The 71,621-nt window shown below is 46.2% G+C and overlaps 3 protein-coding genes across 4 annotated transcripts; 2 read left to right on the forward strand and 1 right to left on the reverse strand.

Moving 5' to 3' along the window:
* Window positions 1-6,331: 6,331 nt before the first annotated feature.
* On the forward strand, window positions 6,332-14,657 carry RNH1 (ribonuclease/angiogenin inhibitor 1; the record flags this gene model as incomplete). Its single annotated transcript, XM_079537316.1, has 10 exons — window positions 6,332-6,568; window positions 8,312-8,417; window positions 9,794-9,964; window positions 10,543-10,713; window positions 11,099-11,269; window positions 11,700-11,870; window positions 12,243-12,413; window positions 13,513-13,683; window positions 14,074-14,244; window positions 14,570-14,657. The coding sequence occupies exons 2-10, from the start codon at window positions 8,332-8,334 to the stop codon at window positions 14,655-14,657; spliced, it is 1,371 nt and encodes a 456-aa protein (XP_079393442.1). The 5' UTR covers window positions 6,332-6,568; window positions 8,312-8,331.
* Window positions 14,658-20,894: 6,237 nt separating this feature from the next.
* LOC306947953 (synaptotagmin-13-like) lies at window positions 20,895-23,211 on the forward strand (the record flags this gene model as incomplete). The annotated part of the gene is made up of 4 exons (XM_079537415.1): window positions 20,895-21,272; window positions 21,839-21,958; window positions 22,138-22,249; window positions 22,910-23,211. 4 exons carry the CDS (start codon window positions 20,895-20,897, stop codon window positions 23,209-23,211), a joined length of 912 nt encoding a protein of 303 aa, XP_079393541.1.
* Window positions 23,212-32,558: 9,347 nt separating this feature from the next.
* CHKA (choline kinase alpha) lies at window positions 32,559-51,875 on the reverse strand (the record flags this gene model as incomplete). Of its 2 annotated transcripts, XM_079536739.1 has the most annotated exons (12): window positions 32,559-32,618; window positions 33,393-33,474; window positions 33,794-33,900; window positions 34,380-34,488; window positions 35,027-35,114; window positions 36,658-36,716; window positions 37,076-37,180; window positions 37,429-37,562; window positions 38,138-38,251; window positions 41,475-41,528; window positions 48,605-48,716; window positions 51,541-51,875. In XM_079536739.1, 12 exons carry the CDS (start codon window positions 51,873-51,875, stop codon window positions 32,559-32,561), a joined length of 1,359 nt encoding a protein of 452 aa, XP_079392865.1. The 2 variants fall into 2 exon arrangements, with proteins under 2 accessions (XP_079392865.1, XP_079392866.1); XM_079536740.1 differs by lacking the exon at window positions 41,475-41,528.
* Between the last annotated feature and the right edge of the window lie 19,746 nt (window positions 51,876-71,621).

A 71,621-nucleotide genomic window follows, 5' to 3' on the forward strand; every position in this document is an offset into this window, starting at 1 on the left:
ACATCTGGAGTACTGAGACCAGTTCAGGGTTCCGCAGTTCAAGAAAGATGAGGAACTTCTAGAGGGAGTCCAGTGGAGGATCACAAAGATGTCTGGGGCCTGGAGCATCGCCTATGAGGAAAGGCTGAGAAACCTGGGAAGTTTTCAGTCTGGAGAAGACTGAGAGGGGATCTTATCAGTGCCTACAAATATCGAAAGGGTGGAAGTCAAGTGGATGGAGCTGGGCTCTTTTTAACAATGCCCAGTGATAGAGTGCACTGAGCACAAACTGGAACATAGGAAGTTCCACCTGAACATGAGGAAGAACTTCTTCATTGTGACCATGACAGAGCACTGGAACAGGCTGCTCAAAGAGGCTGTGGAGTCTCCTGAAGACCTTCCTGTGTAAACCTACTTTAGTAGGGGGTTGGACTTGATGATCTTCCAACCCCTATGATTCTGTGATTCCATCATGCATGAACTATCACATAGCCATGTTGAGCAACATGCATGGCATGACCTTAAATCATCCCTTAAATCATCCCTGCACTACCTCAAAAAAGACAAGTAGGAGCACCACAAGCCACCAAAAGCCAACAGAGATACAGCAAGCAAACCTACTGCAAAGCCCAGAGCGCACCACAACTCAGCATCCCTAGGGACAGTTCTTTGCACAAAGTTGCCATAGATTAGGGCTTTTCTTCCCTAGACACCTGCCAAGAGACTTCTCTGTCACACGCAGGGAGCATGAGTAGAAGATAGAGATTCATCAGCGCTCAGTGTTTGCCTGCATCAGTACATGAGGAACAAATGAGGGAGACTAGGAATGGGGCTGATGGAGCACAGCTGAAGTCAGTGCCTTCGTACCCCACACCTGCACTTGCTCTGCAGCTGCTCTCTGCAGCACAGGGGGCAGGAAGGCAGGCTGCCTCGTGACAGGAAAAACCCTCGCAGCACTGAGGAGGTGAAACCTCACATCTGAGAGCATTTGTGCAAAGCGCAGCCAACTCACAGCACGAAATGTTTCTTCCAACTCTACAGAGTCCAGCAGACATTTTGCAAAAATAAGCAGGGGAAACACCATGCCTGGCACCTCAGGAAGGTGGGGTTTGCCAGGAGGGATACTCACAAGAACCTCCCAGTTTCTGTGCATTAAAAAAAATAAATAAATAAAAGTGAAGGACAAGTGCACACGGTCCTGCAGCTCAGTGGGACAGATGTCAAAGAGAGAGGGGGACGACTGAGAAAGGGATGATGCACGTGCAATGCTCTGCAGGCTGGCAAGCAGGGGGAAAGCTCACATGGGGTTAAAATAATGGCTAAGGTAGGGGCTGTCAGAACTGTGAGTCAAGCTCCCAGTCAGTCAGGAAGGCAGGCAGGCTGCGGAGGGGTGTGGTGGCGGTTGTTTGGTCGCTGCCATTTGGGTTTTTTTTGAAGATAAATGTGTTTGCTGGCTGATCTCCCCTTGGCTGAAACACAAGCAAGAGAGCAGCCCGCAGCCAGGAAAACAAGCAGCGAGAGGCAGGAGGGCTTCTGAAGAGCTGCAAGCGTGCTGCTTGGGCCCTTCAAAGAAAGATGCAACATTAAAAGGGAAACGTAAACTTAAACTTCCTAGTGGTGTCGATAAGATAGCATTCAGACCAGACACTAATGTGAGACAAAACCCATCCCCACACCAGAACCTGTCAAGGAAGAGCGATAAACAGCAGAAGAGCGGATCTACACACCGGCGCCGCCCGCAGCACAGCCGCACAGCTCCGGACCCGCTGCCGCTCCCGCAGTCCCGGCGCGGCGCCCGCCCCACGCCGCCGTGCCACACGCCGCCCCGCCGTCCCGCAGCCCCTCGCAGCCGCCACGCGAGAACAGCAGAGAACGCAACGACTTCTCCGCCTCGGGAAGACCGCAGCTCCATTCCGGGGGGTTCTCCGCGCGGGGAAAGGGGGATGCGGTGGCAGTACGGCGGGAACCTGGGGAGCGGCAGAGGCGCGCAGAGCCCCCCGCATCTCCCGCCCGGACACCCTCACACACACCGACATCCTCCCGCGCGCCCCCCCCCGCACAAAGCCCCGCGATGCTCCGCGCCCCGCCGCTCCTCACCACAGGCGGGCGGCCGGCAGCTCCCAGCCTCGCCGCGCATCCCATCCTCCGGCGCGCGCCCTAATGCCCGGCCCGGCCCGCGCGCTCTTTCGCGCAGGCGCAGTGGGAGGCCGCGCGGGGCCGAGTGTTCCAGGCGAGGTGGCAGCGTCTCGCGAGACGAGAATAGAGGAGGCACGAGAGAAGCAGAGAGACGGGTGGGGAATTAGCTCAAATGGTAGAGCGCTCGCTTAGCATGCGAGAGGTAGCGGGATCGATGCCCGCATTCTCCAGTTTTTCTTTCCTCATTCTATACTCAAGGCACCTTCGTTTACTTCATCTTTCTTGGGCTGGGGGCTGGAGATGGGAGACGCGATCGTAAGGAGTCTGTCCTTATGATCTGTAAATGTATTTTGCTATTAAAAAAATAAACTTTTTACATATTCGTTTAAAAAAGACTCACGGCATTGTAGAAATCATTTAGGATGGAGAAGATCTCTTTGGTTATCAAGTCCGACTGAGCACTGATAGGTGTACCACTTCTCTAAGGACCACATCTGTATGTCTTCTAAATACCTCCAGGGATGGTGACTCAGCCACTGCCCTGGGCAGCCTGCCGCAATGCCTCACAACCCTCTCCGTGAGGAATTTTTTCCTAATATCCAATCTAACCCCCACCCCCAGTGCAACCTGAGGCCATTACTTCCCATCCTGTTGCTGTTGCCCAGGAGAAGACACCCCAACCTCCTTTCAGGTTGTTATAGAGAGCGATAAGGTCTGCCCTGAGCCTCCTCCAGACTGAACAATCCCAGCTCCCTCAGCAACTCACCATCAGAGTTGTGCTCCAGACCCCACACAGCTCCATTGCCCTTCTCTGGACACGCTCCAGGGCCTCAGTGTTCTTCTTGAAGTGAGGGGCTCAACAATGAACATAGCACTCGAGGTTCGGCCTCACCAATGCTGAGTACAGGGGGAGGATCAGCTCACACAAACAGGCTTTGCAGGGCCACGCTGCACTGCCATGATCTTCTTGGACAGTTAGGGCAGTGCTGTACCCTGGCTGAGGACCGTGTGCACTTTTCCTCCTGCAGGTTGTAACCACACTCTTTGAAAATCATTCTGTCCTCACCACCCTTCTTTTTAAGCAGCAAAGCCACGCAAATAGGACGGATCCCAGCTCAAACAACCAGGTTAAAAGAGGATGCATTTCTGCAAAGTGACCATTTTGTATAAATTTCCATGGATTCTCAGTGGAGAGAGACTGCTTTGCTGACACCTCCCAGCCCCTTCCAGAAAATAACAGCCAGACTGAAGTCTGAAAGGCAGATGAGTGGATGGAGGTGAAGAGTTTGTTCTCATCTTTTAAGAGTGATTTATACTGAGGATTTGGAGTGCCGGACAAACCCATGCAATAACCAGCTGTCACTGCAGCAGTCTTCAAAGCTGTATAAATGGTTCAAATATTCGTGTGCAGCAGGATTTAATGGGAACTTGAGATCTGTCACAGCCTCCTCTTTCATCAGCTGCTGCACAGCCGATGTAAGGAGACTCCAAGGCGAGATATGGGTGTATTTATGGTCTGATTCTCTCTTTCCCCCACTAGCTGCAAAGAACAGCTTCAACCATTCACCCGCTCCAGCCCTAGACCTTTGTCCCCTGGGTGACTGCAGCCCCGAGAGCCCGAATGTGCACAGCTGGGGCTGCACCGCCCTCTGCAGCTCGGCTGCTGCTGTGCTCCTCCATCAGCTCAGAGCTCTGGAGCCTCTCTCGTTAACTAACAGCGTGCTTCTTGTCCAGCCAAGCAGTGACCACAGCCAGAAACTGTACGCCTTAGGACAATATATTGCACAAATACTCAAAGCACTATTTCCTTATAACAACCCCCACTCCCAAAATAAACGCAGTACGAAACAAAGAGAGCAGCTTCTCTATTACGAGAACAAGACGACCACATCAGAGAGCCAAACCATTCCTCCTAATGGCTTTCTTGTGGGAATCTCTGCTGAGCCGTCACAGCACAGAGCCACCATATGTTTGCACACATGCAGCTGGGGAGCGTTTGCTCCCATTTGTCAGGAGCTCAAAGCTTGCAACCCCAGGCCACTTGCTTGCCAGCAGCATGTACTGATCGACCTCCCCTGTGCTGTTCCTGTGGCACTGTGGCTCTGAGTCCTGGTATCAGATTCTCCACCCCTGCTCCACAGATGCTGGGGCTGCTTTTTCCCTTCCAAGAGCTTTATCAGCCTGCTGGCTCTTGAGGAATGGCCCGCGTTCTGCATTTCCTTCCCCCACAAATCTTCACAAGCTCTAGGAACAAATGGCTCTCAGGCAGAAGGACGGGTTGACAGAGAGAGGAAGTGCCAACGGCCAAACCTGGGCTCTGAGTGTGACAGATGGGGCTGGGTGCATTCCTACAACTCACTGCCACAACTCATGGTTTGCTGGTAGGCTTCACACGGTCAAGCTAGCAAAAGAGCTGTCATTACCCTGAAAACTCTAATGTTTTTAATTGCAATTAAGCGCACGCACAAAGGCATGGTGAGAGCAGAGAGGACAGAATGGCAGAGTGCTGGAGGGCAGAAAGACAGAGCTTTCAGCTTATGCTAATGAGTTTAATTCTGAGACCATTTAAGTAGCCGTCTGGATTGCTTGCTCTAGGTCATGTGCATATGGACATCAGCTTTAATATAAAGTCATCTTAAATGCAGAGATGTGTCCTGACCTCTCCAGGACACAGGGCTGCTCTATGTCCATGGAATCATAGAATGATGGGTTGAAAGAGACATCAAAGATCATCTAGTTCCAACGCCCATGGATAGCGGTGTGCTCTCCTTAATGACAGTCTAAAGAAGAGAGAAACCCAGCTGGGAGGCAGGTGTGCACCATTCCTCCAGGGTGTATTGTATCCTGTGAGTGGGATACCCTGTCTGCTGCAGAAATGCCATTTGATTGTTCCCAAGATGCCCCCAGTTGTCCCCACAGTGAGGTCTGCCAAGGGGGCAAAGGGGTTTCTGGCTCTCCAAGCAGATCTCCTGCAGTGTGCACTTACTGTGTTCCTGTACAGCTCTGTGTTTTGCTCTCTCCACACTGTGTGTAGAGATGACAATAAGATGCAATTTCAGAGCACTGTTGCAGCCTCTTCCACAGACTCCCTTATGCTCGTGGCCTTCCTGCCAGGCGAAAGAAACCATTCCCCACTTGCCTGCAGCATCCTTCCCCACCCAACTTCTGTTAGTCATCTGCTGGATGCCTTGTGCCATCCCAAAGCCACGCGTCCTCTTATTCCTTACATGATTCCTCATGCCCCAGCTCAGACAAACTCAGACCCTGGGAGCAAAGAGATGAGAAAAGAATGCAAAACAGGTCTGCAGGCTTGCTGTGCTGTTATCACACTCACACGGGGCTGTCCATGCAGCCACTCTCCTGCTCCTACAGGAATCTGATGACCCAAGGCTGCAGGCCAGAGGACAGCCCGGTGTGAAGCCCGGCTCCTGGCACGGGTGGCAGGGACAAATGGCCATCCATGAACATTAAACTGCCTCTGTGACCATTGGGTTTTGTGGGAAGCTCGCTCTGGCACCATTGCCAGACTACATCCTGCTGCGACCACTGCCAGCCTTTGGAATTTGCAGTGAAACAGGGCAGTGATCATTGGTGCCACCCATTCTGCAGTCCATCTACACCAAGGAGGAAAAACACAACCACAACGCAACAACGCCCTTCTCCCTCTAGCAGATACCATGGGCACAGCAGAGGTTGCATAGTAACAGCAGAAGGAAAGCATCTGCCTGCCTGCCACGCAGACCTGAGCAGAGAGGTATGTATCAGCATGGCACCAGGCCTGGGAGCTCCTTAAAATTTCCCTTTTGCTTAGCGAAGGGGAGGACCAAAGGTTCTGCTGTGTCGGAGAGCTGCTGAGTGAGCTGGGGGCACGGGGTGCTTTGTGGGAGTACAAACATCAGAGAAGCCAAGATTCTGGTGGGTGAGGGAAGGTAGCTCAGTGTGCCATTCAGAGAGCTCTCAGCACTCTGCAGCCTTTCCCTGCCCTGCCCTGTGAAAGGCTGAAGGAGTTTTCACCATGGTTAGAAGTACCAGGAAACAACAGCAAGTTGGGGAGCAGCCAGTTGTGGGAGGAGGACGAGAACTGGGTGATGTTGAGTGAGCCCCAGTCCCGGCCATGTGCAGGCAGCACTGCTGCACGGTGTTGGATGGGTGCGTGCAGCCCAGGGTTGCATTTCACATGGCTTGAAGCAGCACTAATGGAGGGAGCAGGGGAGAAAACTATGCCACTGGGGCTGGGAGAGGGCACGGAGGGCACCATACGTGCCCCTCAAGCTGCCCCCATAAGCAGCCATCAGAACACTGAGGAATGGGTTTTGTTGTTGTCCCCAAACAGCCCGTAGGAAGGAGTCAGTTCCCAGTCCAAGAGGGATATCTCAATGTGTAACTTTTGGTTCTCTGGTCCCCTGTGCATCGCTTATCTACAGCGATGTGCCCTGGTGCCTCTGCTCTGAGGGTGGGGGATTAGAGGGGTGGGGGAAAATAGGGGAAAATGGGAAAAGAGGTAGAGGGTAATGAGGGAGAAAGGATGAGAAAGAAGGAAGAAAAGAGGAAGAAAAGAGCCGGGAGAAAGGAAAAAAAGGGAAGGGGAAAGAAAGGAGAAGGAAGAGGGGGAAAGAAAAGAGAGGGGAAACAAGGGAAGGGAGTACAGGAAAAAAGGGCAGAGGGAGGAGAGAACGAGGGTAAAAGAGAGACGACGGGAAGAAAACACTAAGGAGAGAGGAAAGGGAAGCGTGGAAGGAGGAGCGGCAGACGCGCTCCTCCCCGTCCGGCGGCGCGGAGCCACCCTGCAGGGAGGAGCGGAGCGGAACGGAACGGGACGGGCGGGCGCTACGGGCGGGCGGCGGCGGCGGCGGCGGTTCGGCGGGCGTGGGTAGGGCCAGGCCGCGGAGGTACGGGCGAAGGTACGGCGACGGGGCCGCGAGCGGGAGCGGGGAGAGAGCCGAGGGCCGCGGGAGCGCTCCGGGAAGCGGCGGGACCGGGTGGCGGGGGGGAGGTTTTCTGGGGAGAGCTCGACACCGGGCACGGCGCTGCTTCCCGCACTCCGGGGGTCTCGGCAACTGTCGGCCTTAAGCGTTAACCGAGATGCGGGAAGGGAGGGAGGATGCCGGGGGTTGGGAGGGGGCGGTGGAGAGCGGGGCCCGGGGATGCTCGGAGCGGTGCCCGCTCAGCGGGAGCCCTTTGTGATCGCGGGGGGAGAAAAGGAGAAGAATGCAGCGAGCGGGATGGAGGCGTTCGCTGGGTTTTGCAACACTTTGTGCTGTTTGCTCGCTTCTTTCCACCGGTTTGGCTCGGCCCGACCGCTGGCACCGCGTTACCCCGCCTGTATATACGTGGGGCTCGGCTGCGCTCCCCCCGACACTGCCTAACCGAGTCCTGCTTTCAGACGGGGCTTCCACCCTTCGAAAGAGCACAGCTTGCCCAAGTTGCACAGCAGTTCCTATCTTGCACACCCAGTTGCACGCCGTTCTGCCGTCCCGGAGCTTGCCGTTTCCTCCATGCGTTCAGGCAGCGCCGCTCCTGGCACAGATTTGGGGTGCGGACCATCCCTGCATTCCCCATACAGCCCAGCAGCTGTTGGGGTGCCAGGCAGCACCGTGCCCCGTGTTTGTGGCACCGGAGGTGATGGGAATGAGGAAGAGCAGCAATGAACAGCACTCAGCAGCATGGGGGGTTTTCCTTTTTCTTTTTTTTCAGCTGCCTCATTCCAACGTGATAACTCAAGAGGTCAATTTTCTTAAAAATGAGTTCCCTGGAATCTGACTGCGTCATGACTAATCATGACTGAGTCATGTTAGCGTGGCTGAGTTGCCAAAACTTTTTTTTGTCACCTCTGGCTTTAGCACTGCCCACTGTAGGCTCGGTGCAGAGCTCAGCTCTCAGCCTCACTGTGCTCTCCTGCGTGTTTGCTGTGGCTGTGCTCATTCAAAAGTGCTATCTGACTTGTGGAGCAAAGGAGATCCCTGCTTGCCCTGCTCTTTGCACTTTGACTGGCCCAATTGGAGTGACCTGTCAAGGCTTGGGAACCAAGTGGTGGGTGGTGGAGGAACACTTCTCCCTCACCTCTGTGTTCCACCTTTTGGGGACAGGCATTCATTCTGTGCTGGTGAAAAGAGCTGCACTGTGTGGGTTTAAAGATGGTTGCTGCACTTGCTTCTTGTTCAATAGCAAAAATAACAGCTGGATTTAAACTTTTCAGACCTTTTCTCAACTTTCAAAATGGACCTTGACATCCAGTGTGAGGAGATGAACCCATCGAGGTGGGCTGAGCTTCTGCCCACCATGAAGTCCTGCAGCAGCATCAGGTAGCAATGCAGCGTGTTTCACTAGTGAAATTGGGCTGTGGTATTGTTCACTTGTGATTTTTTTTTTTTAACAGTTGCATGGGAGCAGGGATGGTTCTACATATTTTTGCACAACCTGTTGATTAAAAAGATAAGAGCTGTCTTGCAAGGGTTTTTGGTTTTTTTTTTGGTCTAGAGATAAGCAACCGTCAGTATGAATGAACGCTGCCGTTGTAGTGTGTTGTGCACACGCAGCCAGGCAATATCTCAGTTGGTTACCTACATGTTTGACCATTGCTTTGGTAATTCTGCCTTTCTTGGCAGTGAGATCCCTCCTGTGGGGGAAGGCGTCTCTCCTTTGTGCTCATTAAGTTGCATGCTCTCTGGGCTGCAGTTCACATGCTGCCAAGTGACTCTTCATTAATTGTTATGCACAAGCCACATGCCACCATTTTTTGATTCTTCATTCAGCCATCAGAAGTGCCCACCCTGTGTGCTGAGCAAGCCCCTAGAGGGGAACTGTGCTTCATAGTGTAAACTGGGTGATGGGGTGAGGCTTCAGATCTGTTCTGCATGCTTCCCTCTCTGCTGGCTGGGAATTCACCTTCTGTGAGCTGGCATCTTCCTGCTTGGGCTGGAGAGGATAGGCCACATCCAGACAGCTGTGAATTGGAAGAGGTCAGGCAGGTTGAGGGTGACTTCCTGTTGTTTTTCAGAAGAGTATTTTTTGCAGGCAAACTTCGTGGGCTTCCTGAGGACTGCCTTGGGTAGTAAGTAGAAAGCAGGGGAATGGCTGTGTCCTGAGCAGAGGATAGGATGTTCAAGGCATAGTGAATGGGAGTAGCTGTGTTGGGGGCTGTTCAACAGTGTTGAACACAAGTCCATTGGGAGATGCCCCTGCTTTGCTGCACACTGCTGCATGCTGAGAGTTGTGCTTGAGAGAGGCCGTGACTCATCCACAGGACACCAGATTGCCGAGTGCATCTCTGGGGCTGGCAAACCTGGCTGAAGACGCAGTTTGGCTGGTGTTGGTGCAGAACCTGTCTGACAGCCTGCAAGCCGGGTGCTAGCTAGATGTGGCTTCAGATGCTGGTAGTTTGTTGCTGGTAAAGTTCTGATGAGGGTGCATCATCTTCCAGCCCTGCCAAAGGAGCATAAGTCTTGCATTTGCATAGCACAGCCTGTGTTTTGGGAAGCTGCCATCCAGTCCCTTCAGTGCCTGACCACCCTCTGGTGAAGAACCGTTTCCTAACACCCACCGGATGCTCCCCTGACACAGCTCCATGCCGTTCCTAGGACGCATAAGTCAGCTGCTTTGCTTTCATAGGGAGCTCTTCAGCCAAGGAGAGCAGCATGACTCTGAGGACTAATGTGCTCTGTGTTTGCTTCTCTTTCAGACTGGATGATTGCAATCTCTCCAGCAGTAACTGCAAGGATCTCTCCTCAGTCATCCATACGAATCCATCCCTCAAAGAGCTGAAGCTGAACAACAACGAGCTGGGGGATGCAGGCATTGAGTACCTGAGTAAAGGCTTGTTGACACCGAGCTGTAGTTTGCAGAAGTTGTGGTAAGTCCCCACTGATTGCCTTGCTCTAATATATTTGCAGAGTGCTGTAGATGAAGTCACAAGGCAACCTGGTGTGTGGTTTAGTACTAGAGCCATGATGGTGCAACTCAGCCATTATCTAGATCACATGCTTTGAAAACAGCCATTTTTTTGCTTCTGTCTCTAGGAACCAAGCAAAAGGCTGTTGCTGGGAGCCAACCAAACCCGATTCAAAGTTAGCACTGCTATGCGTGACACTCCTCCATGACAAGAGCATGATGTCTCATAACTTCAAACAGCCTATAGCAATAACAACTTGGTTGCCGCATAACTTCTCCCAGCCTGAGAGCTGAAGGATCAGCTTCATAGATCCTTCTTGTAGGATACAGTAAAACTTCTAAATGGCGTGTCCAGGGTTTTAAGCCAAGTTGAATGAGATTTTTATTTTTAGTTACTCTGGATACTTAAAATAGCAATACTTACCTGTATGGACTGCTATCTAGAGGGCCAGCGGCAAACCTCAGCAGGCACATGTCTCCCAGAAGATCCTCTGTAGTTGTGGGGATGCATTTCTCTCACCTCCACTACCTCTCCTTTAGGCTGCAGAACTGCAACCTGACCAGTGCCAGCTGTGAGACTCTCTGCTCCGTCCTCAGTGCACAGCCATCACTGACAGAGCTGCATGTGGGCGATAACAAACTGGGAACTGCTGGGGTGAAGGTGCTGTGCCAAGGGCTGATGAACCCCAACTGTAAGCTGCAGAAGCTGCAGTAAGTAGCCACTGGGCATTTTGGTCATCCAGCAGTTCAGCTTTGTCTTGCTCGCCCTTGAGACAAGCACAGTTCTGTGGCCAGCTGTGGATTTCTTTTTGTTTTGTTTGAATGTGGCCACTTTAATTTATGGGAGTGGGTCTTCAGGATTCTTCATAGCTGGGTGCCTGTTCCCATAGGCATTTTAGCCCTCTTGGCAGTGATGGCTAGTAATGCAAGATGTCTCTGACATCCCAGGGTTCTTTCTCATTTCATGCACTGCCTGGTCTCCAAGTAGACCCCACCAGCACGTTTTCTGCCCTGGTCAGTGTACACTTTGCCAATGTTGAGGGGGTAGCAAGACACTCGATACTTGTTTTTGCCTGGATTTCTTCTCTCCTTGCAGGCTGGAGTATTGTGAACTGACTGCTGATATCGTAGAAGCTCTCAATGCTGCCCTGCAAGCCAAGCCCACCCTGAAGGAGCTCAGCCTGAGTAACAACACACTGGGAGATACAGCTGTGAAGCAGCTGTGCCGGGGGCTGGTGGAGGCAAGCTGCGACTTAGAGTTACTACAGTAAGGAGGAGCTGGTCATCTCTGACTGCAGATAGTCCTGCTGCTGTTCCTGCCGTGCAGGAACAGGAGAAACTGTTGTCAAGAATGCCTGAAGTTCAGGCCAGCATTTTGCTGGCTCAGATTTCTGTAACTGTTGAAATAGAAAGTGCATGTCCAGGGTTTTCAGGTTTTGCGTTTGTTTGTTTTTAACTATCACATGATTCTGAGTTCACTCCTACATCATATGGTAGAGTGTGAGCCCCTATGCCAGGTTAAACTCATAACTGCAAGTTTAACTTGTAACTACTTGCTGGTGTCTGAGCATGGAGGAGCAGTCACAGCATCCAGTTTGCAGCAGGGAGCCATTCCACAGCCCTTTTTCTGTCCAAACTGGAAGTGGCGGATTGCAGCCAGTCTGGAGCAGCAGCTCAATGTGTGTTTGTTTCTGCAGCCTGGAGAACTGTGGGATAACCAGCGACAGCTGTCGGGATATCAGTGCGGTTCTCAGCAACAAGCCCTCTCTGCTGGATCTGGCTGTGGGGGATAACAAGATTGGGGACGCCGGGCTGGCCCTCCTGTGCCAAGGACTGTTACATCCCAACTGCAAGATCCAGAAGCTATGGTAAGTGTAGACAGGGTGTGCCTGAATCCCTCTGGCGGCCTGTGAGCTGTCTGCACTGTGTTGCTCGTTTGCTTCTAAGCGGAAAGCTTCCCAGTTACACCCCCTAGTGAAGCAAGGGTGTCTGTGCTGCCAGTTCATGGCTGCTCTGAGCTGGGTGGGAACTCTGAATGTTCACATTTATCTTCTGGTTCAGGCAGAGCTTTTGGTGCAAAGGATGGGGAGTAAGGAGAAAGCTTGTATGAACGGATGAGTTTTGTGAAGGACAGAAGAAAATGAAATGCTGTAACCAGAAGTTCACAATGCTGACATAGAGCTCTGTTTTCTGATCTAAATAATTACTGGGGCAAAATAATATTTTGTTCTTCCCTGCAGGTTATGGGACTGTGACCTCACAAGCGCTAGCTGTAAAGATCTCTCCAGAGTCTTCAGTACGAAAGAGACCCTCCTAGAGGTCAGTCTGATAGACAACAACCTGAGGGACTCTGGAATGGAAATGCTGTGTCAGGCGCTCAAGGATCCCAGAGCTCATCTCCAGGAGCTATGGTGAGCTGCTAACATAAAGCCACAGTTGGGACAGTTCTTCAGACATCTTTTACCTGAAAGATATAGACTTGTGGACTAGATGTTTCTAGTCCACTAGTAGTGTTTCTACACTTCTTTGAAGATCTGCCCTGTAGTCAACCTGGTTTAGCAGGGGGTTGGAGTAGATGATCTTCAGAGGTCCCTCCCCAACTCCTGCAATTCTGTGATCCTGTTATAAGCAATAGGAGACCAAGCATTACTTGGAAAGCATCCACCTAATATATTTTATTCTGCCACCAATGGCAACTAAGAAGTTTTGTCATAAGTTTGAATGGCCTCAAGTAATAGTGAAATGAGTGTTGTGATGAGCTATCTCAGCTTCTCCACTGAAATGCAAGCTGTCATTGAGGAGCCAAAATTAGAAAGCTTGTGTCTCAAGTACTGCAGCTTCAAGTATATGTCCTGAGAAAGCTGGCAAGAAAATGCTTTCCATGAAAAGCTGTAGCACAATGCAGGTTCTGTCTTTGGCAGTTAGTGAAATGTATAATTGCTGCCTCTTTGAAGGACTGGATAAAAGTCAGGACTGAAACCTGTGCTGTCCACTTGATTGTCTAAATCTGACCAGAGAATGCTTGAATGTCAAAAAGTGTTTTCAGAATCCTCTCTGCTGACAGCATTCCATTATTTGTTGGGATGGTCTGGTACTGCATGGCCTGGAGATGAACGTTGTACTTCCATTAGAACTTTAGCAGGCAGCACTTTAGCTCTCCTACGTTGCTGGACCAGCTCCTGCCATCGGTGTGCTCCTGTCCTGCCCCAGAGGTGTGGGAATTGGTGAGGTGCCCCAGGAGCACCTGTGGGGCTGAGAGTGACTGTGAGCAGCACAGATGTCTGCAGGCAAGCACCCCTTTAGTTTTCTGAGATAAAGATCCCGAACGTTGTCTGTGGGAGAAGTGCTGCTTAGAAAGGGTTAGGCAGGCAGGGATTGAGAAAAGTTCAATAATTGTGGGAAGGCTTCTGTTCCTCTCTTCCCACTGTCCTCTGAAGCAAACATGAAGAAGCAACCAGTGCTTGATGCTCTCCCGATCCCCAGAGTTCTCACATCATTTTTACTTTGCAGGGTTAGAGAGTGCGGGCTCACAGCTGCTTGCTGCAAGGCAGTCAGCTCTGTTCTTAGCGTGAACAAACACCTGCAAGTCCTCCACATCGGTGAGAACAAGCTGGGCAATGCCGGGGTGGAAATCCTGTGTGAGGGGCTGCTGCACCCCAACTGCAACGTCCACTCTCTATGGTAAGGTGCACCCTAAGGGGTCATCTCCTCCATTACTGCATTACTCCCTTCCAAGCATAGCATGCTGAGAGGGATAACAATGGAGTTTTTTTGCTCACGGGAAACAATTCATACCACATACTGATGTTTAACTAGACCTATCCCACCTCACAAGTAAATGGAAGCCATGGTTGCTTCCATGTATCCTGACAGTCACAGTGTCTTGCACATGCAACGCAGTGGTGCATCAGTAGGTGTCATGGGGACACCATGGAGCAGCCTCTGCTGATGTTTCTGAGATGCTGACCTGTGCAAATCTCTGGGCTGCACCAGCATAGCCCAAGCTGGGGTTGATAGGGTGTCTCTGGAACCAGCACTCACTGCACTGGCCTCTCTGTCTTTTCCCCACAGGCTGGGCAACTGTGATATCACCGCAGCCTGCTGTGCCACACTTGCTAATGTCATGGTCACCAAGCAGAACCTTACAGAGCTGGACCTGAGCTACAACACACTGGAGGATGAAGGTGTGATGAAGCTCTGTGAAGCCGTGAGGAACCCCAGCTGCAAGATGCAGCAGCTGATGTGAGCAGTGCTTGTGTTCCTATGGGCAAATGGGTGATCCTGGGGGGTGGAACATCATCTACGTGCTGCAAAACATGCCCCGTCCCTTCCAGATATCATGGGTGTAGTGGCTGAACCTGCTTTGATCCATTAGGCCCAGGAAGGAGGAGATGGTGATGCTGGGGAGGGAACAATGCAGGTGCCTTATTGGCACTTGGACTGGACTCTGCAGTCTAGCTGGGGCCCCTTCTGTTAATTAGTCTTCTCATGACAGCCATCTGTGTCTTTCTGCCCTCTCTGACCTTAATGTCCACTAACCCAACTTGCTTTTTTTGTTTCGGTTCAGTCTGTATGACATTTTCTGGGGTCCTGAAGTGGATGATGAACTAAAAGCCCTGGAAGAAGCCAGGCCTGATGTGAAGATCATTTCATGAGTGACGGCTGCCTGCAGAGCAAAGTCAAAACAACATCCTCTTCTTAATCTGAACTTTTCTTACATAAAGCTAAATTAATTTAATATAGATTGTGCTTTTACCAAAAAAAGCCTTGTGGATTCCCAGAGCGGGGGTCCGGGTAGCTGATAAACCTTGTGTGTCGCTGGATCTGCCAACACTGAGGCCCGTGAAAGCGCTGTACATTTACACTGCAGCATCGCTATCCTTGAAATAAAGCGGGCATCTGCTAGAAGCTGGGCTGTACCCTTTAGGAGCTCTTTAATCCTATAATCCCTCACAACGTATTAGTCAGGCTTTAAAGGGAGCTCCTTTCCAAAGGCAATGGGAGAACTACCTCCTGTATTGTTGCAGGAGGGTACCTTTGCCAGGTCTCTGGGGAGAGCTTTCCAAAAACCAAGTGTGCTTTTTAGTTTAAAACCGAGCTCATCGCTGCCTTTCCCTAGAGGAGCTCTTAGAAAAACAGCAGTGACCAGGCTGCTGGAGGAGAGAGAAAGGAGTGGCTCTTCAGCTGCTTACAGTCAGAATTAGCATCCCTTGAAGAGTGATTTTTTCCTACCAACAAAAGATGCTGTGTGTTTCTATTAGTGTGGGGGAAGATTTAATGGTTTGATTTGTTTGCTCTGGCAAGAGTGGTTCTACAGGAGTTTTTATTAAAATCTGTTTGCAAATAATTAAATGCTTCATTCTTCTACTTATAAAAAATAAGATATAATCCATTGCTTGAATCTGTATATTTCTCCCTCATGACCAACCCCCATCTGTTCTGAACTGCACTATTACTAATACCTTGCTTACTGTTTGCTTTTGGTTATGTTCCTGGCCTGAAGCACATTGGGAGGAGACATGTCAACCCTTAGGAAGGCTGCAAGCCTTCAAGCCCTTAGTTCTGAGGCTGTTTGCCCAGTCAGAATTTTAATAAACCTTGTTGCAAGGGAAAACAAAGCTGACACACACCCAGAACACTGCAATGAAAGAAAAAGTAGCTTAAAAAAATGCAGGTGAGAAGCTGGGTGTTGCACTGTGCTAACCCTGCAAAAGAAGCATGTGAAATTAAATCCTGTTTCCTGACACCTCCCTCCCTAAAGCTGTTGCTTGGTGTTTTAGTCACTTGTAAATCCCACCTAGGTGTATGATTTGAAGGCGTCCTGCAGGCTTTGTCATGTGATGCCTACGCCTACATGTTCACCTTGTAACTGGCTTTTTTTGGGCTTTGCAAAACGTTGATCTGGAAGAAGCTGACAGTGGTTCTTACAAAGGAAGCATTTACATGAGCAGAGTTCCTGTAGCAGTCATCACAAACCCCACATGTGTCCCAGATGTTTACTTGTGCCTTCAGGCAGGCATGAATGGCAGGGTAGGTTTGTTCCCCACCACTCTTCTCTTACAAAGATTAAGAAGTCCAGGTCTAACTCTCAGTTCATAGCAGACATCTGAAGGCTACTGCAAAGCCAGCATAGCCCAGCATGGCAGTATAAACAAGCTTCCCTACACCATCCTTCTGTAGTGCACAGCCTCAGCACTGCTTTCCAAACACTGCACAGAAAACTACTAACCCTGCCCCATCAGGGACAACAAGCTCTCCAAGCAAATACTAGTGGCTTAAAAAGCCACAGCACCTGAGACCAAATAGATTGGGTAGCAGAGAACCTGACTCCAGACCACATTCTTTTGTATTCTAGATGCCAGTAGCAGAGAGAGCCTCTGCAATCTCAAAAGCACGTGATCTGGAGCAGGGAGGTCATGGTGCTCCAACAACACTGCCAGGAGCAGTCATCAGCAGGGTGTGACCCTCCTAGGCATGTCACACTCCTCCGAAACCCACTGGCCCTCTGCTGAGATGGTCCAATGGGAGTAACTTTTTGCCTGAAATCTTCCTTTGCCTCAGAAAAATCATTATTTTTGTCATCTTTTCCAATGCTGGGCAAATAACCCTGTACACCTCGTTCTGCAGCCATCCTTTCCTCCCCAGCACTTTTATCTCTTTTTATCCCTTTTAATAATAGCAAAAAGACACATCGACATGAAATAATAGAAGTGCCTCCCCTAACCCTTTCCTGGCCAGCATGGACACAGAAATGTGCAGTTCTCAGGCTGTGTGGAGCCAGCCTCCTGGCAGAGGAGGGAAGGCCACCCTGCATGCACCATAACCCCTTCCAAGCTGGAGGGTAAATCAACAGTACACAGGAATCCATAGCCACATGGCTGAAGAGAATGGAAACTTTGACCTTACAAGCATTGGGACAGGACATTCCAGAGCCAGCTTTCCCCACCCCCACTTACCTTTTTCCATGAGAAGTTCTCCTGTCTGTGCCACACTGCCTTGAGGTGCTCAGCTAGCTGTGTGCTGCAAATGACTGAAGCTCTTCAGCTCCAGGCACAGAGGCACTCTTCAGCTGCACTGCGATGGCCCAGAAGGGATTGCTGATTGCTGCTGGAGCTCCTGCCACCAGGCTTGAGGCCTCAACTCATCCCTGCTGTGCAGAGACAGCAAACCAAGCAGCACATAGAGGAATTGGGGTACCGAGCCCTAAAAGGTCCCACCTCCTTCCTCATCTCCTCCTCAATGCTCAGCCCTGTATCAGCCATGGAGCTTGGCACTGTCTTCTTGCTCCTAAAGGAAAGCATCATTCCCACCTTCCAGGTGTCACACTGTGCTAAAACCACCCGTTAGATGTATCTTTGGGCTCATGGCTTCACAGGGAGGGCTCTGCCACAGCTGAGACCACACAGAGAGCTCCAGGGATGTGTGCAAAGGCTTCCACGATCCTCGCAGCCACGTTTCCCAGGCGGGCACCCAAACTGCCAGCTCTCTGTGGCTATGATGAAGTTACCCAGGCACCAGCCCAGCCAGCACATTGTTCCACACGTACACCCTGTTCTGCTCTGGCTTCGTCAATATTGGCTCCTGGGAATTTGTTTTCCTGGTGCAACAAAGCAACCCTGTACCGTGTGCTGGCAGCAAGCTCGGAGGGCTCCCAGGATCCTGCTCTGAAGCTGTTTCTGAAGGTAGGATTTGGGAGCTAGGCCTCTGGGAGGAGCTGGGAATGGGATCCTGATGGCACTGGGGAAAAGGCAGCAATGTCCCCTGTGCCTGCCGGGCTATTTCTGCTGGGGGCTGCCTCTGTTAGGGGGCTCAGGAAGGAGCAGAAAGTGAGCTGTTTCCTCTTACCCACACTGATGCAGACATAAGGCATGAGGGAAGCGCCTGACCCACTGCAGGCTGTCATTCACACATCAAGGAATGGGTGACAGCCGGACTCAGCAGTGGGGCTGTCTGCCATAGCCAGCCTTGCTGTGACATCTGGCCTTGTGAGAGGAAGTGGTGTTCAGGCAGGCTCCAGGAGGGTGAAGCATGCTGGTGACAGAGACATTCAGCTTTGTTTTTGCCTCTATTTAAATGGCTGCTTGCCCATCATTCTCCTCATTCAGGTGCAGACTGCTAAGAGTGAAAACCAGTCAGGTGACTGGCAGCCAGGTTTAGAGCAACAATGTCTGCTAAAGGTTATCTTCATAATATGATCTTCCTGAAGGCTCTGCTATCAACGAATGCCTCTTGATGCTCAGATCTGCACCTAAGCCTGCCTGTAGCTTCTTACTGTAGGTTAATGGAGAGTTAAGTTTCCTTTGCAGATTTATAACGTTCCTCTTAGTCTCACATTTTCAGGGAACTGTTTATTTAGGCTTAGGTTTGGCTCTCATTCACACAAGGATGTTCCTGCCGGCCACCTCCTGTTCTTTGCTGTTGCTTCTGCTCCAGCACATTGCTCTGTGTAGGGTCCTGCAATGAAAACACAGATAATACAGGCAATAATGAAAATACAGAGAAGAAAATATGTGGTGTTAACAGCAACCTGTTCTGATGTGAGGAACTCGTGCACACTGAGGGATTTTCACTCAACTGATTTTTGTATTAAGCAGTAGTAATACATTAAAATGGCACTGGTCTAAAGCTGGGCTCTGGCTCTTGGCTACTTTTATTTGCTAGAAGCAGGTAAAGCATTTGCTCTCTACAAAAAATCATGTTTTAATCTCATCTTAAGCAATCAGAGAAAGAGTAAAACACCAAGGCCTATTCTCTGACAGAGCAAATGGGTATAAAGGTGTTGAGGGGGATGAAACACTCAACCCTGCTCCTCCCCAAATATACCCACCTGCTCCTCAGGTAGGAGCTAACACTCTTAAGGGACACTTGCTCCAAGATTCTGGTAGGATCCCTCCTTCCAGTCTTTGCTTTGATTAATCAGGCTAAGTAGTGATGAAAGGCTGTATGAAGCTGTAGCCTGATGGACCTCTGTCATCTTCTTAGAAGTAAAATACAGCTTCTGTTTCTTCTCCAAACTGGGAGGTTCCTTGGGGGAATAAGTAACATTAGGTAAAGCTGAGATACTCCTTAGCAGAAGATCATACAGTGAGAGTAGAAACCACAGCTGCTTATAAAGGCAACTGGAAAAATTAATGGAAATTAAAGAAACCTGTTGATTATCATTATCAGCATCCCTCAGCTGCATACTGTGGGGGGGGGAATATTAAGGGGGTGAAGTTTTGCTGGGTGTTTGTGTTTAGTCCTATGCTTTCCCTGGGTATCTTCTATCAGGAATTGTCAGAAGGTAGTAAGCAAGAAGGATAGTGGCTGTAGGAGGCAGTAGAGGTATGTGGTGGCAAGGCAGCAAGCTGAGAAAAAGCTAGCAGGGAAATCACAGGTGTGCCCTGTTTCTCATAGCCTTTCCTATTGGAAGTCTGTAGGCTGCTTTGTGAGTAGCTTTGGACAAAGGAATGGAATCCAGCAGATGCCCGTCTATGTGGTAGTAGCAGAGCTACGATGAAATGATACTGATCTGGTGAGCACAAGCCTGCATAAATAATACTGCACACCCAGCAAAGTGACCAGTTCTGTGTGTGTGGGCCTGAGCTGCAGTGTGTATGACTGAATACAGGCCTTGTCCTGAGCTCTGCTCAGGCATCACAGTGTGGAGAGGCAATGCTGATGCTGTCCCTTTGCCTCCTTCTTTCTTCTAGAGGAAGAAGATGCAGAACAGTTCCATCACATTCAGGTTGCACAACTTACAGCTTCCCTTTTCCAGCACCTGGAAATATGGGATTCTGGCATTAGCCATCCTCTTGCTCCTGGGGGCCTTGACCATCCTGGCTTACCAGATGTGCCAGCTTCAAAAACACAGCAGGACTGGGAAAAGTAAGTATTGGGCAGTGGTTTTCCTGCTTCTAAGCACTTATGTGACTGTCACAGGCACTCCATGGCAAGCAGCTTGTCGAGGTACCCTGGGGCAGCTAGGGGAGTGGCTCCTCCTGGGAAGGTGGTGTGAACCTGGGGCAGCCCCCCTGTCCTGGTGCTGCCCGTGAGGGGAACGTGGGCCCTTAGCAGGTCCTATCGCGAGGCTGTCCCCTTCCTGGTGGCTACACTGTGCCAGCTGGGTATTGCCTACTGCTTTTCTTTATCCCAACAGAGAAGAAATACGGCAGTGAAGACGGGGTGAAGATGAGGGCACAGAATGGCCTGTGGGGGAAGAAGATGCCGCCTCTTCTGCTTGACAGCAGCCAGCAGAGTGACGTGGATATGGAGGCATGTACATCAGTGCTGGGCAAGGCTGAGAGCCATATGAAGTCCAGTGCTGGGGGAAGTGAAAAACCTGCAGTGCAATTTTTGGGAAAGCTGATGACTAACTCGATCTCAAGTTTCACTTCTACTTACTCCTCCTTTATACAGCATCTGTTCAATCTGAGGGCAGGAGCAATGGCAAGTTTCTCTCCTTTCCCTTCCCCCCTAATTCCACCCCATGTCTGTTACTGGAGGGATGTGGTTTCCCATAACGCAAATTCCTCGAGTTCCTGCTGCCCTCCCCAGAGCAGTGCAGGAAGCCATAAGGCAGGCAGTGGACTCAACGACGGCCCCAAAATACCACCAGCAGCTGCCGAGCTCAAACTGGCTGCTGGAGGGCTGCAGCTGCTGGGAGAACAGTGAAACAAGAGGGGAAGAAGGCTGAAAGAGCAGCTGTCTTGCCCCAGCAAGGGCACTGCAGGATCATAGAATGGCTTAGGTTGAAGGGGACCTCAAGGATCATCTAGTTCCAACCCCCATGCCATGGGCCAGCTTGCCAACCACTGCCAACACTCCTTCCTGCCACTGTAGGAAAAGGAGAACAATTCAGCTTGCCATGTTTTAAAAGACTCTGTCTCCTTTCCTCTCACTCTTTTCCATAGATGGCGGAGCTGGGAGCAGGACTGGAGGCACCCCATCCCTGCCTCTCCTGCAGCATCACTGAAGACCCAAGCAGTGACCCGAGCCCCCTGCCCAGCTCCCAGGGCAGTCTGAAGTTCTCCCTCCTGTACCACAGGGAGCAATGCGAGTTGCTGGTGAGCGGCCTGGAGGTGCGGGGCCTGCCCAGCCGCAGGCACACTGAGGTGGCCGTCTGGCTCCGACTGCTGCGGCGGGTCCCATCCCACACCCCTGGGCTCCAGTGTGTGGTCCAGGAGTGGCAGAGCCGGGCGGTGAAGAACTGCAATGGGACGACCTTTGGGGAGCACTTTGTCTGCTCCCTGCAGGATGCTGAGATGGAGAGGAGCACCCTGAAGATGGAGGTGGGATGGGGTCCTAGCTTTGCTTGTAGACATAGAACACTGCCCTCACCACTCTTGAAGTGTTCCCATCTCTTGCCACTTTGGGGGAACACAAGGCAGGTGGGTAGTTCTGGGCTCACTCACCAGGTCCTCTTGAATGGCCATGAACCGCTGAGATGTTGGCAACAGGAGAAGAACCAAGCTCATAGAATATCATATAGAATATCCCAAGTTGAAAGGGACCCACAAGAACCATTGAGTCCAAGTCCTGGCTTCACATAGGACCAATCAGAACCCAAACCCTATGTCTGAGAGTGTTTTCCCAATACTTCTCGAACTCCGGCAGCTTGGTGCCATGCCTGCCGCCCTGCTCCAGGCCCACCACCCTCTGGTGAACAATCTTTTCCTAGCCCCTAGCCTAACCTTTCCCTGTTGCTCAAATCCCAAAAGCCAAGAGATGCAATGGGAGCAGGCCTTGAGAGCAGGCAGCTGCCTTTGGGGGATGTATGGTCCATAGGGATGCTCTCGAGGCACAGCCCTGTCCTGCACCTTGCCCCATGGATGTGCTTTTTGCCTCTCTCCCATAGGTCCAACATTTTGACAAATACTCCAGGAATGCCACACTAGGGGAAGTCAGGGTTGCCCTGAGCCAGCTGAAGGCTTCCCAGAACTTGGTTTTTTGTGCAGAACTGCAGAAGGCCACAAAGGTAATGCATGACTTTATCCTGTGCTCCCTTACAGTGGCTTGAGGGACTGTGTACTGTGACAGCCATCCCTTCACTTAAGGAACAACTCCTGCCTTGTACCCTGGGGTCTGTGTGGAGTGGGTAGTAGCTGGGAGGGCTGCCCAGCCACCTGCTGATTGCATGCCCCCTGTCCTCTGCAGGACGTCGTGGGAGAGGTGCTGCTGTCTCTGAGGTGCCTGCCCATATCCCAAAGGATGGAGGTTGGGCTGCTCAAGGCAAAAACCTACCCCCCTTGCAGTGCTGCAGAAAAGAGTAAGGGTTTTGTGCCCCTGTTGTCTGGGCTGGCTGCTCCTCTCTACCTGTTGCTGCCTTGGGCTCACCCACACAAATGGGTATGGGGTGCTGGGGGGGGGGGAAGTCTTTCTCATGGCCCTCACACTCCAGTCTTGGCAGAAAAGCACTGCTGAATGTCATTGGGCCGTCACACTAACAAAACCTCCAGCTGTCACCCATGAATCCCATTCCTCTGCTCTGCAGAGACCCAAACACCAGACCTCATCACAGGGCTGCTGCCCTCAGTGCAAAGCCAATTTGCGTTTCCTCTGGAGGACAACCTGGGTGGGGGCAGTGCAGAGGTGATGCCACACTCCCTGGAGCTGTAACCAGAGCTCTGCTATCAGCCTTCCATCTCCATGGAGGAGACTGCCCTTTGAGGCCATAGACACCTGAGAGCAGCCTTAGAGATGCTCTGCATCATAGATAAGTTGTAAACAGCTCCTTGCCCTGAGAAGGCTGAAGTAGAGCCACTTTTAGTTTCTATAACTCCATGTTTGATGTTTCACAGCTGCAGAGTCTTCTCACAGGAAGTCCTTGGGCAATGGGGCTCCACCATGGTGGGATGGTGAGGGTCCCCTTAGTCCTACCACCTATTAGAATACAACTTCTTTACCCTTTTGTCTCCCCCTGTCGCAGGCATATACGCAAGAATAGATGTTTCCTGCAGACGCCACAGGCAGAAGCACCAGAAATCCAGGCCGCAGGCACACACTTCACTCATCATTTTCAATGAGACCTTCCTGTTCCCCATGCCCCAAGCTGCAGCGTGGGACAGCTCTGTGCTCGTCTCCCTTTATGAAGTGGGCCCTGAGCCCAGGCACCTCATCGGGCAGGCCACTGTGGGTAGGAACACGGCAAGGGAGGCAGCTGACCACTGGGACCTCATGGCCAAGTCCATCCAGCAGCCTGTAGCCCAGTGGCATCCTCTCCTCATTTAGAGGGGAGGACTTCTGTAGCTCCTTGCGGTGGTCTGGATGAGTTTTCTTGCACAAATGAGCAGCAATCACAGCGAATATATCTAAAAGATGAGCCAGAGCTTGACATACTTGGTAAGATTCAGGTAACTTCTCCTTTAGCTTCCTTCCACTGCTTCTGCTGCTCATGGTGGTCCCATGTCACCTTCAGTAGAGCAGTAGGATCTCAGAAGTGCCTGGGGCTGGAGGGAACTGGTGCCTGTGGCAGGAAATAGGGCAGTGGGCATTGCAGGGCAGGCACTAAGTAGGCAAGAGGAAAAAGGGGTGGAAGGAGTCCCTGCTCCTATTCATGAAATAAGGAGGCACCAAAAAGTGAAGTGATTTGCATCAGTTCAAACCAGACATGGATTCTGGGACAGACATGCTTGTAGACCTGGTTATGCTTGCATCTCTATCTTACCCTTCTGAATTTTGATGTTTTTTGGCCTTGGAGATTTTCTGGGGCACATTCATTGTATACGTGCAAATAAATAAATGTAAAGGCAAGAAGACATTTCACAGCTTAAAATGTCACCCATCTCTCTGTCCTGGTCTGATATGAGGAGTCCCTTTTGCCATTCCCTATACTCCTGCCGCACCTCCTGGCTGCTGTCCCAGGTTTTCAGAGCACACATTCCTTCACTCAGCAGCCCCCTTCCTGCCTGCCTGCTGAGGGCTGGAGCTCCACTTTTCCTTTTTAATGCCTTTTTCTTTGCTATGCTCCCCAGAACTCCCGCCCCCACTCAATCACAAGATGTGTCACCTTAGGAGAAAATTGTTGGATGTGTGGATGGCTTTTGCATAGAGCACAACCCCCCCAAGAAAACCCTTGTAATTTAGGTCACAATAGCTTATTTGGTGTGGAAAGCAGTGAAATGAGGCTAGTGGAAAAGAGGACACAGTCTGCCAGCCCAGCAGCTGAGATGACCCTGGTGTTTCCAATTTGAGGGAGAAAAGGGTGGCCTATAAACAAATATCTAATGCATATAAACTAATGGGTACAGAAATAAATATAGGCAGGCAAATATCCCTGAAAAAGCCACCCTAGAGCCAAGCCATATCCCTCTCATGCAGATTCCCCTATCCCTTGGCCAGCCCACAGCCAAGAAAACTACCTCTGGGGTGTAGGTGAGTGTGCTGCTCAGCAGGCTGCCAGTGCCATGAGTCAGTGTTTATACTGTTAAACTATTAAGATAATTTTAATCCTCAAACTGTCAGAGCTGCTATAATTAGCCTCTGGCAACTTTCAATTTGAAGCTATTAAAGCGAATTGGAGATTTATTTCTGTGCAATCACTCCTCCCAGGTGCTGGCAGTCTGATTTGGGAGCACTCGTTAGTGGGATGCTGGTTGTTAGAACAGGGCTTGGCTCTCACAGGCCCCCAAACCCAACTGGGAGGATTGCAGCTGAAATGAAGGTGTGAGTGCAGGATGCACTGGGGAGGGGAAAGGGTGGAAGCAAAGGAAGGAAATGTTGTGCAGAGCAAAAGGAGGCTCTGGGGAGAGGCCACTTCGGGTAGAACTGATTCAGAGCAGCGTTCATTATATTTGTTCTTTGAATGGGTAAAGATATTGGTTTGCTCAGCCCAGGCTTGTCAGAGAGCCTTGGGAATGGGTCCTCTTGGTGCAGTTGTGTTCCTATAGGGATGAATTTGCCATCCATCCACATTTACCTTAACATTATAGAAAACAAATTAAGGTTTTGGCATCGTAACCCCACAATTCCCATTTTCAAGCACTTAACACCAAGACAAGAGCTGTGTTCTAAGCAGCCCATCTTGGTGATGTCTGCTTAATACTCAAGACACTTCCTAGCCCATGAAGAGATGTGGTTACCCCATCTCTGCAGGTGCTCGAGGCAAAGCTGGATGGGGCCCTGGGCAGCCTGATCTGGTGGGAGCAACCAGTCCACAGCAATGGGGTTGGAGCTGGATGATCTTCAAAGCTTCTTCCAACCGAAGCCACTCTGTGATTCTATGATTCTGCGTAGTGAAAGGGGATGCAAGGGGAGGACAACCCAACCTCAGTGCTGAGCAGCAGCTGGGACAGCACCTGGCAGGGACAAGGTCAAAAATGAGCCCCAAAGAGCAACCACATCCTCACCATGGCAGCCCTGAAGGCAGGGAACACGTGGCTAGGAGGGAGGGTGGGGGGCATCTCATCACTGCCGTGCACCCAGACCTCACTGAGGGCACTCCTCCCTCAGCAGCTCAGCAAGCTGAATGCACCATGAATTTCTCTGATTCCCACTCAAAAGCAGCCTACAAATCTTTCAGTGCACCTTATCTCCAAGGGCAGCGATCTAACAGCTGGAAAAACACGTTTGTGTGAGCATCAAGCTGTACAGACAAGGCGAGAGCTGGAAGGAGTGCAGCTGGTGCAGGCAGGGCAGCGCAGGCCCCACCACCTGCTCCCAGCACACTGAGGCCTTGGTGTGGTTACAGGCCACGCTGCTCAGCTCGGCTCTTCCACCTGAGTATCCAGGCTGCTTGCAGGGGAAATGTTACCCTGTATTAAGTGGGTGCCCACAGGTGCCTTCCCGCAGTGTCCTTGACGTATGGCTTTAAGCACGTCAGTGAGCAAGCCAATGCCTCCAAGCAAAGTCACGGCTTCCAGAAGGACGTCTTAATCATTAACTACAAAATACGCCGATTTCCCTGCAATTTAGAGAGCATGGGTTGAGATTGAGATAACAGCAAAGAATTGGAGGTGCTGTTCTCCCTGCCTGGCCCAGCAAGAGGCAGTGGGCACAAAGAACCCAGGAGGTCTCTCTGACCGTCAGACAGCACATTGGTGCTGTGGGGGTGCCTGAGCACTGGCATGGGAACACAGAGGCTGTGGGTCTCCTCTTTAGAGATCTCCAGTTGTCCCCTGGCTGTGGGCCTGCACACCCTGCTCCGGGTGTCCCTGCTGGAGAGCTGTTTGGTTTCCTTAGGGCTGGGGACAAAGGAGCCAGACTTACTGGAAATGGGAGGTCATGCTGTTGGTTCTCCTCACAAGGGCACTGCCCTGGGGACAGCCTGCTCCCTCCTTCCTTATCGGCCACCCCAAAGCAGCCCTGGCCGGTCCATCCCACACACAGTGTTTGCTTTCAAATGCTGAAGCCAAAACCTGTTGCACAAAAGAACACGCAGGATCCAGGTGGCCTGGAAAGAGAGAAACGTGTGTGTGGGTTGCTTCACACCACCAGCACACATGATGACATCCTACGCTCTCTATTTTTACCATTTTACCTGGGTGCCATGTCACACGGCTCTTTGCCACTAAAGGGACCCTTCCTTATTTTGGGCTTTTACAAAACTAAAGGATCTGACGCGGGAAAGGCTGTCACAAGACAAATCTGAAGAGAAAAAAAAAAAAGCAAAGCAAACACTTGTAGAAGTAAATAATTGCACAGCAGACATGTGAAGCTGTAAAACACGTGAAAAATACAAATATGTTGACCAAAAGGGCAGCAATTGGCCTACATTGCTCTGATCTGTATCAGTGGAGGTAAAGGTCAGGCCCACAAAAGCTGTGGTTTAGAGGCAGCACGATGGGAGAGCGCTGCTGCCCTTCTGAGTGATGTCATCTTCCTGTGCTGAGGTCAGAGACCCCAACAAAGGGCAGTGGAGCTCATTAGGGCCATGGCCCTGCGGGTCCCTCCAGCAGCTCAGGAAAGCCAGAAGCAATGTGGGAGCTGCTGAGCAAGGAGAGGCCAAACAGATGCAGAAGGCAGGGCTGGCTCTTGCAGGCTCGCTAGGGGCTTTGGTTAACACCAGCACTTGTGTACTGGGGGCATTTTCATAGCATCACAGAATCACCAAGATTGGAAAATCACCTCCAACATCATCCAATCCACTTAACACCAATATTTCCACACTAATCCGTGTCCCTTAATACCACAGCTAAACGTTTATTGAACACCTCCAAGGACAGTGACTCCACCACCTCCCTTTCTCATCTCTTTTCCTCTCCCCTTCGTCTTTTTGGGTCATCTTTGCTTTCCTGGGAAATGAGAACACAACTTCTGACACTACGGAGATTTCTATCTAACCCTCTTGGACCGCACAGATACAGATACACTGCTGAGGTATGACTGGTGACATTTCTTTCCCCCTTTTTGATGAAACTGAATGATAGAAAGAAACATCGTCATGTGATCCTCATGCTCCTCACCCACAGATATAAATATTTCATAAAAACCTGCGTATTTATAAATGTATAAACAACAACAAGGAAGTGACAATAATAATAATAATGTTAGAAGGATGGATTAAGAAAAACAAACGAGAATGTAATGGAAAAATTTCATTTAGGTTGTATTCTCTTTCAAACTGGAATGAGAAAGACCTCGAAGTGAGTTTCAGAAACCTTAACTTTAAGTCCTGAATTTTCATCTAAAGTGCAACTCAGTGCAAATGGATTGCTTATTTCATCCATACAGAGAAACCAGTATTTTTCCAAATAACTCTACTGAGGGATTTATGAAATAACCGTTTTCCTTTGTAACCATAGCCTTCTAATTAGATTTCATCCTAAGGTGAAATTGTTAAACCCTTCAGAACTGAGACATTACACGCAATTCTCTATAATCTCTTCCTGGGGAAATTATTGTATTATTTAATACTCTTTGTTTCGGGTAATTAGAGCAGGCTTCCTTCCGCCCTTCCACTTGCTGTTCCCTTTATTTACATCTGTGATGAGCTTGTACAACCACGGCCTCTTGTAAAACCAAGCCTCTGGGCTTCTAGCTTCTAAAGAGAAGGACATGGGCTGGGAGGGATCACTCATCATGGAAGGTCCATTTGGGCTGTGATGACCTTTCCTTTGGTGTACGTGGCCAAGACAAATCTCACGTGGCCGATCCTGATGAGCTGTAGGAGGAAGTACAGGAGCAGGGGGAGAAACCCACGTGCAAAGGGAATGGAGAGCTTCCAGGTGGTAACACCAGAGCTGAGGTCGGCCGATTTTCCAGATTATTGCAGACAATGCAATCATCTCCAAACCTTCAGTTCCTGACCCAACTGGGAGTTAAGCACCCCGCACAAGGGGGAGATGATCTTTCTCTGGAGTAGGACACAGCCAACGGGTAACAGCACAGCCCTCTGCAAGGCTGTTCCTCTGAGCAGCACCGCAGTGCTCTGTCAGACTGAGACTCAGACCAAGGCCTGCTCAGGGAGCTGTCTTTTCAGGCCATTCATGCCAGTCAGGCTGGCCGGCAGCCAGACTTCATGGCTGATCCCTGTTTAATGAGCCTGGCAGATACACATCATGTATGTCTTTGTTTGTGCATTATAATATGATCACACTTAACCCCGAGTCTGCAGGGGCTCTGCCTACTTGGGAAATGAAAGCCATAAAAAGCGAATTTCGCATTAGGAAAAAACAAGCGGGCTGTTTGCTAGTGACCAGCTTTGTTGCCTGGGTACCCAGCACAGTAGCTCCTTTCTGCTCACTGCCAAGGCCCTGTAAGAGCACACTGTGCTTCGTTTCAGTCCAGAGCCATTAGGGCTATTTATTCACCTCCGGTGCAACGCTCCATTTGTCCTTTCACGTGAACCGGGCAGGCACCAGGGACAGCCCTGCTGAGCACTGAGGGACAGCTCAACCACAGCTTCCACAAGAATCTTTTGGGGACCATCTGAACCCTTAAAAGCCGCTGCCTTTGTCAGGCTCCGCACACGGTTCTCCACCCTCCTACCTGCAGAAACAACGCAGGGCTGTGCCGCGCTGCCTGGCAGCTGCTGCCAGCTCCCAGCACCAGCTGCATCGCACTGTTGCAGCTGCAATGGGCTGGAGAAACAGCAGCAGGGCAGTTGGCTTCTGTCTGCCAGACTCACGATTTCACTGCTCCTAAAAAGCTGTGATGTTACCATGAGTGCTGCCTGCAGAGAAAGCACAGTGCTATCTTGAGGCACTTATCTCCAGCCACTGCAAATTAACACAGCACCCCCCAGCAGCTGGACCACAGTAAACCACAGTACTGAGGTTGTAGAGTAGAATACATCAGAGGTGCTGGCACTTAGGCTCAAGGCAGTCAACTTTCTTCATTCCAGGAATTCATTTATTCGCTTCCTCCTTTGTTCTCTATTTACAGCTCAGGTGATGCAACTCCAGAGGGAAGATGTAGGTTGGATGTGAGGGGGAAGTTCTTCACAGAGAATGGTGAGGTGCTGGAACAGGCTGCCTGAAGAGGTTGTGGATGCTCCATCCCTGGAGGTGTTCAACGCCAGATTAGATGGGGCCCTGTGGAGCCTGTTCTGGTATTAAGTGTGCAAACTGGTGGCCCTGCTTGTGGCAGGGGGATTGGAGCTTGATGATCCTTGAGGTCCCTTCCAACCCAAGCTATTCTATGATTCTGTGATGCATTCTTTATTTCCCAGCTTCACAGGCTCTTGCAGAGTTAACTTAGGTTCCTCCCTTCCCATCACCAAGACCAGAGCGATCTGCAGGACAAATTAAGTCCCTGGATAACACTGCTGCAAGTCCCTGTGCTCTTTGTGGGCTTACAGTCATAATCAGCTAAGATAAAAAATTATGTTCATCTGAAGAATTGAAATCCAGCTCCTTCTGCATAAACTGTAGTACTACCAAAGACAAGTCAGTGGGGGGGGGGGGGGGGGGGGGGGGGGGGGGGGAGGGGAAGGACAATTGCTATGGAAGGCAGCAGACCTGATTGAGATGTGCACACACAGAAGGAGAGCAACATTGTTAGTGAAACTGCGTTTCAGAAAGCAATTTCAAAGAGGGATGCCAAACAGTCATGGTAAGTTTATCCTGTTAGTACCCTCAATGCTGGGGAGTGGGGGTTTGCCAGGATAGCTTATACTAGAAGTCTCATTTTCATCAGTTAAAAGCAGGTCCTTTCAGCAGTGTCTGGACTTGCAAAGTGATGTGGACACTAAGTCAAGGATTTCTAAAGTAGACATAAAAGCAGTCAAGAAAGCAAAGCTCAAGTACTGGTTTTATTTCCCAGTCAACTGGAAGGAGTAATCAGATTCCAATTGCCTTTATAAACAGCAAGCCAGTTTGACTCAACTATTTTGAATTTAAAGTTGAACCTCACTGACAGCAAGTTTTAAGGTGACTCCACAGGACAAAATCCCAATAGAGATGTGCCAATGCATACAAGTAACTGCTTGGCCAGCTTGGAAGCACCACTGCTACAACACTGCTCCAAATGAAGTAACAACTGAGAAATAGGAACTGTAGCAGCCTCATCTAAAGTAAATGTTAAAATAATTCAGAGAACTCACCCTTAGCAGGCAATCTGCAAGAAGAGCCACACGCAGCAGAACCTAAGCAGCACTCCCAGCTCACTAGATTGGAACCACCTGCATCCAGCTCAGCCTAACACACAGCACCTGGGAGAGTACCACCCTTCCAGACCAAGCTCACTTTAAAGGCACAAGACACACGTTTGGTTTTTTCCCCTCAGAGGAATACAGTCCTTTCCAACTAGCTGCCTAACATCATTCTGAGTTGTTGCCCTCCCTGCCATCCCCACTGGATTGATTGTATATGCAATAACACACATTAAATGAAGCCCTCAGCCTTATAAATTACCCAAATATTCATACTACAAAAGCTTCACATGGTGTGCCAGTAAAACTCAGTACACGTTCTCAACTTTTAGCAGCCTCAACACTGCCCTGTTAACTGTTTAGAGCAGTCAGCAGGACAGTAAATTGCTTAAACCTCTTCTTACCTCTAAAGCCATACATTTTAAACCAAGCTTCAGTCTACCTCTCATTACTTGCTTTAATTGCCCTTCTTCCTCATGCAGTACTATCAGTACTCAGCTACACAGTAACTACAAAAGGTGCAGAAAAGAAAGCCCACAGCATCAAGCCTCAAGTTTAACTCCAGCTTATCTTAAAGGCAAAACCAAAGTATTTCCAGAACAGATCGAGGCCAGGAACTGCAGCTGTTTTACTCTGCAGATGAAAGGAAGACTTCAGAACATCAACTATGATCTTTTCAAGTGCTTTTATATTTATTATAAAGCATTAATAATTGTGTATGCAAAATGATTCTCTATACTAGAGAATAAACCGACAGCTTTTACAAGTTATGCAATACAGTACATGAAATGCTGCACATTTTCTTCAACTGCTTGGAACAGTATTTGCTATACAAATGAAAAAAAGGGTAGACTTAAAAGTTTATTATTTATAATACAGTGTGTTAGAAAGCACAACAAATAATGTTCAAAATAAACAAGTTCCCAAAAGTCTAAAGAAATCTTCAGATGACATGTACAGAGATTATACTCAAGTTTCAATATACATGTTATTGTTCCCCATGAGACGCCCCACTTTACTGCACTGCTGGAACATGATGAAAATTGGAGGTACAAGAAAAGCACCTCCCAAGCCACACAAGCACTGGACGGACAGAGCAGCCACTTCCTGAAGTGTTCTCCACAGTCTTTGGCTTTAGCATTCCTTACAGACACGTACCGAGGCAACGCCAGTCAAGAAGAGAGATGGGATCCAATTTGTCAGTCTCATCAGTGTCAATCCAGTTGTCTGGGGAGTAGCTAGAGTAATTCAAGGCACTCTTCCCAGTGCTGACCGCCCACAGAACCCCTTGTGCTGAACGCGGCATTTCAGGAGACAACCAGGCTGGGCTAAAGCATGTTCTTGGAGGATGAGGAATGAACGGTTGAAGACAAACTCCTTTGGAATGTCCAGTTCAAAGTTCATTCATACTTCACAGGCACACCAGCTTAAGAGAAACATTCGTGTATACGCAGATAACACTTGAAAGCACGCAGCTTCCACGCGTTTCCTTGCTTTATGGTTAAAGTGGTGTAAGGTATCAGCAGCTTTGAAGATAGTGTTCAGGGGGCATGTTGAACCTAATCTCACAGTAAGATTTGAAGCCTACTTCACAGTGTAACAGTTGTCGCCTTTGCTTTTCCTTCTCATTAAGAGGCAATGTCTACAATGTCTACACCTTTACAGCTGTTCTGCTTACAACATTCGTCGTCATGACAATAAACCCCTAGAAAACGTACAGTAACACTGTTTGCTCCCATGCAGGTGGTATTGACACTTAATTGTAAGCTTCCCCCAGTATATAAAATATCTTCTAGATTAAATTCTAGATTAGAAGGATTTTAAGATATTGCACTGTTGTATTTTACTTTTGCCTCTCAATCTCATTCCACATACTTATGAAACTGTAAACAAGTCATTTTTATACAGTCTTCAGTATTGTACTCCTGCCTTCCAAGGAATTGGAAGTCAGTGACACCTTTGTTACAGATACAGTAGCCTAAGCACGGTGAAAGTTCTGTCCAGCTGCCCTCTTCATACAATAACCAACAGGCCACTCCTCCCACATTCATACTTGGAGCTTCTTCTTCTGATCAAAGTACACATCGAATCTGGATAATGCATATTCCTGGTGAAACACAAAGCATTGAAACAGTGAACAGCCACATGTCTATGTTTGGTAAGGGGAAACAATGAAGGTATTAACTGTGTTACCTTACTAACCCATCATCCCAATGAACTTGATCTATTTGCTCAAAGTAATCTCCCCAAAGGATTTCTCGTCTCTAAAGTTTCCTCCCATCTTTTACTTCAACCAACACTGTTAGCTGCTGCCACCAAAACACCAGGGTAAAAAAAGGAACTAAAAAAGTCAAGATTTCACTAGGAATGGTTTCTGCAACACTTTCTGCAAGATATTCAGCATACCTTAAGGTTATATCACTTACAGTACCCTAAACACCTTGCATCAAGAGTTCATCTGGAAACAGAAGCTACCTGGCATTGACACTGTTGCACAATGGGTATGAACACGTTCTGTGTGCTCTCTGCAACCACTCACTTTTCCAATTCACACTTACTGTTTCCCTCTTGCAGGGGATCTCTTACTGCAAGAGAATGGCTTCACTGCAGGGCAGTCACACCACGGCAAGGTCTGACATGCACAGCTAGTCTGGCTATGTAACAGTGAAAGTAATTTCTGAAGTATTTAGAATCCTAGGAGTTATCATTAAAATGAAGGAGAAAAAGCTAGTAACAAATGGGTGTGGTTTTTTTTTTTTAAACTCCACTTAGAAGTTTTAAGTTGCACTGAGCAGCCATTTCATTTACTCTGATAATGTATCACAGGTTACTTACCACATACATTTTTAATTCAATGAAACTTTATTATTAAAGAACTTACCAGGTAACCAAATTCAATGGATGAGATCTTTGCTTGTATAATAGACCACAAACCCCAGAAGAAGTGTGATGCAAGAGCAAACCTGAAATGACAAGACTGTATTTACTATAACAGCCAACCGAGTGCCCACTGAACTCAATGTCCTGTTAGAATACAAGCTGTAGTTTGGGGGTGGCCACACCTTTTTTTTCCTTAAAGCATGATACTACACAAAATTCCATTAGCTTTCCTAATATTTTATTTACTCTACTACATGCATATCACACATCTAAAGCTTGCAGTTGACAAGTTTTTCTTCACCATACAGAAACTGCTTAGCATCTTCTTGGCTGAAGTTCCTCTGAGGTACAGAGGTGGGTATCAATGGAAGTTTCAAGATAGAGCCAAGAAAGGTATTTTACCTATTAACTTCTAGCAACATTTCTTCTTCTAGTTTGGACTTCTCTTCATTGCTCAGATTTTCAAAGCCATCTTGGAATGCAGACAGGTAACTGGAGATAAAATGAAGCTAGAAAGCAAGTAATCAAAAAAAGTTACAAACCTGTCTCAAAGCAGATTTGCTTCTTTCAGAATTAGGCAGTTTTGAGTATGTTGTATTTTTTCCAAACACAGACAGCGCTAGAGTTAGATTAATGGCAATTCCACTAATTGCTTGGAAGTCTGGTTTAGGAAAGGACAACAGCTGACATCTTGCTACTGACAGCTAATTTCACAGCTGCACTCCACAGCTATTGGACTTCATTTTTGTGGTGCATAGCAAAAAAAAAAAAAAAAAAAAGAAAAAACACAGGAGAAATTCTACCCTGAATGGCTGTTATGAACTTTGTACAGCTTTAAAGCAAGTAGTCAGGATTATAGGAACTACTATACATGGGAAGCCATGGAAGAAAAGTTCTAGAAAAAAGCAAACCTAAATTAGAATTGGAAAGGAGAGTTAAGATCTGAAGACTGTAGACAGTGGCTTATTACTTATTCTTATGTGCCCACCTGCTGCTTCTTTGAAGGATATTTAAGAACACTAGCTTTGAAGAATGGATACTTCTCATATGTGTAATCATACATCCATTCACAGAAGTGATTCCCAATGTCAAAGCCTCTGGAAAAGAGAAAGTCTTTATTTGTACACCAGCCATTTGCTCTTAACTGATCAAGTTTAGAAGCACAAGGCGACTTGGTACAACTCGCTGCAGTTCTTGCTAAAGGAAGTAGTTCATCTATCATTTCTCTACAACTTCTTTGCGAGTCACCAAAACCAAGTATAAAAGATGGACAGCTATTAACAGAAATTACCAGCTACACGTAGACAGATGAAATACACAGGTAAGCAGTACATCTCAGCACTACGTCAGACACATCTAGCATTAGCATTACTTCTGTCTGTAACAAGTGATCTAAATGAACAAGCTCTTCAATCCAGCAAGCTCCAGCATCTGTGACCATATTTTCTGAGCTAAGCCTACACCCAAAGCTGTCAGAACCAAGGCTGTTTTGGTTAATTACATCTGTCGTCCACCACTAGGAGCAGAACACAACTCATTAGGAATAGACATAACCAGCAGCTCAGCACTTGCTCATTCTAGCTTTAAAAATGCAATACATCTTCTTGCTCAACAGAAAAGAAGAAAATGACTTACCGGTAATTATAGCTGCTGTATTCAAAGTCTATGAGCATCAACTTTTGTTTTTCTGAATTCTCCCTGCCTTCTAGAAGCAAGATATTACCTAAAAACATTAGCAGAATATTATAAGATAATGTTTATACAGACAGCATACTCAGTCACAGAGAAATTACAGAAAAGCCATACTGTGTCTTAAGAAACACTGTTCAGATAATCCCAGTTATCCCTTACATCTATACGTAAGAGTAATAGGAACAGCCAAGTTGCAAAGTTGAGATAAATACTATAAGCCTTGAAAAAGCAGAAAGCAAAAAAGTTTTCTTCTGTACGGGCAGGGAGGCACATCTGTTCCCCCAAAGCTCTAACTTTGCTTACAGCACACGAGATCTAAATTATACAGCATCTCTCAGACCTGCACGGCACTATCATTGATCACACAACACTTAGGACAGAAATTGCTTTTCAGCAGCCTGAAAACCATGGACTCAATCACTCTGCTCTTCTATGTAGCACAACAGTACCTTCAGAAAAGCTCAGCCTCTTCCTGTATAAGGGAGGTCGTTTCATCTGTCTTTCTATTCTCTTTATCACAGTAACTTATCAAAAACTTTTAAGTGTGCCTGCAGTCAAACGATAACAGTTTTACTACTGGTAAATCAATTTAGTGCAATTCTAATTCCTGCTATATTCTGCCCACTACCCATGTGTTGATCCGATTTCATGTCAAATCTAATTCACCTACCTTTGCACCAGTAACACAAGCACAGTATTTTCCCTATTCCTTCAAATATTCACCCTAAATCTTGAAAATCTAGCTCCCAAAGCTTGTCTGAACCCTATCACACTGCAAACTCCCCTAGTACTGTACCTGGCCATACCTGGAATGAGATCCTAAATTCTACTACTGTTGAGACAGCTCCTCGTTCCTCATTTCAGTGGCTTTTTCCCGTTGTGCTCCCTATCCCTATGTGCCTGTCCCCTGGGGCAATCCTTTTCTAGGCCCATTCCTTCCATTCCTTCACTAACAGTGTAGGGACCCCTGTGAACACAACAGCCCCACACACGGTCCTGGTCTAATATCCTTGCAGCTCAGCCTAGCTTACCCTCTGTACAGGTAAAAGGACACCCACATGCAGAACCTCAAGCCAGCACCTCAAGCCTTGCCTCCTCTCTCTTCTCCCTGGACAATTAGCTCACAAAAAGTGCAATTTCCTACATGACTCTCATAAAAAGGGGAAGTTTATTTTTCTGATGTTTCGTACCAGTGCAAGTTGAGAACTGCTGACTCAAACTCCCCTAATCTCCACTTTCACCATTCACTTCTTCAGCTCTTTCTTTCAAAAGGGCTACAGAATATCCTATCTCACTCAAGGCTGCAAAGATGCTGCTATCAGGAAACTCAAACCTGTCCTGAGCTTGTGTACACACTCAGCTCGAGTGATGACGCTTCAGTCATTCTCTTCATTAGCCCAGACAATCATTAAGTCAATGCATTTTGCCTTGCTGCTGATGCACACTGGGAGTGCACAGGCTGTTACTTCAGGTCAGCAGCCAGGCAGTACCTTGATAATACGACTGCCTCTCAGAGAGCAAACAAGTGGTCGGAAAAAGGCTCAACACCGCATCGCTGAACAAGGCCAGCTTACCTTCCTGGCAGTCGTTGTGGCAAAACACAACTGGTGATGAAGTAGCCTCAAGCATAGCTCTAGAAAACAGCAGTACAGGAGCCAGTAAGTAACAGATCACTAAGTTCAGTTCAATTTCTAGGTAAATGATGGACTTTGTTGTAAGAATTTGAAGTGCTATTTATTTCTAGCAAGAGCCTGTTTTCTTTATTACGAGCAGAAGATCAGAACAGAAGTAGGACTTTATTGATCAGCATCTGAGATCAGCAAGTGATTTTATTCAACTAATAATACCACACACAGGTTGGCTACAGAGCCACAGATTCTCCAACTTGTAGAGTGAAATGAATATAGGGTACTATGCAGTACAGTGCACTTGAACAAATACACAAATTGATACTAAAACTGAGACCAAGAAGACAGTTGTAGATAAGCCTACCTTAGATTTTTCATTTCCTGGGGTAGATTGTAACTGAGGAGTTTGTTCAGTTTCCTAATTTTGGATTCTCTAGTAAATTTTATCCTCAGCACTTGATTTAGATACCTGTGAAAAATAAAGATAACAGTACAGTGCTTATGCCAATAAACAAAACATCTTCCCAAATTAACATTAAATTTAACTAAAATCGAGAAAGTTTAAAAATAAAGGCTAAAGAAAATGTATCCTCCCCAAATAATTTATGATCATCAGATAACTAAGGAATGTTTTTTTGAGTACTATCATTCAGGAAGAATTTCCAAATATCAAGTTTACAACAAGCCACCTTGTTCATGTAATAGTGCATAACTTACTTTTCCATTGTCCCAAAAAGCCACTTAGGTTCTTTATTAAATGGCATTTTCATGCCATGAAATATTGCCATCTTCTCAGCTATTTCAGCAGATATGTCGGGCAAGCTCAGTTCTTCAGTACTTAGTTTCCTGCTCTGTAATAAAGTACAGTATTCTTTAAGTACAGTTAAGATGAGTACTAGAAAGAGTTGGTACTTCAGCAATACACTTTTCCTCATCCCCCCAGTATGAACTTAAATTGATAAACTGTACTTGGAAAAGCTGAGTTAGCTAGGCCAGCTTACTTATGACTTAATCAACTCTGCTCTAGATCAAGACCTGGGGAATATCAAATCTCACACCAAGAATACCCTCAAAGCAGACTAAGTATAAATATTTAAGGACATCAAAAGCATCTGCTCTCACTGCTTTTAAAGGAAAGTGTTACTCTATAGCTTCCAATGCTATGTTTGGTATCTAACAAGCTTTTTATCTTCATTTATTAGTCTCTGCTACAGCTGAGGAATTTTTAGATATCTCCTCCTGGCAAGAGCTGTAATTGGGCTCTCCAACACCCACTGTAACTGTATTGAATTACAGCTAGCAATTACTGCAGACTGCCAAGTATTCCATTCCCACATCCCTACTTCTCTGGGCAGTTCAGAGACCTTCTTGTCACGATCAATTAAAACAACTACCAGCCCACTAACTAATTATGAACAGGACTTACGGGAATAAATTCCTCCAGTCTCCCCTGTGGAAAGATTCCATACAGCTTTGGGCCAAGAGCTCTCTCTGCCAGAATGGCAAACATAACACTTTCCAAAACCATGGCTTCTGCCCCCTGAAAAAGAAAAATAAAAAAAAATATATCAAAACATGATGTGGTGCCTCCAGAAAAGTTTAACAAGTCTCAAACTGGGGAGAAAGCAAGTACTATTTAGATACCATTGCATGAGCCAGGACAAAGGAAGACTATGCAAAAACCAAACTATTCTCTCCTCCCTATGCTGTCGGAACTCTGCAAATTTATTTCCAAAGGAGCTTATCCTGCTGAAACACATCATGGGAACTATGAATATTATTCCTAGTGATTGTAACACAATTCGGAGCAGTACCTCATGAAAGGACAGTTTAATCATGCAAGTGAATAAAGTGAGTGACTGAACTAACCAGCTTTTCATTCAGAAGAATGAATTAGGGTTTGTTTCTACTAAGCACGCTTTAGGTCTTCCCTCTTTCTCTTTTTATTAGAAGGAGAGAATAATTTGAACTCCCACTAAGGAGGCAAGGGTGAATAAACACTCTTCCTTCACTATGTCCAAACATACCTCAGCCTTCATGAGGTTTTCTTTACATCAATAAACAGCCCATAACAATCACAGGCCAGCAGGGTTTTTTTATATGAAGTATGTCTCAAACATACAGTTAAAGTCACTCACGTACAGCTTTCTTGACAGATTATTTCTAAAACTGAAGCCATAAAAGAGATCCCCACATCTAGCAACTACATCATCAGGGACCCAGCTGTTCTTACATTCAAGAGGCTTATGAACTCTGCTGATATTTGAGCAGCTCACCTCAAAACCTGACCCACCATACTAACAAGCCTTAAGTAGCAAGAGCACAGAACTAGGAAAGCTCTCAGGTATTTTGAGCTACACAACCTTTCGTATGACTATATTCACTGCAGTCTCAGATAGCAGCTAACCCTTTTTATTCAGGTTCTACTCGTAAGCAATCTTCAAGCAGTTTCACAGCTTCTTTTTCCTAATGACTGTCCTACACCTTACTGCACTGTTACACTCTCAGGAAAGGGTAGCACTTCACTTTGAAGTGCAGCAAAGACTAACAGCCGCACACTGAAGTATTAGCTTCAATAAAAAGCAAAGAGGCCATCAAGGAAATCAATTCAGATGACTTGCATGTGAATGCAGTAAATCCATGCCCTCCACTATTTTTCCATCTCAGCCGAGGCAGAACTAACACACCAACAAGAGAGATATATATTATCATTTGACATGCACTTAACTCCATAGTGAAAGTTCTAAAGCCTAACACCAAGCACCAAAAAGAAAAGCAAATTAGATGCAGGTTACTAAACGTCTACCCCAACGCCAACAGATACTGAACTTGTGTGTTGCTGGTACAACACCAGGGTGTTTTAACAGCCTCATCACAGCAATTCTGTTGGTTGTGCCCACTAAGATGTTACCTTCTTGATTTCACATCTCTCACTGAAAGAGAATTCAGGATACTCAGATAACAGCAAGTGCCAAAGCAAAAGAATGATCTTATGCATGAGGAGTAATTGAGAAATTTGATCATCTGTAAAGATATCCTATAAATCTCCAGTCCACTTTCTACAAGAGAAGTACACTTTTTCCCCTGAATTCAAGCTTAAGTATTCCTTGAACCCACCTAAGTTTATCCCACAATTTTATCCTAAGAAAAGTCAAAAGAAACTTTGATAGCCATCAACAAAAAAAAACTCCAGTTGACAATGCTAGTGTTTTTCTATAGTGCTTGATCCACAGATTACAACCTCAAACCAAACTTTAATAGCAGAGTTCAAAGGGAGCATGTTTTTCACTCACCCTGTGTCTGATCTTATCACAGAATCACAGAATGGCCTGGGTTGAAAAGGACCACAGTGATCATCTAGATCCAACCCCCTGCTATGTGCAGGATCACCACCCACCAGACCAGGCTGCCCAGAGCCACATCCAGCCTGGCCAGGGATGGGGCATCCACAGCCTCCTTAGGCAACCTGTTCCAGTGCATCACCATCCTCTGTGTGAAAAACTTCCTCCTAATATCTAACCTAAACCTCCCTTCCATTAAGATTCCCCTTAATGCATCAGGAGTGGTAATCAGAGAGATCTCCATTTACAATTTTGGTTACTTTTGTTATGGTTCTGCCTAATCCTAATTACCTACCACACTTGAAAACGCAGAACATTAAAATAATCCACAACTACATGCTTGCAAGTTTCTAAACGCTGTTTCAGCAGTACTAATAAGAATGGCTGCATGTCTCCATGAAAGATCTGCCTCCAGACAGAAATTCAGGTGAACATTACCCAAACACAGCAGTAGGAGTTGAGTTTGAATGCTCTCAGACCCGGCACTTAAATACAAAGGTTTGAATGGAGCAGCCAAAGAACTCCTCCTGCCATAAGATCAGTCACCTGAGAACAAGGGCAGCTCCGCGAACTTCATGAAATCTCATCTAGACTTCAAAAGTAGACTTTCAAAAACAAACATTTTAAAACCACCTTAAGGTGAGTTGAGTTCCCCAGAAAAATGCTTAAGCCATTTCAAATTCTCTGGAAGCAAAAACAATACAAGAAAAAAAACAGCATTTAAATTTGAGTTATATGTACTCCTCCTTAACCACTGCCAAAGCCTTCACAGAACTGAAAAATGACAGTACAAATGATAACATGTAAGAAGCAAACCATCTGGCTAACAAGCTGCAATGTTACCCCTAGGAAAAACACTGCCAAGGTAAAAAATCTAAGCTACCAAAATTCTGTTCAGATGACTATAAAAAATTGCACTCTGGCAGACATTATGCTGGATGAGCAGAAGCGGTTTCAAACACAAACAGTGTAAAGTTTGCAGAATGCAGATGATTCAAGCATAATGCTCATCAAAACCATTTTAGGTTCAAAAGGAACTCCGCAGCTCCACATACTTTCCTCAGAAGAATTAAGTTTGATTTGTTACAGAGTAGGGATTAGGTAGAGTGCTGATCCTTCTCTAGCACCAAAAGAAGAGCCCTGCTTCAGTAGTTGCAAAGGCAAGAATTGGTACAAAACCATCTATATTGAAATTGGAGTGTTTCACGTTAATGTAGAATACTTAACTATCTCCAAACTGCACAGATGTTCACATCACTGTATCACTTTCATGTGCAAATAGATGTGTTTTCTTCCTTACTTTTCAGTTTCTAACACCACAGCCCAGGCACCAGGCAGACTGAGTACTGGTTCAGAACAAGCAGACTCACGGTATTTCCCTATTTCTAAACTTCTGTTAAGCAAGCAAATATAATTACTTACTTGCAAGTCATTTTCCTTTTGAGACTGTTCTGATTCTCCTTTATTACAGGACCTCTATGGATGAGAAAAAGCAAGCACAATGAGAAGATGAAATTTAACATGATTAACCTGCAACCACCAGAACAAAGGGAGTAGAAGTGCCAGCTACAGTTAACTAGATGTCTCAACAGTGTCTTGATCTGTGACAACTACAGCACTAGCATCCATCTGACCTCTGACCGCAGTCCTATTCCACCAATTCCAAAACCTTTCAAAAGGATGTGCCACTGAGACCAAGCCACTCCTGCAAACAGCCCAGGAGATGGGTTTCAGGTGTTTCTGTTCCCCAGTATTTCAAATCTGCATGTCAATGCATCACAAGCTTAAATATATACTTTTAACTTAGAGAAAATTAAGTCCCTCTGAACAACATCTGGGATGACATTCTTCTTGCAGCTAAAACATTTAAGAGATAAGCTACATAAATTACATAAGAGCCTTTGAAGGACTATTGGTAAAGCTCGCAAAGCACTCGTTTTAAGTGTGATTTTAAATGTTTATTTCCCCTAAATTCTTTTGGCAAAGATTTCCTTAATTATATAAGGAATATATATACTGTCCAGGCTGTTATGTGCACATACCACTAAGTATGCAAATCCAGGATTTATCTTCAAATGAAATGCCCACGTAAGTCACATTAGCAAGAACTGCAGTATACAAGCAAATCTTTAACCAATTCCATGCAAAATGTACTGTGCTAGGCTTGTTGACTGTCATTGCAAAGCAGCTTCAGAGTACCAAATCACATCCTCAGCAACCCCCCCTTCAATGGCACATGCTTTTAACAGAGCCACGTTTAAAATTCAAGCCGTAATAAAAGCCTTGTCCTTTAAAGTTCTGAAGGTAAGGAGAAGAGAAACAAATGTTTGCTCAGATTTAGCGATAGTTTGTGGCTGCTACTTTACGTTGCAATTCCACCATAGACTGTTTAAACCAGACTGAGTTTAGAGGCCCATGAAGGCAGCCTGCATCTCCACCCTCTGAATAAAACGTGTGATTCACAGAACCATGTGCATACCTTTCTGTCCCAACGTTCTAACATGTCCAGAACGGGTGGAAATACGAACTTAACAGAATATAGTTAAGCAACACCAGCTGTCTTCAGTACAATACAACAAGCTAAAGATTTACACGAGCTATGCAGTTACGTTATTTCAGAAGCTATAGAAGAAGTATAGTTAACATGAATCCATGGTCTTTCAGCAAGTACTTCCCATTCCACTAGGATACTAAGCTTAAAACAAGACAATATGAAGACTACTATTAGTTTATATTCCTTTCAAGGAAATTAATAAAGTCAAAACGCATTCACTAGAAGCTAAATGTGTAACTACACGATAGCATTTAAGTAATGTACAGAGAGCTTCTCTGAACAAGCATGTCCTACATCAATACCACTATTGCATCTTACAGATTTTTCTTGAACAGTCAGAAAGTTACTCACCATCCAGGAGTCTTTCCTGATTAATGGTGCTCTCAGAATGGCTCAGTTCATCAGAAGGTAAGCAGATTAGACTTTCCCCTAGAACCTGAACTGGCACACGCTTTACAGAAGGCATGTGTAAAGAGCTAGCCAGTTCTAAGGACTCCACCTCAAATTAGCATCAGAGATATCCTAATGGCATCCACTGTGCCATTAGAAGGAGGCAGTTAGGGATGTTACTGCAGAGTCATCAGAAAAGGAGACTTCTGCAGCACCCCTTCCTCTTTTCTGTTCCCTCAGCATACAGCATTAGCATCCAGGGGAGGATGAATGCAAAGCAATTCGCAAATAACTTGTAGACAGGAATGGGAGCTTGGAGAGGATCAGACTTCACAAGTGGCCATGTGCTCAGCCTAGGATTAGCACAGTCTCCAGTACATGCTGTCAATGTGAACGAAGTAAAGCGGGATGCGATTTCATGTAACAGAAATTTAAGAGTTAAACTCTTTAAAGAGTTCAACGGATGTTCGAGCACTAGGACTTGATTTTCTGTCTGCACAATCATCTATGAGAAGAGGCTCAAAGCCAAACATCTCAGGTGATGAGATACCATCGCATAGATAATCATCTACATAACCAGCTCACCCTCTTGGCTCAAATAGCCAAAATTTCAGGTGTTGCTTCTATCTTTCTTTCTTCTTCTTTTTTTTTTTTTTTTTTTTTTTTCAACTCTTCTACCACACTCCAACTTTTGCCCAACTTATTCTGGGAGCTATTTACTTTTATAGCAATGAGGAGATTTTATTCACTCAAATAGGAGAAGGATTAAATAATTGCTAGAGGTTTTTAATCAGTCCTGAACAGAAATATCAACTAAGAACAGGCATGAGCTCTGCATCCCTGAGAACAAACTGAAGTATCTGTTCAATGGTTTTTACTGTGAGAAGGTTTATGCTCAAAGCAAATTCAGAAATCTCGCTACACTTTTTGCTAGAGAGGATAGCTAAATGCACAGAGACAATAAAAAGTTGTATATACTCTAATTTGAGGTTCAGTGATCATGGAAATTAATTAAATGCAGTACATTTCAGGTACGAGATCAAAGTCCTAGAAGGGGAGACACTCTGCATTATCTGTGATCAGAAGACAACCAGATTGTGTTTACACACCTGGCAGTTTGATACAGAGAACGGAGTTCTGCCAGCATTTTCTCCCTAACTCCCCACATTTATTTCTTTTGTAATTAGAAGACAAATTCTATTTTAAAAGATGCTTGACAGAAGAACTCTGTCGAGGGGGAACAATTTGTACCTTTTTTCCCAAGCAACTGCAAGCTCTGCCTGCAAATGTAACACTTTCAAATTAACTCCACTTTTCTGCATACACTCTGCTTTAGTTGTTTCCACGTAGGCATAAGTCATAGTACTGCAGTATCTCCAAATCCCAAGAAATTACAACACTACAATGCACTGACTGAGAAGTTACAGCAACAGGGGAAGCTTTCTCTCATTCTAGAAGCTGGCAAAAGACATTTATTTGAACAGGGTGGGAACACAAACAGTTTTAGATAGAGCAGTGACTTATTTCTGCTCCTGAGAACCTACCTGCCTTTCATCACTGATCCCTGCTAAGCCCGGAGAAACACATTAATTAGAAAGTCCTAGTATTTAACACATGTAGGACTTGAACTAGGAATTCTTGCTCAAAAGCCACAAAGACTTCTCTAATCCTCTTCATTTCAAGTTACCATTCCCTTCTGAGGGAGCAGAGGAAAGGAAGGGGCAGTATTTTGAGATTTTGTTATTGCTCTAAACATTCAGATGCACAGACAGTAGCTGGTGCTACTTAAGCCTTATTTTTAAACATTGACATCCAGTACTAAAGAAAATGAAAGCTGTAGAGAACGCTCCAACTTCAGAGATCTCATACTATACCGTGAATCGTGTCTGTCACCTGGAAACCAGAGTGCTCTAGGCACGATCGCATGGGCAAGCCTGCAGCAGAGAACACATGCATATACAACTAAAGTGGTACATTACCCCCAGAACACCCTTAACTCCACCCAACACAAATATATCCCCGTAAGAGGCGTTTCGTTTCTTTCAAGCCGTCTGCCAGCGCCAGGGATTCGTAGTTACTCCATGCTACAAACAGACATGGACACCAACAACCACAGAAGACGTTGATAATTACAGTTACACAGCAGTCTGCATTTTATTTAGTTAAAAAAAAAAATAAAAGGCAGCAAGGCAGGTATGGAAAAGGATTTGCCACAGAACAGTGGCAACCGCTTATGCTTATTCTGCATCTGCTCACAAAGAAATTGAGACCAAAGATGAATGTTAGGTATATTGGTTTGTTTTTCCTCATTTCTACATAAGATTTTCTTTTAGCTATTGCAAAGTAACAGTCCCAGTGAAACAGAGTTCAAGGTTCTTTTGACACGTGTAAAAGAATGGGGATCAATCAGCATTTTACTTTTTGATAGGTGAACTTCAAAGAAATTCACCTTAATTTGGGCTTTTCTTTTGTTGATGCTTAACATATATTGAGACTCTTGGTATTTCTAGGAGGTGGGAATTTTTCCTTTTTTCTTTTTCCTGAATTTAAGTAGAACTACTACAGATCACTGTATATGAAATCCAATCTTGAGGTCTGAAATGGCATTGTGGAGAACTTTTTGCTTTAGTCGTTGCAGCTGAATTTAGCCAACAGTTCAAGTCATTTTGCAATGAGGAAGTTGTATTTTCACTGCTCCTCTTTAAATTTAGCTACTCAGCCGGAGCAAGAATAAAAGCAGGGTAAGACATTTCCCTTTTTCCAATGGGTGACATATCTGCATTGTGCCTCAAACACTTGAGTTTTAATGTGGTTAGTACTTTAACCTGTCACAAGCACAAATTCTTGTCTTAAAAAAAGTTCTGCTCAAGGATATACTCAAGAGAAGTCCTTGATTTTTAAACATCCATGCCAGTGCGACCATTGGTAACAATGGCCAAGCTAGCTCCATTCATCTCCACCCAACTCCCCCCCAAAACATTCATGCACACAAAGAAAACTGGCTTTAACATATCAGTTATGACAGAGGAAGGCACAGCGCCTTCCCTGCGTGGCAGCTTTAGCCAACTGGCATGGCTTCTATTGGATGAGTTTCATGTACTGACATTTGTGTCTTCCAAGATTCATAATAAGCAAACTGGGGCTATTTTCAAACTGCTAAAAAGGTTCCTTTAAAAGGTGGCTCAAAGAAAATGATGGTGTCAGTATTATTTGCCCAAGTTAGTGAGGGGCTCCTACTTTTCGCTTCTACCCTGTTCAAAACTTTTACTTCAATTCATCAGCTGTATCTGTATCAATTTGGTGCAGATTGCTACAGATCTGCAGTACTCACAGGGACAATAAGAGGAGCTGATATCATTGTTTTGTGCTCCAACTGTAACAGAAAACAAGATGGGCAGGTGTTAAAACACACTACAATGACTCAAAACGTAAGTGGTAGCTACTAATACCCAGTGTCAGTTAAAGACAAGCCAGGGAGAATTAAGTCTTGATTTTAGCATTAAGGTCTCAAAACTCAACTTAAGCGGTGTCCCTTGATTTCTACAGGGCTTTAAATTCAAGTGATGTCATTAAAAAAGTTAAGGATCACTCTCTCATAACAAGAGGCTTGTCATAAGATTCTGCTTAAGCCACGCTGCAATCCATAAGAATCTTAAGTCAGGTTTTCAAAATACCCCAATAAAACAGTTTGCTTATATTTTAACTTGCATTTAAGGTACAGGGGCTGGAAGAGACAAATGTTTGTTGACAAAAAATTGTGAACCTCAATGCAATCTGAAAGTTTTACCTTGGGACTTTTTCTGCTTACTTAACCTTTAGTGAACTGCACCAACAAGAGCAGTCATTTCACTGCCACTACGGAAATAAAGGAAGTTAGACATCTCAAAAGATCCTTTAACCAAGAGCAGAAAGGTTAGAAAGTTATGAACACACTTTCAATTTTCAAACCAAATTAGTTCCCTGATTTTAGAGCCCCCAATTTTTGTTGATTCCTTCAGCAAATAGGGGCACAGAAAAGACAAGAAAAACTCTGAGGGAAGAGAAGGGCAACCAACACTAGAGTCTGCTGTACCTTTATTAAAAAAAAAAAGGGTGATGGGGGGAGCACTACATTTCTTCACAGCTCTTGGGCAACAGAAGTTCTATCACTACACTAAGCTTTATAGCCCATGTTCCTACTGAAGACATCTACATATCAAGTCAGTACTGCATTAAAGCCATTAACAGTTATGAAAAAAAAATGGTATCACCAATCCTAGTCACTTCAGAAACAGTTTCTCCAAGATTTTGGGTTCCCCCCCATCCCCCCCACCCCACTTTATTTTTGGTTTCTCTTAAGCCAAAGTACAGATTTAAACTGGAATTAATTCACTTTTACATACTTCTTGTTTAACTTTCCCAACACACATACGGTGGTGTAGCCAAATGCTCCGTGCTATTTCAAATCACTGCAATCTTTTACATTATTTCTGGTAAAGTCTGCATCTCACGTTACATAAAAACCATTTGAAAGCCACTTAAGTGATTGTATCTAATGAGATTTTTGAGTCAGCTTGGTCAAAGCAGAGGATGCAGGAAGAATGGACCAAAATTTCCACAACAGTCAATCTCCTGCAGATACTGGATCAGTTTTTCAAAGCAAACAACTATCAGAAAATATCACAAATTAACAGATAATGAAGCCAGACAGACCCTCTATGTCAAATAGAAACTAATGTCAACAAAATGTAATTTTATGAAGCTGCCATTTTTCATAAGGCTGAACACTTACGGTGATTTACTGCAGGGTAATCAAACGTCCAGCAGAGATGGATAAGACAAGATCTGCCATACAGTCCTACAGTAATAGCCTGTAAGCTTTAGAAGAGATCATCTCTGCAAGATTTTTCTACAGTTTCAAACAGATTTGCCAACTGCTTCTCTTAAGGTTTGACAAATTTAAATGCTGTTTGCATTGTACTGTTTTTACTGACAAAAAAAAAACAACAAAGGAACAGCACAAGAGTTTGATGAACATCTCGTTTCACGCCAGCTATGGGGCACATCAAACACTTGGGAAAATGTATTTTGGAATGAGATGGCTATATGGCATTGATGTTCGTGCATCGTTTTTATTACAACACCATAGATCAAGTCTTCCCATAGCACAAGGTCTCTAACAAAATGCTTGAGCACTGTATCAGTTAAGTCTGACAAAAAACTTTAATCTCAGTTGTAAGCCCTACTGAGGTAGAAATTAAATGGCTTAGTCCTCTGCAGTCCTGCTAGTTATGCCAGTCCTACATCACTGTACAGAAGCAGATTTTAATAACATTTCTAGAATACCACAGTCCAAACTTAACACCATATACAAAGCATTACTGATCAAACAGATAGCAAATGAGTCTTCAGCTGATAGACGCCAGCCAGGATCTGCGTAGAAAGGAGTGTAAGTTCTAGACAAGAACAAACTATAAAGAGCACTGCCTTAAGCTAGCCATCTACCCCACAGCCACTAAAACACATTCCCAAGCAGATAACACAGCAGTGTGTCACAATGAAGACCTCCAAACACATCTCAATCAAGCTACAGAAGCCCCCCCTCTCCCAAAGCACTCTGTGTACTCACCATCTGCAGGATTGCACCGTATAAGCGCAGCAGAACTTTCCGTGGTTCATCTGCCACTGTCTCAATGGAATCGGGTAGGGAGCACTGAAACAGCATGTTGCTGAGGCCACCTCTGCCAAGAGAAGGGTATGGATTATTGGCTAATTTAGACGAGCATTCCCTTGCTATGAACTGGAATCACACTAATACACCTTTTACTACAGACAACTGATGTACTGATCGCAATCTTATCACACAAAGTGGGGAGATCTGCACTTCAGCCACTCAGGGGTTACATACAAGTATGCTGACTTTTCATGAAATCAGGAAAAGTGACAGCACCCGTGTTTTACAGCTTTACAGGCCAGATACCAGATGAAAGCAGTACTTCCTAGTTTCTGGTAGTCAAACTTCAAGAGCAGCTTACTAAATCTGCATTCGCCTTACCAAATCGTCTTTTTGCATTAATTCCATTGCCCTCAGTATGTTCATTAACAAAAAATTTCTGCAACATCACAGTATATTTTGAGTTGGAAAGGACCCACATTACTACTTCCTCTTGCAGCAGACAAAAAAGCACTGAAACTTCTGGTTTACTGCCAGAATAGAAATGCAAATCACATCTACAAAAAAAAAAAAGCCTCGTATATCTCATCGTTAACAACACCTTCCAAAAACAGATACAATCCAAAAATAGTAGCTAATAGACAAGGGATGAGGAAGCACAGACGCAAAAGCTTGGTAATTTTTACCTGCAGCATGCTACTTCTTCACCTTACTGAAGTAACTCTAGTATCTAAATTTAGATCCAAAATGCAGTGGATAACTTACAGTTCACAGTCTCAGTCTGATACTCACTTTAATGCTTTTTTAAATAACTATTTGGGTTCTCTTACAATCCCTCTGAGAAATCAGAAAGACTTTTCCGAGAGCCACCAAGAAAGTGGATGACTTGGTATGTATCTACTGGGAGGTGACTGACAGAAGAGGGGCTGGACTACAGACTGAGAGCCAATGATTGAGAAGACAAAACCTGAGTAAATAGGGTAAATCAGCAGCTGTACAATGCGCTCAAGAAAGCAGACAGAAGAGAACCAGGTGGCTTGGCAGGCATTCAAAAAGGGATGCTTAGGGAAATCATATGAAGTGAGCCATGGGGGTGAACAGGTAGGAAAACCAGACAGATGGAAAGGGTAGCAAATGAAGATCAGAACCCAACCACTCAGATGCAATCATAATGTTGGTTAGTTATACCAACTACAGTTCTGGCTTCAATGAAACTGTGCTAGACATTTTTCTGAAATATTTTCTAGACCCTGAATGAAAATATTGGCATTTAAATAGGAGAAATAAACACACAGAAACTCAGTTCATAAAATCTACCGGAGAAGAACTAAACAAATCCTGTCTCATCACTCTTGTCACATACTCTGCCTGCATATCACAGAATCACAGAATTGTAGGGGTTGGAAGGGACCTCCAGAGATCGAGTCCAACCCCCGAATATATAGTGCACTGAAGTCCAGAAATCTCTCTCTTGGACCCCCTCCAGACAAACAACAGCAACAAACTACTCAGGCTGAACTCCATTCAACAGAAGTCTCACTAGTTTTACACACTCCAGAACTTAAAAGTTACCGCTAATCAAGGAAATTAAAATGAGGGTAATAAAAGAGAGCCTACTTCAAATTGCCAAAGGGTAAGCCCTTCCAATCACCTATTTGCAAAGCCATCCATAACTTCCCAGAATCACAGCCACAGCACTTAGGTGTGCTCATACCTGCGTTCTGATTGACTGTTTGCTCTCTTTGCTCTCCAAGAAAGCATGGGCCAAAACACCACCAATTCCCACAGTTTAACCCATTCTGAAATGTCAGCCCATCCTCAGTTCCTCCCAGCCAAAAGACACCAAGCGACTTTTCAAGTGCATCTCAGAGAGGAGGATTCCAAGAAATACCAGAATAACTGTGCTAAACCCTCAGGCTTTAGAAATTAAGTGCTTACAGCCAGCAGTGCAGACCGACAAGGATGAAAGCAGAATCAAGCAATGGGGATTACAGAGACACCAGTCCAGTCTAACGTTAAGGAACAGTATCAGTTTTCTTAGATTCTCTCCCTATGTTAACTCATTACAACCGCTGCCAAGCGAGAACTAAAAACACCCAGGCCTTCTGTGCTGGATTTCAATCAATTACTTGATTTTCAATACATTTAATGGGATAAGCCAATCACACTCACTATGATATAGCAGAGACTATCGCGACCTTTCAATAGGACAGATAGCAGCTTGGCAACTTCATCCACCAGTTCCCTCAGAACTGGTGCATAGATCCCACTGGGTCCCACCTTCAGGTTCTTTAGGTGGTCAGCTGATGTTTGTCAGCCATCCACACTTTGTTATTGCTAACTAAGGGTATTTACGCGCATTTTTCTGTGTAAAAACAAAAAACCAGCCCCATAAGCATTAAGGAGGCAAAACCAGGAGGACTCGAAGGGAATTACAAGCAGTGCTGCCTTCTGAGAAGACAAGAGCGACCACCTCGGGTCAGGCAGAACGACGGAGCACCGGAACACCGACCGAGGCGTCACACACATACACAGACTACTTAATTCGCAAGGATCTGCCACGCCGCTCGGAGGACCCCTCCGTTTCCACCCCAGCCGCCCGAACCTCCCTCAGCTGTCATCGCGCTGAGTCACGAGCGCCCATCGCAGCACCGCAGCGGGGCTGGAAGGAGCCGCGCCGCCCCACCTCCCGCAGGACGCGTCCCACCGCCCCCCCGCGCGGATACGGGCACGAGCCCGAGTCCCCTCCGCCCGCCCCCTCCCAGCGGGTTTCGGAAGGAAGGTAAAGAAAAAGAAAAAAAACGAGGAGGAGGAGGAGGAAAGAAGCGGCGAGGAGAAGCGGCAGCGCGCGGTCCCCCGGGAGGCGGCCCCGCCCCTCCGCCCGCACTGACCTGATGGGGCTGATGCGGAGCTGCTCCTCCCGCAGCCCCCGCCAGGCCCCCGGCAGGAACTCCTTGCACCACAGATAGGCCCTGCGCCGCGTGCGGGGGTCGAGCGGCGGCTCCTCCTCGGGCGGCGGCGGCACGGGGGAGGCCGGGCTCACGGCACCGCCGCCTTTGCCCGCCGCCGCGGGGTCCTTCCCCTCAGGGCCGCCGTGGGAGAGCGGCGAGGGGGGCTGCCCAGCGGCAGGGAGGACGACGCCGCCCCCACCGGAGCCGGGACCGCAGCCCAGGAGGAGCCCGAGAGGAGAGGGGTCGGCCTCGCCGTTACAGAACTTGGTCTTCATGGCGAGAGGGGGCGGCGGCGGGGAAGGGACGTCGGGGCGGACGCGCGAGGCGGCTTTCACACTGCCCTCTATCTCTCTTCGCAGCGCCCTTCCGCCGCGGCCGCCAACTGCGAATGAGCCGCGCGCCCCCGCCCGGCCCCCATTTTATAGGCAGAGCGGCACGCGGGTCCGCTCACCTCACGCCTTTTCCCCCCGCTCCGATTGGCTCTCGGGTCTCAGCTCCTGCCCAGAGCGAGGCCGAGGGGCAGGGCCGCGGAACGGGAGAGCGCCTTCTGCCGGCTTCCGGAACGCCCGCCGATTGGTGCTCGCTCACCCAGGAGAAAGAAGGGGCGGGCGCGGGGCGCGCTGATTGGCCGCTCCTCTGTCGCCCTGGTAACCGGCGCGCGCAGCTCAGGGTGGGGGGTCAGCGCAAGGTGACCCCGCCCACCTCCCCTCTTCCCTTGCGGACCCTCGGCGGTAGCGGCCCGGTGCCTCCCGAGGCACTTCGTAACGGGGCGTAAGCGGGGGGCTGCAGAGGTCCGAGGAGGTCCGAGGAGGTGAGCGCTACCGGCGGACCGAGGGGCCCGGTGCGTGCCGTGACTTTCCGTCTGCGCCGTACGATTGCGGTCACCGAGAGCGTTTGTTCAACGGTCTGCTTTTTACAGCGAGCTGCCGGCCGGCTGAGTCAGCTGCCGCGTGCCGGAGCTGATTCACGGCCGCGTGTAAGCTCGGCTCGGCTCGGGAGAAAGCGCACCGCGCCGGGAGCGAAGGCGAACGGCAGGAAGGCAGCGCGTCCGCCCCCGCGCCGCTGCCCCGCCAGCTGCTGGGGCGGAGCGGCGGGAAAGGGCCGGTGGGTAACCGCGCTGGAAAGCCCCCGAAGAGCCCGGGGGGTTACCGAGAAGCTGCAGGATTGGCTTCGGAACTTCGTGCTCGCACGGCAGCCTCAGCACCGCCAAAGCGACCGCGGCTGAGCGGCGGCAGAACCCGAGCGTGGGTTAGGAACGCCGCGGCGGAACGGAAGACAGGCAGATGCCTTCTTCTCCCCTCTGCGCCTCAGCTTTTCGTTTAGAACGTAAAATCCGCGGGTCAGAGCGCGGATTGGGATGCTGGAAGCGGCCGGCCAGAGCTGCGGACAAACCTTCCCTTCGCAGATCCCTGCTGGAGCAGCCGATACCATTGCTGAGGTTCCATCTGCAGCTCAGTGGTGCGGTCTCTGCACGCGGGCAGTAGCAGTGAAAACACCAGAACTAATTTTACCTCCCACAGTGGCCGGTCTTTCTATTTCCAAGTGCTTGACCTTCACGCGACATACTCACAGCATGAGTAACGGGACATTAATTAGAAAACAAAGCTCCCTAACCCATAGAAGTCATTTGTAATCTTCTAGATTTGCTCCTGGTGTGAATGGCAGAAAAGTCAGACGCTTGGATAGAGAACCCTGTCCCCTCTAGCTTGTTGATACTGGCCACCTCACTGACACTTCTTACCAAGACACGAGTCTGCTTTAATTTACACAGTTTATTACAAAGCCTCAGAGAACTTGGAAGCAGATAGAAAAATGTTTGTTTTGTATCTTTTTGCTTCCAACACGCTCACCTTTTCTTAATGTTGGTCTAACTTAAGCTCCCGTCCTGTAACGACTTCTGTTTTGATAAGTATCTGGATGCAAATTAACTCTGTATGTTTATTTCCTACAGGAAATGGCTAAGGCAGTTTGCTCGTTACGTCATTTAGTATTTTAACACTATTAGTAATTAGTAACTCATTGTAATTTATTGTTGAGTTTACAGAAAGGGCGTAACTCACTTGAAAAACGTTCAAAATGTTTTACAACAAACACCATCTATCTTCTGGGGAGCCACAAGTGTGTACAATGTGATAAAGGCAGAGGACAAAGCAGCAGAGGAACACGTGATAGAAATGAAGGTGAGTCATACTGAGGGCTTGCAGACCTTGTTCATCTAAAGTCACTACTCCCAGAAAGTAAGTGTTGGTTAAGGAAGGAATTCATTATCGGCAAGATGATTTTCAAGCTTAAGTTGTGGGTGAAGATTCTTTCATATTGCCAGAGTGCCTGGTTTGAATGAGCAGGAAGCCTTGTGACAGCAGTGGCGTCAGCTTGGTGTTATTTAAAACCTAAGCATCAATGCCAAAGATGAATGGTCTGAAGGCATGGTGCAAAACTGGGTGTAGTACACAGAAACCAGTACTGGCACTGGTTTCACTAAATGTGAAATCTTTCCCTCTCAAAATAAATAGCTTTCTGCTCCTAGCCAAGATCTCCTGGTTTGGCTTAAAGCACATAGGAAAAATCAATGTATGATAAACTGATACTGCTGCTCTCCACACTGTGGATTTTCAGTGGATAAACAGAGGAAGGTTCCCATTCTAGAGCTACTAAGGTAGTAATTTTCACAAGTTTTACATCCACATTCAGATGAAACAAAATAAAATAAACCTCTTCCTGCTACTTGTATATGTGTTTTTTCTTCTGCTCCTAAGAGTTTACTACGCTTAAATAATGCATGTAGTCAAGCTGAACAAAACTGAAGCTTCTGTTAAGATCAGAATATACTGAAAATGGCATCAGAAGACAAATATTCAAGAAAAGGAATTAAGTACAAACACTCCCAAACTGGACAGTTATGAACACTGGAATCAGACTTGAGAAACTTGATTACATTCTCAGCAGCAACTGATCCCCGTTTCCATTTCTTGTGCACCAGAAGCACCTTGTTAAGTAACAGTGCAATGTCCTACCCACTGGATTAGTCAATCAGCCTGCCATCTTAAGCATTGGGAAAAGGCAAATGCATCTTCATGTTCCTGATGTCAGCTTTTGTACCATAGCAACGCAGCTGCATTAGCACACATTTTTTTTGTAGACAGCAAACATAGGTTCCGTATCTGTGTTCTATTTTTGATTCCATCTAATAGTTTCATCAACAGTAGCACCTAATAAATGAGACTCATTAAAAGAATATTTCTTCAGCTGCCCGCATCCCCTGGATACATGAGCTTTAAAGCAGAGGAAGTAATGGTGAGATAAGAAGAGTGAGGGCACAGACAAAACACCAAGTGACTAATTATGCTGTAAATAAGGAACGTTCTGAACTAAGATTCCCTGGGGTGAGCAGAGGCTTAAGAGTTTGCATGACCTTGGCTATCAGCAAGGAGATAGAGAGTTACCCATCACAGAAGTGTCACACCTTCCTCTGTAATTTACTTTTCCCTCAGTTCTCATACTGTGACCACACAGGTTATTCCCCGCAGTGATCAGTGCATCCTCTATGTCCTTTGCAGCAACAGAAGCACTTCTTCAACAAGTCTGGATTGAAATATCTACTCTTCACTGGTTATGGATGCAGTCAAGCAAATACTCAATCAGGAGAGGGCAGAAGTCTTTTTTCTTTCTTTGATGGTATAAGACAAAACATTTGTTTTTATTAATTTGTATGATTTACTAAAGCTTTGTAGAGTTGCTGGTTTTTCCCCCTTACTTTTCTTTAATACTTGTAGATCTGCAGCAAAGAGAACTGCAGTTGGACTGACGCATGATTTTATTCACTCCAATTGCATTAGTGCGGCAGAAATTGCTTATTGCTCACAAAAGAGCTAAGTCTAGAATTCTGACTCATGAACACTTAATTTTCTTTCCCAAGTCTTTCTCATTATTATACCAAGAAGCATGAGCTTTTACTGGCAAGATCAAATGCCAGCTAAGCCCAGATCTGCCACACGACACAAAGAGAATGACAGACACTTGTGCAGAGGGATGCAGATACTTATATCAGCTGAAAAGCTTGCAGACGTCTTAGCAGTTGTTGATAAGCATTCTTTACGTACCAGGAACAGGTTGCTGTTGAGATTGTGAATTCCATTTCTGAAACTGGGCTGAGGCTGGAGGCTTTGGGACAGGAGCTGTGCAGTCATTGCAAGAGTGGGTGAGAGTTCAGGGCTGTCTCTGTGTCCCTCAGCCTCTCGGCTCACCTCCACACAGTAGCTCTCTTTTGACTTAGCAAAACGCTCTCAGTCTAGTTCTGTGTCCAAGCTGCACTTGGCACAGAGCCTGCTTTCACTTTTCAATTCCTTGCTTCTATGTCTGGTAAGCCCCTTGCTGAATTTTAAACAAATAGTAAGGCTGCTGTTTCTTACTCCTTGCATCAGCAGCCAAAAGCAGTACTCTGAGAGCCAGAGTTTGTGAGGGTCTGAAGATGTTTAAGTCACCTAGGCAAGATGCAACTGCAGAAGAGGCTACACTGCTGTTCCATCTTCCTCTTCTGAGTGACAGTAAGGGGCTCCTGCAGCAAAGCATTCCTTCAGGTTCATGTCATCAGCAATGATACTACATGTCAAAGCAGGCTGAGTAGCCCAGGCAGAGCAGAGTATTTCACCCAAAGAATTTGGTATAACGTCTATGCTTTGACTCTGAGAGAGAATTTTGGGACTAAATTTGAGGTGATCCATGGAGAGGTTGCTTCATTTTCCTTCTGTATTTGCTTAATTTCCAGCTCAAAATGCAAGCCAAACCTGAGGTACAACTTTGTACCTGAAGTACATCTGAGGGAGCACCCAAAGGGCTAAAGAGTAAGATTTACTCTAGGAATTGTCTCAGCATATACATATCTCACTAACGTAAGGGAAGTGTTACACCAGAAAGCAGCCTTCCCAAGAAGATAATATGTTCATTCATTTGCTGTGTTGGTCTAAGATAACCACAAAGACCTAGAGCTTCTACAGTGCCAGGTACTCCAGGCAGTGTGAAAAGATAACATTACCTGGCTCAGGTTCCAGAAAATGACTTTTCCTGGAGTCACACTGACCGAACCTTTACCATAATAGAGGTTACTTAATTACTTACTCCACACCAATTTCATCTCATTGAAGAAACTTACCTGAGCAAGTTTCTCAGGACCCCAAAGGTATTGAGAATACAGTAGGAATTAACCAAGTGTTTTCTTATTTCTTTAAAATCAAAGAACAAAAAGCAGCTTTAAATCTTCTGATTGTGCAAGGCACTACATAAGCCACAGCTTCAGGCCTATGCTTAAAAAAAGAAAACGCTGCAGCAGCTGGTTCCTACCTGCATGGAATTAGCTCTCTCTCAATCTCCCATAGGCTGCAGGAGGAGAGTGCAGCGTGCAGAGGCACAGGGGGACTGCCCAACATAGGCACATGTCCTGCACAAGGGCTGACCAAGATAGGACTTGTTCACCTGACAGCAAGTGGATCAGCATGAGGCAGATAGGATGTGGTAGCTGGGGAGAAAAGAAAAACAACATAGAATTAAGCAGTGCGCATGAAATAGTGGTCTCTGGCAAAAGACCATAGAGCATAACAAAGGACAAAGACAGCAATGCACCGCAGCAGTGCACTGGGCACTGTCACTGCATGTGGTAGCTGCTCAGGCCACAAGGAACCTGAGCATTCCCTGATCACATCCACAGACAGAGCAGGTGCAAAGCCAGTTAAAGAACTTCCTTCTCATGTTCCTGTCACTGCCATTAACATGATAGTAAATGCACTATATTTAGATGCCATACAAAAAGATCCAAGAACACACACCAGCACAGTGCTGTATTCATGAATAGCAGCCAGCAGGAAAATAAAAGCAAGCATGTGTTCCTATGAAATTTCAAAGTCTATTTTTGGTCCAAACCACGAGGTAGGTCACAAACTAATCCAAAAATGACTTAGACTTCAAAATGATCATTTTTTCCTTCTCTTTTGCTCATTATGCAAGAAATTGCTATGCTAGGTATGCATAGCAATGGACTAACACCAAGCTGGGATAACTGATTTGTGACAGAACTTGCAGTTCCAGTACCGCTGGTTATTCAAGCATGCTGCAGTTTTTTCCGGTGTTAGGTTTTATATGGGTGGGTTCCAGATATGGATCCTGGACACTACAGTTTTGACTTGGGCGCTGTTTAAGTAGATGTAATGGCATAGTTTTTACAGCACCCTTGCACAGTTTATCACTTAAACCAAACCATGGTTTTGAGCTGGCTATTTCCAGAGGGCTGTCAGAGCTCTTTTATCCAGCGGCCACGGCTGGGTAAGATGGCAGGAGAGCAAGGTGTCTGCATCTCCTGGGAACCAACCCAGCAGTAAGGGTCTCCCCTGGGAAAGCCACAGGCAAGACATACAATCCAGGCAATATAGCTTTAGCAATCCCTGTCACACAGACACATTTATTCCTCCCTGGTGATAACAACGAGCAGCCTGAGGTTAACGAAAGGTCATTAAGTCAGAAAATGTTTCCAAACATGCAACAGCATGATTATTGAGGGAGCTGCCTGCCAACCAAGTGATCACCGGACTTCAGCACACACGTGCTGAAGAGCAGAGTAAATACTGGAGTAGAAGTGCAGAGGCATTAAAATATTTTGGGCTGTGTTCTCAGTCACAGCAGCTGACTGGCTTGCAGGTGTTCTAGCCTCAAACCTACAGAACAGTAGGTCTGTGTTTTACACAGATGCTGAGGATTTTCTAGGCTGTCTGAAGAGTTTTATCTCATCTTTTCCACTTATAGAGCAAATACATCCCTCTATACCTCCAAGATCAAATGGCATTTGTAAAGTCAGTTCTCTGTCCTAGAGTCTTTGACTATCAACATCTGCTTATTGTACAGTCTTAAGATTTTTCAATCTTTTTTACTGACATATTGACATACAATAAGGGGAGCAGACTTTTATGTGAAACTGCACACCAGACAAATGGACTTCATTCAGAACCCACCCCTGAGAACATTAGGTAGGCAGGGGTAACTGCATGCATCACCACAGCAAAGCAGGAGACACCTACACCTGGACTCAGAACTGACCACACTGCTAATTGTTACTGGAATCACATGCTACAGAGCCTTTAGCTGTGGCATTTTATAATTAACTCATTTAATCCTACTCTGTTTACATTTTGACCCAAGACAATAACACAATTACACATGACAATTAGGAAACTGTCATTAAATAATTAACACAAATTAACACCTTCCCCCCCGCAAAAAAAACCAGAACAAACCCTCTGCCAGTTTAACTGGGGTGTGTTGTACTCCATTACAGGTATTTGATAGTTTTATGAGTTAAGTATGATACGATGTCAAGAATTTCTCCTTTCCACTCTGATGAGAATTTGTACCAACTGAATTTACGGAGCTGCCTTGTTATGCATTAACCAGTTGTCTGGGAATCCTATTGAGTAACAGAGCAGTTGTTGCAACACCAAGACTCCCATATAAATCATGCCTGAGTCTTAAGCAAATATTGGTTCACAGGCGAGATATGACTGCAGTTTAAGAGGTTACAGGTGCAGACTGAACTACTTCAGAGAGAACCACTCCCTCCGTGCCCATGTGAGATCCACATCCAAGTGCTCACATCAGTTTGAATCCAGGGGAACAGAGTATTTTTCCTTCATTTTTGAGACTGTTTTTGATGCTCTAAAAATCAAAAGGTATCATGCAAAGTTATTTCGTAATTTACACTGCAGACACGCAGTGCAACTTCTAGGAATAGGGGAGTGACAGATGAGTTTTTTCTATGGTGCGTAGAAAGCAGAGGCAGAGGGAACATGCAGCCTTTTCTGCCACACAGATGCTGTAAAAACTGCTAACCAAAAGAGGAAGGAATTTGAGGTGAAAGAAATTTACGATAGAATTAAAAACTTTCTTGTACACTTTGGGAAATAGAAGGAACTTCCCATCAGAGAGAGTAAGGCACAAGGAAAAAGGAGTGCCCCATCTCACTTGTTTTTACACTAACACGAAGTACTGTGAGCCACATCTCACTGGCAACCTGCTCTTCTGTTGCAGTACACGCATCTCCTTCACTTAGCCCTAAATCCCAATTGTGCTTTGGAACAGGGGGAACACAGACACCCTTCTGGATGCATTTCAGTTATATACCTAAATCAGAGTGGATTTCGCAGATCTCCTGGACTCTTACAACTCAGTGAGCCCAAAGTCAGCAGTGTATGCTCCATTCCAACCAGTACAAGTAAGTGGATCACCACCTTAGACACTAGCTAAGTCATAAAAAATTGGAAATAAATACCCCCCCCAAGGAGACCACTTGCTCAGGCTTGTTGGCCTTAATTGTTGCTGTTACACAATACCAACTGGCCATTGAATTCAGAGTAATTAGCCCTAGACAGTATCGTTCAGGTGACACTTTTACTCTGAAAAGCATTTCACAATGCAGAAAGCCGCTGTTCTTTGAAGAGTCTCCATGCAGACTCTGCCTGCCACGCACACAACCAACATGTGACAACGGAATCATTTTGGCCTGCTGTACTGGCTGTGGTTGAGGCTGTTTCTTACATAAATTCTCTCTACACCTGATGAATGAAGGACAGAGGGAATACAGTTATCTCTCAGTTCTTCGTAATTGCCAATAACTGTCAGAAAAAATCCCCACTTATATCATTCTTCAGCACATTGTGCAATTTTAAACCCTTTCCTTGCATCTGTAGTCAGCTAGCGTATTGCTCTGAATTGTGCAAGAAATCCTTCTCTCTGCTGCTTGACAGGCTAGTTAGTGTTATGGAGCTTTCTGCCACTGCAATCTAGCTGCTAGATTGTTTCTGCTAGTGGCAGAAACAAATATATCTCTTGGCTTCCAGTTGCTCCCTAGCCCTATTCTGTTTTGGCCTGTAGAAGCTGCCTTATCTGCTACAGGAATTCAGTTTGCCAGCTCTCTTCAAAATGAGCCTCCTTTTTGGGGTAGGATTTGGCTAGACACAGATTTGCCCCAGCTTCTTTGCAGGCTTAGGCATAGGCCTGGTCAGCCTACCCAACAGAAAGAGCATCAAGCTTCCATCAGCCTACAGGACCTCTCATCCTGTGGGATGTCAGTGATCTCAGTTCTACACGCTACCCAGCAACATGACAGCTGCATCCAATACATGCTCAAATGACCAATTTAGGAACTAAACTCAAGAAGCACCACTCTGTACCAAGCGTGCACATTTCCTGCTCTGAAAATAATCTCCTCAGCCACTTTGCATTTCTCAGCGCAGTGCTGAAGCAGGGAAAGTACTGTAAGCGAGGGCTGGGCAGCCATTGTGCAATTCCCTCTCAGCACCTCTCTTGTGCTGAGTTCAGGGAAAGGGAGAAATTCTGTACTGCTGTCACAATAGTTATAATATTTTCTCCCTGAAGAACAGAGCTTCTGTGCAAGGACATGTGCAATTAATACCTGTACATTCTAGGCATGTTTGAGATGGACAAGTGGCTCTGCTGAGAGAAATAGTTCTAGCTCATCAACCATGTAATCAAAAAACTGTAATTACAGACCTTCACACTAACAGAGAAAAAATCATCTTCATTTTGACTCAAAACATAAGATCCATTAGAGCAGTGTTACTTTGAGGTCTTCAGGGGGTTGTCATAGAGATCTCAAAAAAAAACAAAAACAAACAAACAAACAAAAAACCACTCTTCAAGCAATAATGACAGATTTTTTTCTCCATGCTGTTTTGGAAGGGTTTTTAAGACCAGTGTTTCTCCAAGCCAGCAGCTACTGGATACTTCTGGGGCATCTTCTGGGACACAGATGAAACAGACCCACTTCAGCCCTCACAAGAGGCTTCCTCTATTTGAGTCTGCCAAGATCATGGCTAAAAAAGTTTTGCTACAAGGACAAGAAATGTGCTTACTAAACTGATGGAGTATGTGGGATCATGGACTAACAGAGTGCAATGCACCACACTGACAGAACACTGAGTCAGACCATCTCCTTCCTGCTATTAGCCCACTTGGCTTGAGTCTTTATTTGTCCTCACAGGATACTAGTGTTCCCACACCTGCCTGGCAGCTATCACTGCCTGGCAGAGCCCCAGTCATCCTGGTAAGGAAATCAGAGGCAAAGGTCCAATAGTGAAAGCCCCAGCCTGGGTCAGGCCATCCTGGAGCTAGTACAAGTGCCCTGTCGGCACGGCCTGAGTGACGCTGCCCTCACTGCTGCACAGAAGCATTCCTTGGGCTGCATGGCCTGATGCACCCGAAAGACACCACTCAGTTAAAGTTCAAACCCAGCTGGCAGCCTCAAAAAGAACCCCAGCTCCCTCCCAGAATGACTTCAAAACAAAAAGAATGATCTCAAAAACAGAAATAGAAGTGCTATTCAGCTATCACCTGCCCTCCTGGAAAAACCCATTTTCATCATTTTCACCTACTGGCAAGGGTCTGTCCACCAGTGTCCTAAGGCTACACTCTCCAGGAAGCTATCCTTAGAAATGAGTGACAATGCAAGCAGTGTTCTCCTTTTCCCCTCCCCCTCCCCCTGAAATCAGCAGGGGTTTCTAACACATTTTCCTCCATTCAAAAGTCATCCATCTCAGTGTAACCTCTGTAGAGTTGTAACCTTAACAGGACTTTCTTGTTCACAATAGACTGCTCATTTACAGTCTTCCTATGCTCCTTATCACCCTCTCATAGTGGAAAAACAACTTCAGTCCCAAGATTTCACACAAACCTGAGGAGACTTAATTACACCCGGGGTGGGATTTCACCACAGACATCCATATCTCAGCTGAGCTCAGACTGTGTAGTCAACAGTATTAAGGGCAAGGTTCACTGATCTCTGAAAATTCTTCAAACAAGCGCCGATTTCTTTTGTTTGGTTATAAAGGAAGCTGGATGAGGCAACTTTGATACACACATTGATTTTGTAGATACCTAAAATGAAGATGATGGCTTGGTTGTATGGGGAAGGACAAAGGTTCCCTCGCTGTCTGAAGAAAGAACATGAGAAGTATCGGTGTACCAACACAAAGATTGAGCACATGTGTGCAAAAGCAGAATGGGTGATATTTTCTCTTTTAGCTTGACTGTTGCTCTTCGCTGAAACAAAATAAAGCTCTACTATTATTATTACCACATTCAAGGGATCACTGTGAAGGACAACCCTGCCACCAGGCAGAGTAACACAGCAGAGAATCTGACAGCTCTCTCCTTTTTCTTTTAGACTGCGTTAAAACAATAATACTTACATTATCTGCAGACTAACATCAGCTCCACAGCAGGAAAGTTAAACAAGCTTTAAGTCAAGGGGATGCAACCATCACCCCTCATCGCTGACTGACTCCAGAGACTACATGCACTTCCAGGAGAAAAATCTGCAAAAGGAAGAATTTTTGAGGTGTTATTGGACTACAGCCACATAACCCAACATGTTCCATACACACATTTCCCTTAGGTTTTATTCACAGGCTATCAAAATCAGAGATTTCCTTTAAATCAGAATGTAGCCAACATTGATAGCAGATAATGTCCTAACGTGGATTTCAGCCATGTGACAAAAATAGTAAACAAACCAACTACAGAACAGTAACCAAAAAACTTGACACAGAGCCAGTCATCAATAGACAAGCACCACAGGGTGACTGAACTAATGTGCCCCTGGGAATGTACAGCTAGAAAAGGGCTACAGAAGGGAAGAGGTACCTCGGGGGATTTCTGCTCTTCTCTCTGGATTTAATGCCAGGCAGTTTGCAGATGAATCATAAATTGTCTTAAAGCACTTTTAAAGGAAGAGAGAAATGTTGTTTGGAACATGTGGTTTCAGTATCAGAGCTGCTTAACTCTGAGTAACTCAGTTGCACTGCATCATGCTAAGCAGAGCAGAATCCCTCTGTATCGAGAGGTTTTTGTGCTACTAATTATTGAAAACCTACTGAAGACACTTTCCACAGAGGTATACTTGTATGATTATCCTCCTGTGTTACATCAAATTAATTAAAACATTACAGGCTTCTTGGGCAAGGCTCTATTTATCCTGTATTGTATTTTTTCATGTAGTCAGCTTTCTTTTCAGTAAGGTGTGTTCTTCCACACCCACCCTTTGGCCTTGAGAAGGCCAGTCCCTCAAGAAACCACTCCATGCTCTGTTTGTTTTAGTAATTCTTACCCAAGGTCTTTATCTCAGAATCCTGTTTGTGCAGCTTTGGACAAGATTCAGTACTTGGTGGGGAGGGTGAGAGAAGGGGGAAGGATTTCTTAGTGCTTTTAGTATTTAATGTTACCTTACTCAGGACTATTAAGTAGATGATTTGCAAGATTGTCAGCCCCAAGGTGGTGTGAATCTTTGCCTCTTACAGTAAAAACAAATGCAGCTTGACACAGCAGCTAGGAGAAGGGGGGAGGGCCATGGGGAGCTACAGTTTTTGGAGCATGCACAAAGAACCCAGGAAACCTGAGACCAAAACACTGCAGTGTGTAGCCCACTGCAAACCCTGCCTCTGGCAGATTTATTCATGACAGCAACAAACTGAAATCACATCCAACTCCTCTTGCCATCACACCTTCAAATACATGGCTTGCAGTGCTAGCCCATGTAATAAATTTGCTAATCAGAGCAACGGATCGGTGAACTGGCCAGAATTAAGAACATGTACATGACTGAACAAGAGCCACTGCTCACACAGTGAGCTTAGCAACACGGTGCAGGAATGCCTGGAATGTTTCAGCCAGCAGGTACTCAAGAGATCCCTCTCTAGGAAACATCTGTGTTCTCATATCAATAGTTTCCCTGCCCACTGCCTCCCTGAGACAGCAACAGTGGCCCCCCCTGTTCTGCAGATGTTCCACACAAAGCAAAGTCTCTTCCACTCCAGTCTTAACCTCAGCTTTCCCTTCTGAGGAAAAACTGTCACAGGAAATGGAAATCCCACACATCAGCAACATACTGGTGCTATTCCAAACCAGATCCGGGTCCTGATATGGCTTTGGGAGGTAAGCTGCTTTTAAAGGATGGTCTCTCTTCCACAGCACTGAGTCCTGCAGTCCATCTGTTTAACCACTTCTAACAGCCAGGAAAAAAAAAAAAAAAGTTGCTTGGAAACAGGGAGATATGGAATAGAGCCCTTTTTTCTGCCACATCCTCAAGATGCACATTTTATCAGAAAATACTCCCTCGCAAGATTCCCTAAGTCCTCCGAGGATGAAACATCTCCACCCATCCAATTAATTCTTATCACTTCTGGGCAGGTAACACAACTGGCAAGAAAAGTCTTCTGCCCATTTATAATTGGATGAGAAACTTCACTTCTACAAGTGAAAGTGGTGAATTACCATCGCTGGCATTAAATCTGACATGAAGTGCAGATGTGTCAATTTGAGGAGGAGGCAGACACAGAGCCAGTTGCCCATTTGGCAGTGTAAAACTCTGGAAACACACCAGCCAATAGACTCCCCTGAACTATTGCATGTCACCTCTAGGCCTAAAGCAGAACAAAACCAACACAAATTAGGGCAGCTTCAAGGCTTTACCAACTCAAGAGCATGGGGACATCTAACCTACAGACTTCTGCACTTCTGCGACTCTGTTAAGTGAGTGGAAGAACTGATTTCACTCAGTGGCAGGTCCGGTCCACCACTGCCTAGAACTTCAATAGATGAGAAATATCACTTGCTTGGATAATGACACAAAGCTGCACAGGAGGGGTAAATCTGGCATGCCTTGGCTTGTAGAGGGGAATGTCCTTTAAGCAGCTGAAAGAACTCAGATGTCTATTTTTGCACAACACTTCTCCAAACAAAGGCATTATATTGACATGCTTCATTGAAGTCCACACTCCAAGGAACTACAAAACTGACCACTCCTTAAGAACTAGTTTTAGAGAAGTCAACTTCAGAGATAGGGCAAACCTTTCATAAAACAGGGAGAGGAAACAAAAAATTCTTGGATTTCTGCTTTCCACCACACAGTGCATGCGTTTCTCTGACTCGCTGCACAAAAATATGGCTGCACAGTTGCCTGGAAATCCCAGAAGTCACCTTCCTCCTCAGTACGGTTCAATCTTTTAATCTTTTCAAGGTCTCCCTTCTCCATTGCCAGGATCTACTGCATCTCCACCTCCCAGGCCATCAGGGCCTATCTCTCCTCTCCTGCTAAGGTCACGCTGCTTTGTTCTTGTGCCTTTCTTTGCATCTCCCACTCCTCTTGTTTCCCATCTTTCATGGGAGTGCTTGCACAGCCTTTTTGTTGTTTCACTTGCTGATTCATCCAGTCAATCTATTTTTGAAGCCTCTGAAAGAAATTGCTAGAAGACAACAAAGCTTTCAAACCTGGCTCTAGGACCAATGTGTTTGCTCTGTCTCAAAAGAAGTTGCACTCCTGCTCTGGGTGAAGGACTGTGGCTCTTATGTATTTCCTCAGCTCATAGCGAAAAGGTTTGTGCATGCTGATCATAGCAGCAAATGAGAAACAGAGCAGAAAGGGTTCAGCGAGAGGCTACATTCAACCAGGACACACACTACTTGCAACCAGAAACAATTCAAGCTCACAGTGTCAGCTGCCACGTTTCTGTCTCTGATCAACAAGTCACAAAACCTCAATTACTCACAACTCTGAGAGTAGCAATGGGGACTTCTGCAAGTATCAAAGAGGACAAGTGATGCTCATTCACCAGCAGTGAATTTTAACAGTCATTGGAATTCTCAAGGAGATGTTTAGCTTTATTCCTGCACAGTATGTTTAGCAGCTTAGAGCACCATCCCATGCCACTCCGGGTGCACGTTCTGCTCTCAGAGCAGGGGTGTCAGAGTGTTTTCTCTTGGTGCCTCAAAAGGAGGACAGCAACACAGGACCTACAGAGCCTGAGGGAACGGTTTGATGGAGCGTGTTGGCCTAGAGCTGCTGCTTTGGAGGTCAGGGACAAATCAGCCATTGGTTTGTGTGGCAGCATTTATATCAGCTGGCATTACTGAAAAATGCCACCCATGGGCTCTATGGAAGAGGGTTGCTTTGTCCCACAGTGGAACTAAAAACTTGTCAACTACAGCCCTGCAGAACTGATAGTAGAGAAGAACTACCTAACCAAACATCCCTTCGCTCCTAACAGCGCTTTTGTGATGCTTTAAATCAGGCTCCTTTACAAAGGAAGAAGATTACAGCACTTTGAATAGGAACATTTTCTGTACGAGATTTGTTTCCAAGCAGAACTAAGAGTCCACTGCTGCCAGACCCCATCTGAGGCCTCATCCAAAACTTCGACATCTTATCCTGCTTGGTAACTTTCTTTCCTTTGTAAAAATAAACCCCCAACAGGCTCTTGTTAAAAGCAATGAAATTGAAATCCTGAAAAACCTACTGAGCACAACTATCACAAAGTGCCACAGTACTTTAATCTTCAGGCAGTGCGGTGTCTGCTGGTGGGAAGGCCGTCTGAAAAGAATTTGAGACATAAAGCACAAACTACTAAATGAAACATCCACGTAATAGAGCTAGCAAGGCACTAAGATGAAGCCTGAAAGATTGCCAGTGTCAACAAACAAAACCTGCTGCACACCCAGCAGTAACAGGAAGCAGGAATTCCTTGCCCAGAGATGTCATCTGAACAGAAAGTCCTGCAGATAAGTTCTGTGAGAGCACTGACCCTGGGATGGTACTTGCCAACAGGTTGATGACGAGATGGCAAATTGGATTCCTCTAAACTGAGGTGGCACGTGCAGTTATCTCAGAGCACTTCACTGTGCTGCAGCTGAGGCAGACAAGGTGCTTATAGCAAAGTTCAAGCCATTGTTTCAGTGACCATGTAATTCCATAGCCCTGCAGGGATTTTTCAAGGCTGAGGAAGTCCAGAGTCTAAGGTCAGGCCCTCATAAATGAGAATTTACTCACACTCAGCTGACTCTCTTGTTGCCCTTTGAATGGACACATCAACAGGAGTTGCACTGCTTCACTCACCTCCCTTTTCTATACCATTTTGTCAACGCAAACTGGAAGCAGAGATGACAACTCAGACCTGCTATCATGAACTTTGGCAGCAGTGTGAGCTGTTTACCCCGACCACAGGGTAGCATCACCCATCAAGCTCCAAAATCAATATGAACTAGATGACACAACAGGCCCAGATAACATTCACTGACAAGATAGAGCAACACTGGAGAAGTAAACCATCATACTCTAACTACTGCCTCGTGAACTGCAACACTGCTCAGGGCAATACACGACTTCACCCTAGGAACAGGCATACATAACTTTGTAACTGACATCCTGCTTCAGTCTTCTACAGAAAAAGGGACTTAAGCATGGGCCTAGAGAGTTTTAAACTGGAGTACTTACTGTACACAGTACTGCTGAGAACACAGTGTTTGCAAGCACTGGGTCATGCCTACTCGTACTGACCTGAAAGAAACTACACACTCATGTTTAACCTCCGCTTTTAGCAGAGTAATCCTCTGGCACTGCTGTTAGCCCTGATAACTTGCACTGTCCTCCTTATACCACCCTTCACAGTTTGGCTCACTGGAAGTCTTCCCTGAGTGGAAAATTTCCACTCCTGGAAAATTTCCCACAGTGGTTCAGCTGACATTTGCATTAAAAATCACAGCATATGTCTGTAGATGTCCTCGTATCAAACATTCAGAGATGTAACACAGCAGAGATGTAATTGCCACAGCTACGCTCTTAAACAACAGCTTATATCCCAGGGTATGCTCTTACCTGAGCTGACCAGCTCCAAGCACACAACTGCAGATCTTGCTCCCCTCATAGCTGCATAACTTTATGTCTTTGCTGCAAAATCCATTGCCCAGGTTTTTCCCCCATTTTCAGGGTCAGCCATCCACACCCATACACTCAACTCATAAATCTTTGTGCTGGCACATTAGGATAAAAATTAACAAGATTGTGAAGGCCAGCCAGTGCACAGACAGCCTCCCTGCCCCAGCAGCTTCCCAGGTCTGCTTTTAGAGCAGATACCTCACACCATCCTCCTTGTCTTGTCCTTGACAATTCTGCCCATTGTTCCCTGGAAAACTTCCCAGAACAGTTCAGCTTACAGCAGCACTAAGAATCTCAGCATGTGTCAGTAGATCTTTTTGTATCAGATGTACTGAGATATAATGCAGCAGATGCTTAATTATCACAAGGTTTGCTCTGTTATAGCCTCTGTTGGTTATTACTTGAAGAAAGAATGAAAGAACAAAATTAAGAGTCAGCAAGTAACCCTTCTTTCAGCAGTAACCAGACAACCATTTTTTGGAACTTTTCCTGATAAAGCAAAAAAAACCCACACACCATAAAGACAGAAACTTGGGCCGCAGTGGTTCTGAACTCCACAACTTGTAATTTTCCTTCTGGTTTTCTATATGTGTATTACTGGAAATATAATTGACCATTAGGCAGACAGCCGTCCTCCACATACGTATTTAAGAAGCAGCAAGCCTCTGGAAGCTACTAACTGCTTGTATCAAAAGGAGATTTTCACCAAAGCAACCCAAATTCCTGAGTTAACTGATATCCTGCTTTGTCTGATCACTATCACCATAGTGACTGCAGGAGTTGCCTCTGGCTGCCTCTCTGCAACTCACAGATCAGAGAGGAACAGGAAAGCAGCACCAGGAAGGAAACAGCTTGAACTTAGGGACCAGTGGAGCAGAGAGAAAAGTGGGCTTGAACTTAGGGCCCAGTGAGACAGAAATGGGTTGTGGGTCAGAAGCACCCTTGGACCATGCTGTGATTAGAGAAACAGTTTAAAAAGGAAAGAGGTGAATGCAGCTTGTGCACATGCTTCAGAGAGTACCAGCATCCAAGGGTTAGCTAGTACAGGAGTGCTATAGTACAAGTCAAAGTGAAAGAGCAGCTGAAGATGAGGAAAGTAAAGAAAGAAGGAATTCACGGCAACGTAACAAATGCTAAAGCTTTTAGCTAAAGCTGCAGCAAGCTGATTCATTCCCCCCTGACATCATTTGCGTGGCCTGCTCCCTCTCCTGGGGAAAACTGGCACACACAAAAAAAAAAAAAAAAAAAAACCACAACCCAAACTGCTCCAGGAAACTAGAGACCCATAGAGCTCAGGGCAGACAGCGCCTGCATTTGCCAGGTTATTCTGATCAGAGAGTGTTCAATGTCCCTGTGCTGCTCCTCTGAGCATGGCTGTCCTGGCCAGAGAATCTGTACCCTCTGGACTCCAGCATATGCATGCACAGACAACAGCAGTGCTCTATTCTCCCTGCAATGGTGCTGCTGCCAAGCACCTCCCAGAGCATCTTCTGATCTCAGCCAGTGGGATTGGCCATATATTTGCGCAATAGGCCGGCATCCAAGAACTACAGCGCTCGCAAGTGCTTGTCAGAGTAAATGCTGGGGGTAAAAATGGTTCTCTTCTGGGAAGAGGACAGAGATCATCAGTTGGTCATGAGTGCTACAAAGGCTTGACGTTTTTAGTCACAGAAATAAATTTCAGTGAATGTGAGTGAGGAGAAGGAAAAAAATATTAAAGTATACTCTTGTACTGAGAAATATTCATCACTTCCTACCCTTTGCTCTTTCAGGATACGTAAGATCAGTTAAAATCTTCGCAATGAATCTAGCTCTTGAAGATCTTGCAATAAGACTAGATCCATCTGTTCAAAAATGGTGTGTTACAGCAGCCAATAAATACCCATGTAATGCAGCACTAGTCTGACCGGGAGGAGAAAGGTTCTGCTGAGCTTAACAATGCATGAGCACATATCATACCGGGTGGCACTGATGCCTCTTTAAACTCTTCCTTCTAAATCCATGAAGAACTTTTCTACAGCAAACTTATAATTTAAGAATACACAATTAAAAATGAAAAGAACAATGCACAGAGCAGAGATGGGGGAACAAGGCTTGCCTGCAAGCAAGAATCAATGGCAGAACTGGGGAAAAAAAACCAAAACCTTTCCACATTCATGGAGTATGACCCGTTACTCACCTTGTCCAGCTGTACAGTCTGTGCCCACTTTGTGGAAGCCTTCTTCTTAGTGATGGAAGGAGGGGAAAAAAAAGCCTTGCCTGATTCTTAACAGCCTAAGGGAATCATTAAGTAACACCACACCATGCAACAATTCAATCAGCAAAGGTCATAAATGCTGCAACCATTCCGTTTGCTTAAAGCTGCTTTGCAGTGCCAGGACTCCTTACAAGATCTTGCATTTCAAGTGCTGCAGCACCCATGCCTGCCAGCTGCTAAGGAGCCAGGCTCTGTGAGGGGCACTCCATTTCTTTTGGAAAATCCAATCTGCCTAGAAACATTCTTAGTGAAAGCAACTGCATGTCAACATAAAAGGGTGGAAGACTCACTTTTTAGAAAATATATTAGTCTCAAATGTGGGGGAGAAGGATGAAAAGCTTTTACATAAGATAAAAAAGAAAATGTCTATGGCATCTACAAGCAGTAGGACAGAAGCATTGCTCAACTATTTTACTGTTCTAATGATAGGAGTTATACCTACCTAATTTAAGACTCATATTAATACAAATCTTTGCATAATAAGAACAAGGCCTTGTCTTGAAGAGTTTTATTAGATTGGTGACAAGCTACAGAACACAGCTCAGGAGCCAAACTTCAAATTCTTTGGTGATGTGTAAGGCAAATCTCATGAAGGACACGCAGGAGCAGAAGCAATAAATACAAGGTAGGAAAGTTCAAGACTATAAAAAAAAAAAAAAAAAAAAAGTTTATTGCAGCCTTTCCTGGCCAGGCAAGCAAGCGACCTGATTCCCAGGCACAGAAACAAGTCACTACATCTGGCTGAGACCAAACTGATCCTTCTCTCCAGAGACTGCCAACTTTGCTGCTGGGGCTGCAGAGCAGGATGCCAGCCAGTGCCTTGGACTCCACAGAGTATCGCCCCTGTCTTTGTCACAAACCCACCTCTACCAAAGTTAATTCTGGAAACTGGGCACCTGATGTTAGGGCTCACATTGCCTCCTGTCTCCCTTGGCAGAGGCACTTCTCACAGTCAGCTGTGGAAGAGCTCTGCTTACAAGGTCCGTGCCCCTTCCAGTATCT

Source organism: Tetrao urogallus, assembly GCF_951394365.1.
Source record: "Tetrao urogallus genome assembly, chromosome: 6".
Taxonomy (NCBI): domain Eukaryota; kingdom Metazoa; phylum Chordata; class Aves; order Galliformes; family Phasianidae; genus Tetrao; species Tetrao urogallus.